We start from the raw sequence: 72,089 nt of genomic DNA on the forward strand, positions 1-72,089 counted from the left end.
ACGAAGATCGTCAAAATTTAATAATCACTAAAGAACACGAAAGAGCACACAGAGGAATATCCGAAGTGGAGGCTCAATTGAAAAGATCATACTTCTTTCCAAAAATGTCCAAGTTGATTAGAAATCATATAAATAATTGTAAAATTTGTAACTGTCACAAGTATGAAAGAAGACCAATAACTGATAAACCCTTTCAAAGAATTCATATGGATATTTTTATAATCGCTAAACACTGTTTCCTGTCATTAGTAGATGCATTTTCAAACCATCTTCAAATGTATTTTATAAAACAAGAAAACTAACAGATGTTCAAAAAGCAATAGGAAAATATATTTCCACATTCGGTGTTCCAAAACAAAAATCATAACTGACCACGAGACGACATTTAGATCTATTCAGTTTAAAAACTATTCAGATACTTTGGGTAATACGTTAGAATATGCTTCATCTTCAGAATCTAACGGACAAGTAGAACGAGTCCATTCGACCATAGCAGAAATTTATAATACAAATAAACACAAATTTAAAGATTGAGGAGTGAAAGCACTTATAAAAATATCAGTAGCTCTATATAACAACTCAATCCATTCCGCTACCAAATTCACCCCAAACGAAATTATATATAATCATAATAACATTGGGAATCCTGAAGAAATTTTAGCCAACGCTCAGAAAAATTTTCTGGAAGCGAAACAAAATATGGTAAAATGCCAAACCAAACTTACAAAATATAACGATAGCAAAGAAGAACCACCAGAAATAAGAGAAGGGCAAGAAGTATATGTCAGACCACAGATCAGGAAGAAAACTGATGTTAGAGCAATCAGTACAAACCAGGCCAGTGACAAGGCCTATACCAACAGCAGCGTTTGACAGTAGGCAGCATGTCCCGGGCTCAAATCATTTATTTTGCTGTGCTGGGCCCGCTGTCACTGTATAACATGTTGCCTACACGGTAACCAGCGTAAACACATTAATGTGTGAAATTTCACACATTTCGTTAAAAAGGGGCCTACTCATAAAATGTGTAAACTACGTTCAGCAGATTTAGCTTATAAGTAGGACTAAGCATGACAGGAACGTTGTCAGTTAGTATTGTGAGTTAGGTGAATTACGTGCGAAGTGCATAATTCTGTGTGAAGGTGAAGAATCAGTGAAAATAAATGTTAGTTAGTTTAATTGTCCTTTTTTAAAAAAGGTTATCACGGCCAGACACTCGTGAATATATATATATATATATATATATATATATATATATATATATATATATATATATATATAAATCACCAAGGAGTATTGAAACGAAACGCTTTAAAATTTGAGTATACGAAGGGAAAGGTAGGATCTGCAATGTTTAAAACTTGGTCTATGTGGTTTATGGAACCAGGTTGAACTGAATGTTGCACCCAGCTTGTAAGTTACTCATAGATTTCATTAGTCACAGCTGCTGTGACTCGATGGAGACGCATTGTGAACTACCTTGCGTCTTCATCGTTTCCATGCACGTGTGGTGCATATATTGCGGAACAATATTTTTTATTTAAAAAAAAATGTATCTCCAAAACTGCTTCTCCGACATCGCTAATTTTTTAATATGTTATGTAAAATTAAATGATCTTTCAATTAAAAATACTAAAATAAGAAGTTGTTGAAGACCCTCGTAGTGAAAATCAAGAAAAAGCATTTGTAACATATTTTTTTTTCCTACAAAATCAAATATCTCTGAGTGTTTCATAATTTTTCTTAAAACTACATTAAAACATCTTTCATTTGAAGGGTCAATCGTAAAAATCGGTCAAGAGGTTCAGAAGTTATACATTTTTGAAAAAAGACATTTTTGAAAAAAAAATGATTTTTTGGACCACCCTAATACGGAAATGGTCATCCTAATGGCGCAATAAAAAAATACGAGTCTAATATTTTTTGATAAGGAAGAACTATACCAATTTTCATGAAATTCTGAGACCCACTATAACTTTTTTCTATGGAATTGCTGTATATATATAAGTTACCAACGGCCCCATCATATCATCCATCACACCAGCCATCATACCAGCCACAGTACATCCAACAATCACACCAGTCAACACACCACTCTGCACGGTCAGCACTTCGGCCAACCACCCGGTCATCGCACCAGCCAGCAGAGTCAACAACAGCGCAGTCAGCATTCCGGCCATTAACCCAGTCGATACCACCCGATCGATATCACACCCGGTCAGCACATTCACCAGGTTAAGCAGCCACGGAACCGAAGTCCACGATAAACCGCCAGCATAAGCAATCTCAGGAATAGGCACACAGCTCCGAGTAAACAGCAACAGGAAATGCAGCATAGGCAGTTTAACAGGTAGAACCATTCTTATTATACCAAAAATTAATAAAACTCACTTGATGTTTAGCGTTAGTTGTGAACAGTTGTTTTTTAAAAACGCGAATCCGAAGCTCCCGGTCGTAATTGGCGCAGTCGGTAGGATAGGGAAAGTAGTTAGTTCGCGAGTGTAAAAAGTGCTAAGGAATCACGACGGTTTATCGCGAAAGACTTGGTGCGTCAAACACATTTGTGAACATCAGCTGCTGAACCATTCGGAGTCAACTAACTAGAGGACACCACGGAAACTCTGAATTCACCCGACGGATAATCGGGACGGAGAGGAATTTTACGAATCTTCAAACTGCGAGAGGACATCGCATCAGTACTGGACCCATCTGACGGATTATCGGAAAGGCCAGGAACAAAACGTAAGTAGTTTTAATTTGTTTAAGTGCAATCAATGAGAAAATTTGTGAATTGATTTTATGAGTATGAAATTACGAAAAGTGAATTAATCTGAAAAATATTGTTCAAGAAATACTAGTGAATTAAGCTGAAAATAATCGATAGTTGAATTATCTATTATAGTGCGTTATACCCGAGCAAAGAAAAATTTGCTCTCTCCCAATAAGTGCGTAATCTAAAACCTTATAGTGCCTAAAGCAAGTGAATTTTCTTTTCAATTAGTCAAATTACAGTGTCTAAAACGAGTGATTTTTTTTTTTCTCGGAGGTGTTAAATTTTAACTAGCCAAGATTAAACGTTTTGTAAATTTCAACAAAAATCGTAACATGGCAGAACATCAATTAGAAGAGTTACAATTGAGGTTCGAGCAACTAGCCCGTCATGTAACGGAAAGGGATGAGCAAATCGCTCAGCTTCAAAGGCAAGCTGCACTAGCTCAGCAAAATGCTCAAGCTGCAGCAGCTCAAATTGCCGCTAACGGGCAACTAAACCCGGCAGCAAATGCACCAGAGGTGAGAACGGAAAAAATTCTAAAATCCCTTCAAACGCCTCAAATTATCAGAGATCTCCCCTGTTTTGATGGGAATCCTGTAAAACTCAATTCTTTCATCAAAAGTATTGACAACATAATTCCATTGCTGAATGAAGCAGAAGGAACCAATGTCTACAATGTGTGGATACAGGCCATCCGTACGAAGGTCATCGGCGATGCCGACAACGTGCTCGAATTGTATGGTACCAACTTGAGTTGGATCGAAATAAAGCAAAATCTTATTACACACTATAATTGTTTATTAATTTATTTGATAAGGCTCAACCGAATTAACTTTACAGAGCCGAGGATTCTTGGTCACTATACAATAGATCTTAAAACTATAGTCAAAAGGTACAACACAATAAACACTTTATCTTCCGCTATCCAAAAAGCCTCCTCCATCAGAACCGCTTCCAGTGGTTTCATTGTATGGCAAATTGTTGTACGCCAACGAGGGTCAGAGCGCGTCCATTGCAGCAATGGACGCAAAACGTGGTCAGCACTCACACACTCATCACGAAACGGTTGCTTTCCAAAATCGACGACGCATCGACCGAAAGAACTGCTGATGAAGAACAATGAGGAGGACCACACAATGGTTGCTGCCGAGAAAACAGACGATCGCGTAGCACACATCGAGAGTGGCCTGCTTTTGCCGACAGCCGAGTGAACACTGCATTACACACTATAGCGATAGACGCGACGAAGTCTCTTTGACTAGAGACTTATTTAAAATGACTCAGACGGGCAGCGTCGAGGAATTTTACAGCAAAATATCGAACATTGTTTCGCTTCTGGTCAACAATCTTAGCATTGCAGAAGAAAATGCTGAGGTACAAAAGGCTAAGAAAGATTTCTACCAGGAAACAGGGCTGAAAGTCTTTTTAGCAGGCCTCAAAGAACCTCTCGGGCCAATAATTAGAGCCCAAAGACCTACAACCATGAAAGATGCTCTAAGGCTCTGCATGGAGGAGCAAAATTATAATTATGTTAAAACATTTAAACCAACATTACCTTCAAAGCCAATCGGTATGCCTTTCAAAAATTCGATTCATAACAACCCACCGAACATAGTTACAAGATACCCACCACCTCCAAGACCTTACTACAATCAATACATGCTTCCTCCAAATCTTCCGCCTAGACCTCCTATGTTCAGAAACAATTTTAACTCATTCAATAAACCAAGTTTCGATAGAAATCAATTTGGACAAAACAATTCACCATCATTTCCAAAACCAGTACCTATGGAAGTAGACCATTCAATAAGAAGTAAAGCCGTGAACTATATGAACAGAAACCCACAAAGTAATCAATTTAAACCAAGGCAAACTTCAAATCCATTTTCACCGAACTACCATTTCGAACAATTCGTACCCAATTACCATTTCGAACAAAATTTCCAACCTTATTATGATTATCATGACTTCCACTACTCTGGAGATGATCATGAACAAGCGTACAATGAACAAAATCCAATTTTGCAAAATGTAGATGAAACACAGGCACAATCTGAATCAAATAATGGAACTGATGATCTAAATTTTCCAACAGCTTCCGACAATCCAAACGAGAAATAACAAATTTTATTCCTTACATAAAGTTAGAAACTGAAATAGGTGTACTTAAACTGTTAATAGATACTGGCGCAAACAAAAATTATATCAATCCCTCAAAAATAAATCATTTGAAAATTTTTAAGACCAACCCTTCACACGTCAAAAATATATAAGTGGCATTCACGAAGTAAGCGAGTATGTTCAATTTTCTCCACTTAATGGAAAACCACCCATAACCTTTTTTTTGTTTGATTTTCATCCATTTTTTGATGGACTTGTGGGGTATGAAACCCTAAATCAACTTGAAGCGGATATTTTGACATCCTCAAATACCCTTAGGTTTCCCGACTACTCAATCCAAATGAAGAGGAAGTACCCGGATTTCTATACGGTAAATATAAATTCACACGAAGAAATATCTCTTGAACTTCCCACTGACCTTGAAAATGGCGATTTTTATATACAGGATTTCTATCCGTTGACTAACGATGTCATTGTACTTCCAGGTCTCTACAGATCTGAGAATAACAAAACATTTGTAATGGTTAATAATATAAGTGAATGTCCTGTAAAGATTAACCAGAATAGACCCATCTTTGCAGAACTAAACAACTTTAATTTGGATACACCTATGAACCAAAGAAAATGTGAAACTTCGAAATTATTAAATCAAATTCGAGTAGATCACTTGAATTCGGAAGAACGGCAAAACCTGTTCAAAGTGATAAAAAAATATGAGAAAATTTTTTATCAGGAAGGACAAAGCTTGACGTTTACCAACGCCATTAAACATTCAATCAATACAAAGGACGAAATACCGGTCCATACAAAATCCTATAGGTACCCTTACTGCCATAAGGCAGAAGTGCAAACACAAATAAGCAAAATGCTCAATCAAGGCATTATCCGGCATTCGAACAGTCCCTGGACTTTCCCAGTGTGGATTGTTCCAAAGAAAACGGATGCTTCCGGAAAGAAAAAATGGCGACTTGTCATTGATTACCGGAAATTAAATGACAAGACCATTGAAGACAGGTACCCGATACCTAACATCAATGAAATCTTGGATAAGTTGGGCAAATGTCTATATTTTTAGACTTAGCTAGCGGATTTCATCAAATAGAAATCCAAGACAAAGATATCCCTAAGACAGCTTTCAGCGTCGACCATGGACATTATGAGTTCCTTAGAATGCCGTTCGGACAATGTCCTTAGAGAATATATTGGTACCATATGCCTTGTGTATATGGATGACATCATTATATTCTCCACAAGCTTACAAGAGCACTTGGAAAACTTGTGTAAAATTTTCGAAAGGTTGAAAAAATTCAACATGAAGTTACAATTGGATAAAAGCGAATTCCTCAAAAAGGAAGTTGCGTTTTTAGGCCATATTGTGACCCCAGAGGGCGTTAAACCTAACCCAAACAAAATTGAAGTAATTCAAAACTGGCCATTGCCCAAAAACGAAAAGGAACTTCGTGGTTTCCTTGGCGTTTTAGGGTATTACAGAAAATTTATAAGGGATTTCGCAAGAATTGCAAAACCTCTTACGAATTGTTTAAGGAAGGGTGAAAACATTAGCCACACTAAAGAATTTATCCAGGCATTCGAAAAATGCAAAAACATATTAACAAGCAGTACAATCCTGCAATACCCAGATTTTAGTAAAAATTTCATTCTTACAACAGACGCATCCAACCATGCGATTGGAGCTGTACTTTCGCAAGGACCAATTGGCCAAGATAAGCCGATTGCGTTTGCCTCGCGAACATTGATAAAATCTGAAGAGAACTTTTCGACAATAGAAAAGGAGTTATTGGCGATCGTATGGGGTTGCAAATATTTTCGCCCCTATCTATTTGGTCGAAAGTTCACACTTTATACAGACCATCAACCTCTGACCTATGGGTTAAATTTAAAACACCCAAATAGTAAACTCATACGATGGAGGCTTGATCTCGAGGAATATGACTATGAGATAAAGTATAGACCAGGGAAGCAAAATGTCGTTGCGGACTCCTTATCACGAATCTCTCATGAAGTCAATATTAATGAAGCAGACGAGGATTCAGAAGAAACCGATGATGCAACCATGCACTCGGCTGACACTGACGACTCGGAATTCATACCGATGACACTTAAACCAATAAATGATTTTACTAATCAAATTATCCTTAAAGTTGGCCCTGCAGAAAGCGAACTAGTTGAAGAAATTTTCCCGCGCGTGTTCAGGAAAACCATAACAAAAATCGTTTTTGGAGTTCCAGCACTCCTAAGAATTCTTCGCAATTATACTAATCCAAAGAAATTAAATTGCATCCATTGCCCAGAAGCAATTATTCCAACACTTCAAATTGTTTATAAGAACTATTTCTCCAGAAACAAATCGTTTAAACTAAGGATTTCTCAAAAATTTTTGGAAGACGTCACTACAGAAGAACGTCAAAATGAAATTATACAAAACCAACATGAGTTTGCCCACAGAGGAATTAAAGAAAACCTAGAACAAATATCCAGGAATTACTATTTTCCTAACATGAAGAGGAAAATTCGGCTTTACGTTAAGCTATGCGAAGAATGCAATAAATCTAAATATGAGAGATTACCATATAAAATAAAACTGGGACAGACACCGATTCCCAAAAGACCACTAGAAATTGTTCATATGGACATTTTCATATCTCAGCCAGATATGTTTCTGTCCGCAGTGGATAAATTCTCTAGATTTGGATTTCTGGTAAGTATAAAATCTCGATCGATTCAAGACGTAAGGAGAGCCCTATTAAAATTTTTTAGTACTCATGGCAAACCCCAACTAATTGTTTGCGATAACGAACCGGCGATAAAATCCGTGGAAATTAGGGGACTCCTTGACGATCTTGGTATTCAAGTATATTTTACACCGGCAAATCACAGCGAAACAAACGGAATAGTAGAGAGATTCCACAGTACATTGGCTGAGATTTATCGATGTAATAAATACAAATATGAAGCATTAACAAATAAGGAATTATACAGAGTCTCATGCACCCTGTATAACGAAACAATACATTCGGTAACTAATTTGAAACCTCGAGAGATCTTTTTGGGAATTAAAGATGGAGATGAAAGACCTTTAGATGCCCAAGAAATGATATCAAAAAGAGATAAATTTTACGATGACGTTCTTCTCGCACTGAACAAAACACAAAAAGGTATGCTTGAACAACGTAATCGCCATCTAGAGGAAGAGCCCAGATTAGAACCGAATCAGACAGTGCTACATAAGGTGCAAGGGATTCGAAATAAGACCAAAAAACGGTACTCAACGGTTCAAGTTGTCGAAAACAGAACAAAAAGCTTTGTCGATGACTCGAACCGTAGGCTGCATAAAAATAATATAAAAAGAATTAACCAAAACTAATGCTACCATTTTTTATTACAGATGGACTTTAAAGTCTTAATACTTCTTTTTCATATTGGACTAACCTACGGACAGACAATTCAAATACAGGACTTATCGACAAACCCAGGACTCTTGACTATACGGACAAAATCTACTCTAATCAAAAAACGAACACTATCATGTTTATCATGAAGTCGATTTAGACCAATACCAACCTCTACTGAACCGATTACAGACTGTAATCACTGGACTAGAATCTTTTTCGAACATTAAAGATATCTCTCAAATGCTGCTCATTAAGTTCAACGGAATCTTGAATCTTTACGAAAGCTTTTTTCCAAAACAAAGAAACAAAAGAGGAGCTTTTAATTTTTTGGGCTCAACTATCAAACTAATAACAGGCAATTTAGACCAGGATGATTTAGATAGAATTAATTCAGAAATTGATTATCTTAAAGCAGGTAACCAGGAACTTATCAAAGAAAACAATTTACAGGCTACAATAAATGAAAAATTACAAAACAGGCTAAACAGGTTATTCCAATCAATAAATGAGCAGCAGAACAAAATAACGAAACAGATAATTTCAGATAGACAAATAATATTAGATTCAAGAAACAATAATCAAAATTTCACAGCATTGACCAAGATATTGAAAATATCGTTTCACTTAGACCAAATTCGTTACCACTATTTTTGAAACAATCCAGTTAGCTAGAGTTAACACAATATCGAGAAATTTCTTGGAACCAGAAGAATTGAAGTTTATTGTCCGTCAGTTAGAAAACCAAAATATCACTCTTCTTAATTCAGAACAGGCGTATGAATTCCTTAGTATTAGGGTACTTTTCAAAAACTCAAAATTATACTTTGTGATCCTAATCCCATTAGTAGAATCGGAACTGTTCAACGAGTTGCTGTTGGAGCCGCTTCCTATCAACAACACATCTTTAAAACTTCAATCCAGGATAGCAATAGTGAGCAGCAGAACCACATATCTTCTCAACGGCCAATGTCAACTTGTAGAGCAGAACAACTTGTGCGATCGGAACGACCTTATCGATGTCTCAAAAGATGGCTGTTACTCCCAAATCCTAAGGGGATTCTCCGGTAAATGTATTTTTACAAATTATTCTGATGATATGGATGTCAAACGCTTAACGGATTATCATATAGTACTCAAAAATGTCAAATCAGTAATCGTACAAACAGATTGCGAACTTTCTGACAGAGTATTAACTGGAACCTACCTCATATATTTCTCGAATTGCTCAGTAACCATTAATGGTACAAGGTACAGCAGTCAAGAGAAATACAACAAACAAACACCACTCATAATACCACTAGATGGTCTAACCATCGAAAATACCTTTTTGGAAACAAACATAACTATGGAAAAACTACTAGAACTTCACCTGCACAACCGTAATCGGATGGAATCTATGGAAAAGTCATCCAAAATCCAAGCGTCAGCAAATCTTGGGCTAATTTTGATCATTATCGTTTCAGCAATAGCCGTAGGACTATCCAGAATCTACAAGCGAGCCGATAACACTTTTCAAGGCAGCTGGCACCCTATTCATCGACCCCGAAAGACAGCATTGCAAGAGAGAATCCTGGAGACACCAACATTCGACAAAATCGAACCGGGACGGTTCGATCTTCAGGGGGGAGCAGTTACCAACGGCCCCATCATATCATCCATCACACCAGCCATCATACCAGCCACAGTACAGCCAACAATCACACCAGTCAACACACCACTCTGCACGGTCAGCACTTCGGCCAACCACCCGGTCATCGCACCAGCCAGCAGAGTCAACAACAGCGCAGTCAGCATTCCGGCCATTAACCCAGTCGATACCACCCGATCGATATCACACCCGGTCAGCACATTCACCAGGTTAAGCAGCCACGGAACCGAAGTCCACGATAAACCGCCAGCATAAGCAATCTCAGGAATAGGCACACAGCTCCGAGTAAACAGCAACAGGAAATACAGCATAGGCAGTTTAACAGGTAGAACCATTCTTATTATACCAAAAATTAATAAAACTCACTTGATGTTTAGCGTTAGTTGTGAACAGTTGTTTTTTAAAAACGCGAATCCGAAGCTCCCGGTCGTAATTTATATACCACTTCGCTTTTTCCAGGAGGCCATTATCTGCTACCGGAAAACATACAATAACAAAACTGTGATGATAATTTAGTGCCTCAAATCACAATAGTGCCCGAGATTAACTCCCTAGAAAACTCGAAGTGGCAGTGAAAGTGCCTGTGGGCGCTGAATCGTATCACCTTAAGAGCCCAGTATGTTCCATTCCCAGGTTGGAAATTTGCTCAACTTCCCTGGGCATAGAGTATCACTGTGCTTGTAATAATACAGATTCATACATTGGTTGGCATAGAAAGCTTTCAATTAATTACTGTGACTGAGTTCTTAAGGCATACTGAGTTCTTAAGGTGGTATGGTTCAGCGTCCACAAATCATAAGCACTTTCACTGCCACTTCGAGTTTTCTACGGAGTTAATCTCGGGCACTATTGTGATTTGAGGCACTAAATTATCATCACAGTTTTGTTATTGTATGTTTTCCGGTAGCAGATAATGGACTACTGGAAAAAGCGAAGTGGAACCAAAGCCCGAGTTTCTGGATCGTATCACTTTAAAACTATTTCTATGTAAAGATCCCTTCAGACCGATCACGTCTGTCATAGTGCTCTTTGCTTTCTTTTTTGTTCATGATTCCGTTATAAAAAATCTGAGTCTTTGAACAGTTATCTGAAGTCTATGACTTGGAAAATTGGTAACTACACTGCAATGCTCATTTCTGTTTGCAAACTTTGTAAACATATCAAACAGAAATGAATAAATAGTGTATTACTGAATTATAAGTGGAGATGGGTGGCATTCACTAGCCCGAGAATACCCTCCACATGCTAGCCTCTTCACCAACCATACATCAGTACACACTTATCGAGTCAGTAATTTTTACCGAGTTTTTGAATTGCGGTAAAATTTAAAAAATCTGTGAAAAATTCAAAGTTGAGAAAATGTGTTACGAAAATTTACAGACTAACTTCTGTTAACCCCGTGTAATGATGAAAAATAAAAAAATTCGATTTTATCCAATCTTTACGAATAACAGTCATTTGAATTTTAACCGAGTCAGTAATCCAAAAATCCAGTAAAAATAATAACTCCTGTAAAAAATCTAAGTGTGTATACAGAAGCAGCGGAGCTCCACACTCCTCCATCAAAACAGCACCGCAGCTGAGCTGCGAGTGCTATGAAATAAAAAGGACATCGACTTATTGATGAATCTACGCGAAACTGCACCAGTGCATGCGACACCTAGGATTGAAATCCTAAACCACAAAAGTCATGATGTACTAAAAAATATTCCATCCGATTTGACAGCTAGCAAAACGTCATTATCATCTTCACATCATTATTTCCATCTGCTGGCCGACCGTAACGTAGATTCATCAATTACCACTTACCTACTTCTCTCCCTTCCGCTCTCAGAATTCGCTGATTCGGTGTCTCTCGTTGTGTTTTCTGCTGAGACTGAGCAATATTCGATACCGCGAAACATCTCCGCAGTTATGTTTTCTTTCGGCGCATTAGATGTGCGGTAATCAAAAGTTAAGAATGTAGCTAAACATCTACAATAACATTCTACCAAATTTTCATGTGCGTTGTCCACTGCAACAGCCGAACGTACGAACAAATAGGGTGACTATAGCGCATTTTATGAAAACGTCACAAGTTTTTATCGCTGTTTTAAATCAATAATTACGAAGAAACCATAAAGCCTACAAGGTTACTACCAAAGACACAAATCTAGGGAACTGCATGGAAAATGTTTTGTAGAACAACTAAATAAACAGAAATGAAAATTTTCAACTCAAAAACACTAAAATGAATGAAATTTTACCAGTTTTTTTGGTACTTTCAACATACATTTCAATTTTAATGTATGATAGTTAACTTTAATCGAGTTCTTTTTCAAAGAGTATTGATAGCTAAGACTTTATTCTTTCATTTGGTATGTTGAAATCAGAAAACCACATTAAGATAAAAAAAATATAGCTAACCAAAGTTGGCAATACAAAAAAACATAAAATGTTGAATAACTCACTTAGCAGTCATTTCCGACCATATGTTTTATGGGGATTTTTTCATAACTTTAGGAGCCCTATCTACCCTGAAAATATGCAAAACCCGGAACCAAACACCCTGTATATATATATATACATACACGCTGAAACTAAATTACCATAATAAAAATACTCAAAAATACCTCGAAAATACTTTGTTCACGAAAAATACGTTTCATAATGAATTTAATACACTTTAATACAAAAAACTCAAAACTTAAAAATATATAAATACGAAAAAAAAAATACAAAAAACACCTTTTCTAGTCGGGTAGATGAATCGAAAATACTCAAGTTGACAGCCCCTCGGGAGTTATAGATGGAAATTCGCCAATAAAAATAATTTTATGAGTGTGCAATATGAGTTTAAGCTAATAAAACTAATAGTGGACGTTTTTCCTCAACAATCTAACGTAATGCTACGTAACGGGTGTTCAATAAAAAATGAGATTTTTTTTCAGTCATATAGATAGAATTTTTTTTTTCAACGAATTCAGTATTTTTTATTAAAAACATAATGTTTATTCTTAAAACAAAAGGTCAATGAATATTGATGAATTTACGCGAAACTGCATCAATGCATGCGACACCTGAAATCCAAAACCACAAAAGCGATGATGTACTAAAAAACAATCCATACGATTTGACAGGTAGCAAAACGTCATTATCATTTCCATCTGCTGGTCGACCGTAACGTAAATTCATCAATTGGAGAAGGGGCCCTGGTCAGCCGTACGACGCAAGTTAGTCGTGATGCTCTCACAAGAGCGCTGGACGGCACTGAAATCATTCTCATTTTTGTTTATTGAACACCCGTTAGTTTGTTGACAACCCCGCAATATTCAAATATAAAAAATCAAATTGATTCACATTCCTGGAGCTTGGCTGCTATTTATTGAAACGCAAATTGCTGTTCTTCTGATCAAAAAGTCTTTTATAAACTAAACAGTCTGAACTAAATACGGCATGGTTGACGTCCAAGTTCATTTTACGTTATTTTTTCATTTTCAAACAATTAATACATTTCAGTACAGTTGACGTACACTCCGACGTTTTGTGTTGTTGACGCACCTAGCACATCTCTCACAATTTGCAATTGTGCTCTTGTGCCCAAATTCTCCACATTTGAAACATCTCAACTTTAGTATATTGTTGTTGTCACGTCTGTCTGTTTTTTTTGTCAAGGTGGAAACTTTCAAAAGGCCATCGTGACACCGCTTGAAGACTGGGCACAGTCGCTGTAGCACGGTGTGTGGGATTCTTACCGAACTAAGACCTCTTTGGACGCCTTGCCCTTTTCCCCCGGAACCACTTGTCGTATCACTTCGGAGGGGGCCTGTGCATTACGCACTTCACTTTACCTCAGCTAATTGGCGCTTCCAGTTCGCTGATCGTCTCTCAAATTTGTGAGCCATTTAGCTCCCAGCGTCGAGTTCTCTCGGCTTCGGCTTTCACTTCGCACTTGTGTGAGCACATTACTACTTTCTAGCCGATACAGGTACTTCCTGAAGCAGTCATGACCAAATAAGAACTGTGTCAAGTGGAAGTTGACTTCTCCATGCTTCCTGTTCACGCAGGTCGAAAGAATCGGTATTAGCCTGTGTGTCCGTTCTACCGTTCTCTGCTGCATCCCACTCCTGCTGCCACTTAGCCATCGACACCGTTCTCACCATTTTTCGTACTCCTCTGGTGTCTCTCGTCATACAGGACTCGTAGTCCTCCACCAAGGTGATGCCGATTGGGATCATACCGGCGATAACGCATACTGCCTCCATCGAAATGGTTCTGTACGCACTCACGACCCGCATGGCCATGAGCCGGAACGTACTACTCAATTTCCTTTGGTTCTGCTTCGTTTTCAGCAAACGCTGGACGCTTCGTCTTCCACTTTCGCTCGCTTACTTTCGTCCTCCGTATTTCCACCGGTGTCCGTTCGCCGATACTGTACCGGATCGTCTGATGGTCACTATGGGTGTACTCTTCGCACACTCTCCAGTTCATATTTGCCACTAGCGACGTACTGTAGAAAGTGACGTCGATAATGGATTCCCTACCATCTTTGCGAAAGGTGCTGATGCCAGACTGACGTTCAACTTTGCCAGAGCTTCCAGCAGGCTATAACATAGAGGTAACTCTTGCGTTGGTAACTGCTCTCCCAGTCCACTGTCCAAGCATTGAAATCTCCTGCGATGACGACTGGTTTCCGTCCAATGAGCTCTCCGGTGAGCCCATCTAACATCTGGTGGAACTGCTCAATTGTTAATCTCGGGGGTGCGTAGCAACTACATACATAGATTCCATTGATTTTGGCGATCACAAAACCTTCGTATGAGCCCGACACCACTTGTTGAATGGGATACCTGCCCATTACTTGTATGGCCGCCATTTCTGCTCTATTCGCCACCCAGTTGCCATTATCGAAAGGGACTCGATATGGCTCTGCAATGATAGCAACGTCGCACTTTGTTTCCGTTGTCGACTGCCACAACAGTTGCTGTGCTGTGTTGCAATGATTGAGATTTATTTGGGTTACCTCCATTAACTCCGTTACCTGGGCACCTGAAACTTACCGTCACATGGCCGTTTCTGTCTGTTTGTCTGTCTGTCTGGTTTTTGGGGCAGGGAAAAGTTCTTATGATGGTTCGAGGCCCCTCCCCTCACTGTAAAGGGGGGCTCCCATACAATTGAAACAGAAATTTCTGCATAACTGAAGAACTAATCAAGCAAATGGAACCAAATTTGGTATGTGGAGGTCATAGGAAATAGCCCCGTAGATAAGAGGGGGGGGGGGCTACGTACAATATAGCATGTTTTTTAATTAGCGCATAAACTCAAGCTAATATTGAATCCCGAGCAAGGCCGGGTACTCTGCTAGTAATCGTATAAAAGTGCGCTTTTACGTTAAATAATTTTTGTGTCTTCATGAAAATAATAAGGAGTTCAGTTTCAAATACAAAATACAATATGTATTTACAATTTTTCGTATTAATATTTTTCTAACGAACAGTCCGTGCCATATTTCACTGTACACTGATACAATTTCAAAGATTGTTTTTATGTGTCCCACACATGAAATTTTTCAATGTGATCAACAAATGATATCTATGTGTCGGACACATACTTAATATGTGTACACATAAAAGCCATCTGTAACCACACATACTATTCATTTTACTCATAAATTTCATGTGTGCTTCTGGGTGGATTTTGTTATATGTATGTGAATTTTACATGAAAATTCGTCAATAAAAATGTGTGGAATTCTATTAGTGTACTGTAACTACTACATGAATTGTGATATTTTAATAATCTGTTTCTAAGTAATCTGTAGATCTTTCCTTTATTTCACATTGAAATCATTATTTTCTTATTACTAAGTTATCAGCAATATCTTTCAAGGCACCGACATTGAAACGCTGCAAGAGAATAAAAAGCTAACAATACTGAATAAAAATGAATTAAGAAAAATAAACTTACCGACGTTAGTTCTGTTACGAAGGCTAAGAGTGACCGTTTGGGAGGTCTGCAGTGCCGTTTGCCAGATTCTTGACAACAGAGGTTAGGAAAACAATCCAAAGTACTGTTACAAGGCTTAGGATGAATGTCAAATATCACAGGTGGAGGAGGAGTACATTGCAAGTATTGTGATACAGCTCCAACTGCTGTAAAAAAGTTGGAATTATTTCGTTTGTTTTGCTTAATATAAAAATAATATTAATCATGGCAGGATTCTCGGACTTCTCAAATATAGGCTGTGATGTTCGGCAATACTTTTTTTCGCCATCGGGACAGCATACACGAGGCCAGCAATCGTTGTCTGTTTGACACGTTTTAATATCCCAAAATGTTTCTGTTAATGGCTGCTCAGGACAGCGTCTTGGTATTCCAAATATAGCTGAAATTAATTAATATTTTTTAGGAACGGTATATGCATTGCAAAAAATCTTAATAAAATAATACGACGGTCTCATCTTCATTCTATTGCCACCTAATCTTATACTTTTCGAAGGTTTTTCAGATAATTGCAAATGCCCTGGCAGATACTGATAAAGTAGAATTCCTTATGGAAAAAGTAAGTGAAACGGAAATTTGTTAATAGTTGGTTTGTCGATGCTGTAGTATCCGTTGTAGATAGTTTTCCATAATGCGCAAATTGTTTTCATTCCACGCACCATTTTTCATGTCGTACAACAACAACAACAACAACAACAACAACAACAACAACAACAACAACAACAACAACAACAACAACAACAACAACAACAACAACAACAACAACAACAACAACAACAACAACAACAACAACAACAACAACAACAACAACAACAACAACAACAACAACAACAACAACAACAACAACAACAACAACAACAACAACAACAACAACAACAACAACAACAACAACAACAACAACAACAACAACAACAACAACAACAACAACAACAACAACAACAACAACAACAACAACAACAACAACAACAACAACAACAACAACAACAACAACAACAACAACAACAACAACAACAACAACAACAACAACAACAACAACAACAACAACAACAACAACAACAACAACAACAACAACAACAACAACAACAACAACAACAACAACAACAACAACAACAACAACAACAACAACAACAACAACAACAACAACAACAACAACAACAACAACAACAACAACAACAACAACAACAACAACAACAACAACAACAACAACAACAACAACAACAACAACAACAACAACAACAACAACAACAACAACAACAACAACAACAACAACAACAACAACAACAACAACAACAACAACAACAACAACAACAACAACAACAACAACAACAACAACAACAACAACAACAACAACAACAACAACAACAACAACAACAACAACAACAACAACAACAACAACAACAACAACAACAACAACAACAACAACAACAACAACAACAACAACAACAACAACAACAACAACAACAACAACAACAACAACAACAACAACAACAACAACAACAACAACAACAACAACAACAACAACAACAACAACAACAACAACAACAACAACAACAACAACAACAACAACAACAACAACAACAACAACAACAACAACAACAACAACAACAACAACAACAACAACAACAACAACAACAACAACAACAACAACAACAACAACAACAACAACAACAACAACAACAACAACAACAACAACAACAACAACAACAACAACAACAACAACAACAACAACAACAACAACAACAACAACAACAACAACAACAACAACAACAACAACAACAACAACAACAACAACAACAACAACAACAACAACAACAACAACAACAACAACAACAACAACAACAACAACAACAACAACAACAACAACAACAACAACAACAACAACAACAACAACAACAACAACAACAACAACAACAACAACAACAAACTCGTTCGCTGTCCCATACAAAAATCCAACATGGCAGAATTAGAACACCTATATGTAGTCACCTTGGGCATGACATTGAAGGAGCGTAAGGTAGGAAACTCTTTTGTTTTTCTTTATTTTACCGTCTCTGGGGTAAACAACGGGTGACCGTTGCTACTTTTTACCTTTTTCCAACGTCCGCCGTGTGTAAGCGCGAGAAAGTGGTAGAGTAGGGTAAGGAATTTGGTGCACTGTCATACCTTCTGTTAACCAGTAAGGATGCAGAAAAACCATTAAAGTCGGATCCTTTCATTGTTGGAAAGTCGGTAGAAGATGCTGCAGGCGGATCAATTGAAGGAGCATCGACAGAAGCTCAAGGAACTCGATACACGCTCAGAGTTAGGAATCAAGTCCAGGTCAATAAGCTGCTAAAGTTGTCCACTTTTTTGGATGGTACTGAGGTCGTCGTTCAGCTGCATCCCAACTTGAATGTGAGCCGTTGCGTTATTTCATGCTTTGAGGCGATCCGCATGGAGGAGAAGGACGTCCTACTTGGTCTCATTAGCCAGGGGGTCATTCGAGTCCAGCGAATCACTCGCAAAGAGCACGGTAAGCCAGTCAACACGTCAGCCCTGATCCTTACGTTTAACAGGAGCAACTTCCCGTCGCATGTAAAAATTGGTGTCCTTCGTGTCGCTACCTATCCGTACTACCCTAATCCTCTCTTGTGCTATGGGTGTGTCCGATACGGTAATCCCCGTGTCCGATGTCCTGGTCCGAAACGCTGCCTTAACTGTTCTGCCGATCATGAACTGGCGGAGGATAAACAGTGTACAGCAGCTGCCCACTGCATCAATTGTGGTGGACCTCATCGTTCGAACAACCGTCAATGCCCGGTTTATAAGAAGGAAGTGGAAGTGATCCGTCTAAAAGTGGATCATAATCTGACGTACCATGAAGAACGCAAGCGAATCGAAACAGGAACAGGAAGTTACGCCGCACCTGCAGCCCAGCAGACTGCCAACCGGAATAAATTGGAGGAACTAGAAAAGAAAATGGAGGAGAAAGACGCCCAAATTGCTCAACTTCTTGAAGTGATGAAAAAGAAGGACGAAAAAATTGACAAATTAATGGGACACATTAAACTGATTCGAACACCGAAAGTTCAACAAACCCCGCTAGCCCAGCCGAGTAAATCGATCCATCCTTCCGAAAGTCAATCGAGCCAAGCAATCGAATCGAACCTGCCTTCTCAACTCATGAGAAAATCCGGAGAATTGCAGATAGCCGCACCGTCGATGCATCTCAGAAGTAGATCGCCAGCGACAACGGAATCTAGACACACCAAGAAGAAGAAAAGGCACGACAGGAGCAACGACACCTCACCCGGCCGACAAAGCCCACCGCTGAAGAAGCCCGTTGAAAAAACACCGACATCCGACCAGGAAACGATAAGCGTCAACGAGGATGAGATCGAAGAGACGCCCTCTAGTCAGCATCTTCGATAAGATTCATTCCTCCAAACGTTTACCGACCAGCAATTCATACCTGACAAGCGAACCGGACAGCAACAACGATCGACTTGAAGGGAGGGAAAGTGTAGTACCCCTTTCACTCTCACTGGAGAGAGCGCAGCAGGCCGGAGGACCCATCCGGGACGTCTTACCCCAACCCGTTGATGGAGAATCCCCCTCTGCGGTCGATTATGAAGCGATAGAACAATATACCACCTACCCTACCATAATACCACCTCGTTTTTTACCCACAACAATCGTAAATTCGCCAGCCAATACAAGCGCTTTTGATAATCCCGTCTCACAACAACGTTTGGATAACAATGATGACCTACACACGAATACTGACAACGAAGGTAATCGGTTTGGAAGTGAGGAAAGGGAAGTACTCCTTCCAACGCAAGTACAGCAGGCTGAAGGAACCATCCGGGACGTCTATCTCCACCCCGTTGATGTTGAATTCACCGCTGTAAACGATGGAAACTACGACACAACCACGACACTGGAAACTTGGGATAGACGGCAGGGTTCATCCCTTCTTTGCCCTGGCCGCCGCCCTACACGAGCAACCAAAATCAACAGCACCCCGTCACTCTCTTCACTCCGAGCTCTTCCATGGATTTCAACGCCTGACACCGTAGCAAGCAACGATACTACACAAAGTCTTTCCCCAGTGTCGGCTGTTGCCGGCAATTTGGGAAGAAATCGTGTAGTAGTTTCGGCAACGGCTGACACTGTGAGCCAAGACGTCCCACAGGTCAGTCCCATCTCGATACAACTGCGAAAAGGTACTGCCGTGCCCAATATCTTTACAGATCATGTTACATCCCCACCAGAGCTATATCCCGGAGAAAGTCCTTCAAGTACTCTCGACGAGCAAATATTACACAAAGTGCTTCCCCAGTGCCGGCTGTTGTCGGTATTGGAAAAACTAGTGTAATGGTTTCAACGGCAGCCGGCACTGTGGGGTCAAGCGTCCCACAGGCAAGTTCTGAATCGATAGAGTTACCAGCACCGATTACTGCGGCACCTTGCACTTTTACAGGCGACCCGCCACCGACACGAAGACCATCACTATCCTCATCGTCATCCATCACACGGTCAGCTAGTATCAGTTACCACGGTGGCTGCTTCGCACTTCAGTGGACTATTCGTGGGCTCAGGGGCAACATCAGCGAACTGAAACTCCTCATAGCCGAGCTCGAACCCTGCATCATCGTACTCCAGGAGACCAAGGTGAATCAGACTGTCGCACCACCAGACTACCCAAGTAACAATTCAAGCTGAACAGTTAGAACAGAAGCTGATTATTCGTTGATTTAAGGTGTACAAAGCTGATTAATAGCAGGCTGAATGTATAGTTGATAAGTAGTGCGTGAAGCTAATTGTATTCCCCTAATTAAACCTCAATAAGTTAGCTAATCTAAAGATTGAAGAAGCCTTATTTAAGCTTAACACTACTCCACAAATCAGCAATGCACTACCAATATTTTGATAGCCTGATTTGTTAAATGTGGTCAGTCAGTCGTTTCATTTTCTGTCATTTTGGTTCTTCTAAATTCACTGCCTACCTTTCTAATCCCAAGCAGCGGCAGCAGTAGAGACAAGTTAGAGGAGCTTTTTAGGAATATCTCCAGGTAGAAGTGGGCTGCAACGACGTCGGAAGCATTGACATTTGTATTTCTGTGTTTTGAATGCTATATTGCACTGAATTTGTAGACAGAACTCCGAAAATATAACTCAATTATGGCACTAAAACAGCTTCCACATGACGATCGAAATAAATCGCGCACTTGTGTCCACATTTTGTTAACTACACTTGAAAATGAGATGAATGTTTTACTGTCACCAGTTGTTGTTTACAATTCTGCATTGCTATATAATACTCTTCCGGTTGCTTTTATTCAACATAAATTTGACGTGTTTCAAGTTAATGATCATACCTTTTGCCACACATATGCTTAAGTGGTCCAGTAGGTATGATTGATGCATGTGAATCTGTGACTACGGGTTCGAACCCCGAATTGCAAAGGTAAGTTTTAGACTTATAATAACAATATAAATATGTAAATCCAATAAGCACCTTGCTGAAGTCCCATGAAAATGTATAAGATATGAAGAGGTCTTCAATTATTTTTTTTTTCTAAATAAAAGTAGAAGGCTGAACAAGGGTTGGAAAATACTGTTATATAATGCCTTAGAAAGCTTATAATTTATATAACTGATAAGCTCTTGGCTGATTAAAATCACCAGATTTAGATGTTTAAAAACTGGACCAAGGTTAACGTGGTCTATGTACAACAATTATTCAAACTACGACTGAATTAAAATCGATTGAACAACACTTGTTAAGCATCAAATTGTTACCTGGGTACATCGGCAAGAACTACACGCTACTGTTGGAATCCAATAACACGCACTACTGGTAACACGGGGTTGGTCTTGGTGTCCGAGAAGGCATACCTTTCGAGCGACTGCAAGTAGACACCTCCTTACACCTCGTCGCTGTGCGCATCCACACACCGATTCAGATAACTGTAGTCTCTATCTACGTCCCGCCGAGCTCAACACAGTGTCAGGATGCGTTGAGTGATGTACTCGACCGAGTGGAAGGTCCTATCATGTTTCTGGGGAATTTCAACGCTCATCATCTAGCATGGGGATCACAAACAGTGAACGCGCTCGGCCGTTTCATCTCCGAAGCTACTTTGGACAAGCGGCTGGTAATTCTGAACAATGGCTCACCCACTGCTCCAAGAGTGTGGCTCGCAGATTCACGTGGCGAACCCTACTGGACACGCACAATAGTGACCATTTCCCGATAACAGTTTCTATTCCTGGGTGGTCATCCTCACGAACGACGCGGCGGAAATGGTTGTACGATCACGCTGATTGGTCGTTATATGAACGTATCACCGCAGAAACCATCCGGCCAGATGTTGAATGGGACGTAGACAGCTTCACGGAGATGATAATTGCAGCAGCAACTCGTGCCATACCGCAAACCAGTGCCTAAAGCGGTATCATGGTGGTGCCCTGAAGCGAAGACGGCGATTCGACATCGACGAAAGTATCTTCGATCTCTGCAGTGCCTGCAGACATCTGATCCTGATCAACCCGCTGCATTGGCGAGGTTTCAGGAAACCAGAGCTGTAGCACGGAAGGCGATAAAGGAAGCAAAAGAACGATCGTGGGAGAACTTCGTGGCCAAAATTGCACCAAGCAGCACGACAACCGAACTGTGGCAAATGATGAGCACGCTACGTGGCAGCCGACAACAACGTACCATCGCACTCAAGCGATCGGATGGCTTCACCGATGACCCCGAAGAAACTGCGGAAGCGCTAGCCAGTTTTTACAGCGATAGATCTGCGACCTCCAGTTACCCTACTTCTTTTCAGAAGACTAAGGCAGCAGCTGAAAGAGAGTCCATGGATGTTTCACCAAACACGGACGACATGTACAACAGCGACATTAACCTAAGCGAACTTCTGTGGGCTCTCGAGAAAGGGCGAGCTGCCTCGACAGGACCCGACATGATAGGGTACCCAATGCTTCGACGTCTACCTTTGTCCGTGAAGATGACACTGCTAGTGCTGCTCAACCGGATCTGGCGTAGTGGAGAGTTTCCCACCAGCTGGCGAAATGCAATCGTGGTGCCCATTCCGAAACCAAACTGCCTCGATACCGAACCCGCTGCGTTTCGTCCAATCTCGCTCACCAGCTGCATGGTGAAGCTGCTTGAACGCATCATAAATCGACGACTGATCACCAAGCTAGAGTCGAGCGGGCGACTCGACAAACGACAGCACGCTTTCCGTGCCGGGCGAGGCACCGACACGTACTTTTCCGAGCTCGAGAGAACGCTTCCAAGCACAGACGAGCACTATCTGATAGCATCCCTGGACCTGTCGAAGGCTTACAACACCACCTGGCGGCGCGGCATAATCCGCACTCTGAGGTCATGGAGAATACGTGGTCGATGCTGAACATGATGAAAAGCTTCCTCTCGGAGTGAACAATCCAGGTATTCGTTGGGGGGCATATGTCTCGCCTTTCGGGCTCGAGGTAGACAACCTAACGTTCCAGTTCGGGATATTTTGGCTTAACGCGATTTGGAGTTTATGAAACTCATATATGTTTACTTTAGGAATATTAACATTAGATTGTAAGTTTGATTAACCTTGTGTTTAGTTTGTATTTTGTACGTGTGGGTTCTTTTTTATGTTTGTTTTCAAGATGAATAGAAATTAGTTCATGTTTTAGGATTAATTAAATATTTGTATCGTAAACCACATCTCAAACCTCCCTCTCCCTTTTCCCATCCAAAAAAATTGTAAATCTCCACTAACCTCGAGACAACCGCGAGTATCCGGTCCAGCTCCTTTAACTTTAAAAATAAGACATCAATAATGTATAACGAAAATGATAACTCGGCTCTGTAAAGTTTATTCGATTGAGCCTGTACAAATAAAGTAATTATTAAAAAAAAAAAAAAAATGTCTCGCCAGTATTCGTTGGAAAATGGAGCTCCTCAGGGCTCTGTCCTGTCAGTGACGCTGTTCCTCATCACGATGCGCCCATCTTCCGAGTAGTGCCCAACGGAGTCTTCATTCTTTTGTACGCGGACGATATCCTCTTAGCAGTGCGAGGTGCTAAAACTGAAGGCTTGCACCGAAAACTACAGGCCGCCGTAAAAGCCATCAACAAATGTACGAAAAGCGTTGGTTTCACTGTGTCGGCAACAAAGTCACATGTCTTCTACTGCAGTCCGAACGCAAGACGGGATCCCGTGCGGGATATCTCTATCGAGGGAACTCCCGTGCCGAACACCAACCGGCTGAGAATTTTAGGTGTAACCATGGACCGAACTTTAACCTTCAAACCTCACTGCAATATGGTTAAGAAAGCATGCGAATCTCGGTTACGGATTTTACAGATGATCGGCGCAAAACTTCCTCGTGGTAATCGGACTTATCTGCTGCAAGTTTGGTCAGCCATAGTTACTGCGAAGCTGCTCTATGGGATTGGACTTGTTAGTCGAGGAGGGCCAGCAACCTTGCAGACTCTCGCTCCTGCCTACAACAAAATGGTTCGCTTTGCTTCCATAGCATTCGTGACGAGCCCGATTAACTCGGTGATGGCCGAATCTGGGACTCTACCCTTCGAACTGCTAGCAGCACAGACCACAGTACGCATTGCCATCCGAATGCTCGCAAAGAATCCAAACAGCAGCACCCTACTTCTGATTACACACGCTTCAAATCGCCTCCAAGAATTAACCGGTTCTAGTCCTCCTCCAGTCACTCGTGAGGCAGAGCAATCGCTTGTGGCACGCACGAAAACCGACGATAGAGTAGGATATGAAAAGAAGCATACGCGCTGGAGACCCACCGGAGAAAGTTCGTCCAGTTGTTCGACAATTACTGGAGACCTGCTTCCTTAGTTCAACCATCGTCTACACGGACGGCTCCAAGTGTGAAGACACGGTAGGAGCTGCATTCTTCAACGAAGGGCTATCTAGGACCTACAGTCTTCCGAAGGAATGTAGTGTTTTCTCTGCGGAGGCATACGCTATTAAAATGGCCGCCACCATCCCTAATGTTCAAAATGAGTTGGTTATTCTCACGGACTCCGCAAGCTGCCTACTGGCTTTGGAGGCTAGAACTTCCCGGCACCATCCCGGCAGAGAATCGTGCAAAGCAAAATCATTCGTTTCTGCTGGATCCCTGGACACGCCGGCATCAGGGGAAACTATAAAGCTGACCGACTAGCCAATGAGGCTAGAAGACAACCAGCCATCGACGTACCGATTCTAAGCGAGGATGTGATAAAAGCGGTGAAACATGCGATACGTGGTCAGTGGAATAGGCAGTGGTTTAGCACAACAGAATCGAAGCTGAGGGAGGTGAAATTCGACACGCACAGATGGACAGAACGAGGAAGTTCAGCCGACCAGCGTATGCTTACACATCTGAGAATCGGCCATACGCGACTAACCCACACGTTTCTTCCGAAGAAGGAAGCCCCACCGGTGTGTGAATGTTGTGGCACGGTGTTGGATGTAAAGAACATCATTCTTGAGTGCAGGAAATACGACGAAGAGAGAAGGAAAAATGACATCAGCACCAGTCTACGTGAAGCTCTGGACAACACGGAAGAAAGAACAACACGAATGCTTAATTTCCTACATGAAACGGATTTGTACAAAAAGCTCTAGAATAACAAATTACAAGAACTTTAGAATAACAAATTGCACAGGTGAAAGAAAGATTAAGCAACACGAAGTAGAAGACTAGAATAACAAATTAAAATAACTGTAGAATAACAAATTACACAGGTAAAGATGGTAGAAAGATGAAGCAATTCGTGAAGAAAAGCGAAGTAGGAGAGTAGTATGAAGTTAAGCGAAGGAGAAAAGTAATTGTTTGGAAGCAAGGAAGAAAAGAAGAGGCAACTGAATTGTAGCACTTACACTAACAAAAACACTTGCACACCATACACAATACACCAAACAACAAATCGAACGGACATGAATGCATCGCGGAGATGTAAAATGTCCTTAAAAACAAAACAACAACAACAACATTGCTTTTTTACGCATACAAATATTATTTTGGTGTAAAGTGGCCTGGTGCTCCAGATAATCCGGTTTTATCATATAAGTGGAAACTTCATAAAAAATGAACGTTGTGATATTTCCAATGTGTTCTGAACCGCTGCTTTCCACATTCTGCTTTCCCTATTTGCTACTATTCCTATTTTGCTGCTTTCCCTATTTTACCGGGAACTTGGCTTCATCTCTATATCTCTCAGCTCCGGGTTAATTTTATCCCCTACAGAAGTAAGGTTTACAGTGACTAACGAAAAATAAAGATTTACTTACGGTCATGTACTGGTTCTTGAATGGGCATCAGTACGCCTGGTACACATCGTTTACTCCCGAATAAGTTACAGCATCTCGAATTATTGCCAGTCTTTTTACAATCTCGGGTTCGCCTACACAGTGTTGGTATTAGTTGAAATGGAACCTGTTTCTCTTGTGGGCAGATTAGGAGTGTTTTTCCTTTTTTAATCGTACGGATTTTCTTTGATTTTACCTCGTCTATATCAATTTGAGCCACACTTTTCATTACAGATAGGGTATTATTATTTGCATCGGTAAGGTTATACACATCTGTGAAATAATAGTGAAACGAATTTGAAAAGAATTAAATTATTGCTCTAGAATTCATTATTTTAATTTTGTTTGATATCACTTTTTCAATCGTAACTTATGATCGTGTTCAGTGAGAGTATATTCAACTAAAATTGAAAAACCATAAAGTTTAAAATTAACTCTGCTATCTTAGCCTAGCAACCTTTAACTTTTCGTTGGCACTCGACCCTCACCATTTGTACATTTCAGGGATCATGGCTGAATGCACTTTTAGTTGGCACATCAAAGGCTGCCCAGAATTCTTAAATGTAAGTATAACTCCAAGTTAACATCTCTGATCCCGCAAATGAAGTCAACAGGCTTATCGTATCAATCATTGTTATCGAATGCTTGGCTATCGAAGAATTCAACGTGGAGAGACTATTGCTTTGGTAAAGTGAACAATCAGGGACTTATAATGGACTTTACCCTGATATGGACTGATCATATCAACAAAGTCACCAAAAGGGCCTATAATTCCCTTTATATGTTCCGGCGCTTCCATGGAATGCTCTCTATACAAACCCGTTAGAAGATTGTCCAAGCTGTGATGATTCCGTTCTTCTCCTACAGTAACGTTGTGTTTAACCTAGTACTTTCAGCCGTACTTAAATTGTCGATGATGTTCGTGTACGAACCGGAGCAGTGCGACGTTCTATATTTGGATGCGATCTTCATGAAAACTACAACCGCCATATCTATCAGGTAGCACACAGCAAGGGTTGAATTTACACAAAAAATACCGAAAAACTAAGCAAAAAAATGCAAACAAATAAATTACTGAAAAAGTCAGCAATTATTTTACTGAGTTAAACGGTAATTTGTGACAGTTCAGAGATTCTGCAATTTACGGAGTTTTCAGTAAAAGTAAAAACTACTGGATTGATTACTGAAAACTCAGCTGTTTAAAAACCCAGTAAAATTTTACCGACTTTGGTAATCTGAACTCTGTGTGAAGGTAAGTAAGTATGCTGCAGTTCGAGCTGCAGTTGCTAAATATAATCAATTTTTCTGTCTTCTTCCTTGATTTTTTTCCGTCGATCTTGTTTTCCGTACTGAAAACCAATGCTCCCGACGCCAGGAAGGCAGCTCCCACACCTGGACCCTACATATCGACCCATCAACTTATGAACCGGGGACCAACGGTTTTACTTTCCTTCCGAAGGAAGGCGTGATCAGTGAAAAAGAAAACAAAACATAAAAAAAATTGGCCATATTATTTTTGAATCAATAAACATATTTTTATTTCTACTGCGTGAATTGTCAGACTTCATAAAATAAATTTGATTGAATTAACAAGAAATCTCTTTTAAAAACAAACACATTTTTGTTGTTGACCCAGCTGCCAAGTTTTTTTTTTGATTTAAGAATCCATGGGTTTTGAGGAACAAAAATACTGGATTGTTGAAACAGTAATGATTTCTTTTTGCAGCCAAAACAAAATGAAATTCTTATTGATTTTACGTCAAATATTATTACGTTTAAAATATTTTTTCTGTGTGCAGCTGAGCCAAAAAGTTGAGCACGTTTCTTCGGGACCTTCTCGTCTTATACCTTGAACATACATGCAAAGTTCACTGTTGTACCAACAATCAATACGAAACTAACGATTTTAAATTGGCTCACTTCTTGACTAGCCTATTGGTCCCAAGCAAATCGATTTACGTATCCCATTCTAGTCAAAATTCTAGTACTACACAATGTTTGTTTTGATTCGCTATGAAAGTTTGACAAATGAAATGAGGGGTTAGTGGATTTTCCTATGTTTCGAGGGGTGACTCGATTAGCTTGGGACCGAAGATAGTACCAGAGCTGAGCCAAAAAGTTGAGCACGTTTCACCATCAAGAAAGCGCTATAACGTGTATAAAAATGGTTCATGCGTGCCTTATACCCCGTTCACATTACAGCGTATATCACGTGATACACGCTGTCTTGCTATGAGCACTCGTACATCTAGTTTTCACTGGAAATCCTATGTATTAGTGCTCATTGCAAGACAGTCTATATTATACCTTGTACAGACATACAAAGTACACTGTTGTACCATAGAGGTAACTCTAAGACCAGAAGGTCCCGCAGAAACGAGCTCAACTTTTTGGCTCAGCTCTGGTACTATCTTCGGTTCCAAGCTAATCGATTCACCCCTTGAAACATAGGAAAATCCACTAACCCCTCATTTTATCTGTCAAACTTTCATAGCGAATCAAAACAAACATAGTGTAGTTGGAATTTATACTAGAATGGGATACGTTAATCGTTTGCTTGGGACCAATAGGCTAGTCAAGTAGTGAGCCAATTTAAAATCGTTAGTTTCGTATTGATTGTTGATTGTACCAACAATCAATACGAAACTAACGATTTTAAATTGGCTCACTACTTGACTAGCCTATTGGTCCCAAGCAAACGATTAACGTATCCCATCGATTAACGTATCCCATTCTAATCGAAATTCTACTACTACGCAATGTTTGTTTTGATTCGCTATGAAAGTTTGACAGATAAAATGAGGGGTTATTGGTTTTTCTTATGTTTCGAGGGGTGAATCGATTAGCTTGGGACCGAAGAGAGTACCAGAGCTGAGCCAAAAAGTTGAGCACGTTTCTTCGGGACCTAGAGCTGAGCCAAAAAGTTGAGCACGTTTCTTCGGGACCTACTTGCCTTAGAGTTACCTCTATGGTTGTACTTCTTTAAGCTAGTACCTCAAATTGTACCTTTTAAGGTACTCGATTAAAGGAGTGCAACGGTACTGCTTTGTATGTCTGTCAATGGTATTATATGATCATGATATAGGCTGTAATGTGAATGGGGTATTAGTATAAACATGTATATATGCAGTTTGTTCAGGGCAGTGCGTTTTTTCTCTTTAGACGAAATTAAATTATTGATAGCATTAACAATGTCTGAGAGTTACATAATTACCAAATCAACGGATGCAGCCAGCCACAAGCACACTCACCGCATTGCAGGGACTCCACGAGCGATTTAAACGGTTGTGTACTACTGTGGTAACTACGGTTGTGGTAGTGCACCGGTTCACACGGGCTCCCGGAATTCTACCACTACTATGCGGGCAGTCTGATGGTCATCGGTAGGAGAGTGTAGAAAACTGGGAGAATAGTCAGTAGAAATAGATCCGTCGTCGCGATCAGTGACAAGGGGCAAACCCTTGTTATAGTTTTTTTTTATTGTTTACTGTTAGCCTTAAGAATAAATGTACGAGTGAATAAATAATGTAGTGTCGTTTGTTAAGCTTAAATAAATTCGTGTATTGTGTGAAGAGTGTGTTTGATTGCTGCATGTGAAGAAGGATCTGCCGATGACAAGGATACAGGAAGGATAAGGACAGGAAGGATAAGGATCAAGGAAGCAAAGGACGATTCGTTCAAGAAGGAGGTACGACCAGAGGTCGACCACCAAATCGGTCGGACAGGTTTCCGACATAAGCTGGTCCTTCGAACCGGATCTCCACTACCTGCGGACTGAATCTCGACGATCTCGGCGCCAATAAACGTCCATCAAAAGGCCAACCTGGGACAAAGCATTCGCGCCATTCCATAGTGCCCTGAATGGAACAGTCGCCATCTCATCGGTGCATGAATAGATCCTGTGGCCATTCCGATTGCATGAAAAGGAGTCAGCAGCCATCGTCTTGCTCATCAATAGTCCTTTTGAATCGCGCCCAATCTATCCACCATCGTCCTCTTCTGTGAAGACATCAGCTACATCAACCTTCATCAGCGAGTGGGAAAACGGACTTCGAAGGCTACATCGGTTATTCATCAGGATTGTAGAATAACCAGAGCGTTTTCTACTACCATTCCAGGTATGTTAGAACTTGTATATGTCTAGCCGAAGTTCTGGCCTATTCCCCACTAACGCCAACCCTACGATTTGTGCATATTGTTGTTTAATTTCTATGAGGACCTACTATCGACGGACACTACATTGGCATTGGTGAATCAGTTTGCGAAGAATCGATTCACAACGCTTCCTTCGATCGGTGCATGGTGCATGCAATCCAATGCGATTCGGTTGGACCTGCAACGACGACACAACTACGATTTATTTGCGACGACGGAGGACACCACGATTGCTTCGAGCTCGGGCATTGCAGCGGCCATTTGCGGTCAGGTAAATAGAATAATTACTCTTATAAGTATATGCCCAGCCGAAGCTGGATTTGGATACCACACCAATAAATTATTACCCTTTCGATGCACATTGGACTGTTTCGAGTCAACTCATTTATGGACGCAATCCCTGAGGTTTCACTGTGGTTTTCGGACTGAAGCTAATTCGTCAGCACCATCTTTAGTGCTCTAGGTGAGGCAAAGTATATGTCCTACCGGGGCAGGCTTATTTGTGAAACTACATTGGTCATTTTTTCTCCGCTGTACTGGATTTGAACTTTCGAGACGATTTCGTACTGTACTACTCGCTGCATACAAACATAAGAGACGATTTTGATGCCTTTTGAGCTCGGCTGCTGCTACATGCTACTGTTTCATAGGTGAGCTGAGCAGTATATGTCTAGCCGAAGTTTCAATTTTGTATACTACATTCGCTTCTTCACCCCCTCGCATTTCACTGGTTTGAATCTGAATCTGAGGTTACTGATCGAACGTTGGAGGTGTGTCGATTTGGATTTGCTGTTTGGCTTCGGAGGTGCCACTGTTTCTTCACACAGGTGAGGTGAACGGTATATGCCCAGCCGAAGTAGACAAATTTGGATACTACATCTACGTTTTCTCTCGCCTTTCTGAACTGCCAGTGGAGTAACCTGTTCATCAACTGACATTCGGTCGAGTTCCTGTACTGTGACGACAGCAATTATGGCAACAAAACCCGTAACCAGGAATGCCGAATCCCTGAAGGTTTTAACATCCAAACTCAAGGGGCTCAAATTATCATTAAGCAATATTTGTCAGTATGTTAAGAACTTCAAAGAGGGAACCTCTGCCAATCAAATTAATGTTCGTATTGAGCGGTTAGATATACTGTGGGTACAAATTAGCGAAACAATCTGGGACATCCAAGCGCATGAGGAATATGCAGAGCAAGATGGTAGTCAAAGGGAGCAGTTGGAGATTGAAAATCGTTACTACGATGCGAAATCGTTTCTGGTTGAAAAGGTTGACGGATTGCAGGAAGGGTCTTCGTCAAACCAAACAGTGCGGACTGCAGATGCCACTCTACATGGCGTAATGGATCATGTTCGTCTACCTCAAATCCAGTTGCAATCCTTTGATGGTAGTATCGACGATTGGTTAAGTTTTAGAGACCTCTACACATCTCTGATTCACGAAAAACCCGATCTACCTGATGTAGAGAAACTTCATTACCTCAAAGGGTGCTTAGCAGGCGAGGCTAAGGCACTGATTGATCCGCTAAGGATCACGAAAGACAATTATCAAGTTGCTTGGGACACGTTGCTAAAACGTTACAACAACAACAAACTTTTGAAGAAGAAGCAAGTTCAAGCGCTCATCAAGCTGCCTTCGCTTAGCAAGGAATCTATCACGGATCTCCATAAATTGGTGGATGGTTTCGACCGTGTGATTCGGACGTTAGACCAAATCATCGAACCAGCCGATTATAAAGATTTGTTGCTGGTAGAGCTGCTGAGCACTCGTCTCGATCCTGCCACACGACGAGGGTGGGAAGAACATTCGTCTACGAAGCAGCAAGACACCCTAAAGGATCTACAGGAGTTTCTTCAACGCAGAATGCAGATTCTTGAAGCCTTACCTGCGAAGGTGGAAGCGAAGGTGGAACAGTTCCAACAACTAAAAAGAAAGCCGTTCTCTACAAGGGTCAGCAATAATGCCGTACAAGGAAACAACGCTAAGTGTCCTTCTTGCGCGGAGATTCATGGACTGCATACTTGTCCAGCCTTCTTGAAGATGTCACTGACCAGTAAGGAATCCCTCATACGTACGCAATCGCTCTGCCGTAATTGCCTCAAACGTGGTCATCTTGCTCGAGAGTGTTCATCAAAGTTTTCCTGTCGGCATTGTAAGGGTCGGCACCATTCGTTGCTATGCTACAAGGGAGAAGTAAGTTCCAGCAACCCAGGATCATCCGGAAGAACGAAACCGGGTGAAGGCGCTAAGCAGGACGACAGTGTTGCAAACTCCAAGGCAGCGAATGCCTCAGCGGTTGAATCTACTTCTTCAAACGCGGCACAGTGTCTCTTATCGCAGGTTCTTCTGGCTACAGCTGTCGTTGCGATCGAGGACGATCAAGGTTCTCGCTATCTAGCACGTGCACTGTTGGACTCAGGGTCCGAGTGTAACTTCATCTCTGAAAAACTGTGCCATTTGATGAATGTCTCCAGTCAGAAGGCCAACATATCGATTCTTGGTATCGGACAGTCGAACACGAAGGCAACTCGAAAAGTCAAGGCTGTCGTCACATCTCGGATTTCATCGTACTCTCGATCGATGGAATTTGTCGTCCTACCGAAGGTTACAGCTTGTCTGCCAACATCTACAGTTCAGGCAAATGGATGGAACATACCGGTAGAGATCGAACTGGCGGATCCGGAGTTCTTCCGGTCAAGGAAGATTGACTTGGTTCTGGGCATCCAAGCCTTCTTCAGCTACTTCCCGTCTGGAAGGGAGATACAGTTAGGCAAGGACCTACCATTACTAACGGAATCGGTTTTTGGGTGGATAGTGTCAGGCGAAGTCACTTCATCCAGCCAAGGTACTAAGTACGTCTGTAACATGGCAGTATCGGATAATCTCGAGGAGATAATGGCACGGTTTTGGTCCTGCGAGGAAGTAGGAGCCGTCAACAAATACACTCCTGAAGAAGCTCACTGTGAGGAGCAGTTCCAGCGTACAGTTAGGCGGGAATCCGACGGGCGATACACAGTAGCCCTCCCCAAGAACAACGAAGTTTTGGTGGAACTGGGTGAATCCCGAGACATCGCATTAAGACGGTTGCGAGCTGTGGAGCGAAGATTGGCAAGGGATCCAAGTCTACAGAAGCAGTATTGTGATTTCATGGCCGAATACCTCGAGCTCGGTCACATGCGAAGATTGGACGACAGCGAAGAGCATACAGTTAAACGGTGTTTTCTGCCACATCACCCCGTTATCAAAGAGTCTAGTACCACGACCAAGGTGAGGGTGGTATTCGACGCATCTTGCAAAACATCTTCAGGAATATCCCTAAACGATGCGCTGTATGCTGGACCAATAGTTCAACAAGACTTAAGGTCAATCGTTCTGCGTAGTCGAGTTCGTCAGGTGATGGTCGTAGCAGACGTCGAAAAGATGTATCGACAGTTCTGGACGAGTCTGGATGACACACCGCTTCAATGCATACTCTGGACAGCACCTGATGAAAAGGTAGTGGCGTACGAGTTACTAACGGTGACATATGGTACGAAGTCCGCGCCGTATCTGGCCACTCGTGCGTTGCAACAACTAGCGAACGACGAACGAAAGCAGTTTCCATTAGCGGCACTTACGGTCGAAGAAGACGTTTACATGGACGATGTTATATCTGGAGCAGACAACGTTGAAGCGGCGATCGAATTGAGGAGACAATTAGACGCAATGATGATCAGAGGAGGATTAAAACTACGTAAGTGGGCATCGAACTGCCCAGACGTACTCAAGGGCATTCCAACTAAGAATCTAGCACTTCCAGATTCAAATGGAATCGATTGGGACCAAGATGCTGAAGTAAAAACATTAGGTTTAACTTGGCTTCCTAACGTAGACTGCTTCCGGTTCAAATTTACCATTCCGCCACTCACGCCATTCCAAATCCTCACGAAGCGACAAGTGTTGGCTTTCATCGCAAGACTTTTCGACCCGCTGGGCCTGCTTGGTGCAACGATCACAGCGGCAAAGATCTTCATGCAGCGGCTCTGGTGCTTAAAGAACGAACAAGGCCACAATCTACAATGGGATGACCCACTGCCCGAGACGGTGGGTAAGGAATGGCGAACATTCCACGAGCAAATCCCTTCGCTCAACGATGTGCGGATTCCAAGGTGTGTGGTTGCTCCAGGTTCGGTATCCGTAGAATTCCACTGCTTTTCGGATGCCTCTATTGTCGCTTATGGTGTGACAATCTATGTTCGGAGTCAAGAACAAAATGGTACGGTTTCGGTGCACCTTTTGACTTCGAAATCAAAGGTAGCACCGCTCAAGGTTCAATCTCTACCACGGTTGGAGCTGTGTGGCGCACTCCTGGCAGCCCAACTCTGGGAAAAGGTAGCAGAATCGCTGAAGGTAGAAGGTAGCGCTCATTTCTGGACAGATTCAACTTGCGTACTCCACTGGATCAGGTCACCAGCAGGAACATGGACAACTTTCGTTGCCAATAGAGTTGCGAAAATTCAAGGACTGACTGAACGGAGACAATGGAGGCATGTTCCGGGAACTACGAACCCTGCTGATCTAATATCCCGTGGAATTTTGCCCAACAACATTCTAGAAAACGATCTGTGGTGGCATGGGCCTACCTGGTTGAAGGATTCGCCGGAAGAATGGCCGAAGGCGGCAGAAAACCCAACTGAGAAGGATTTGGAGAGACGACGCAATGCGATGGTTTGTGTTTCGTCGAAGAAATCTGGGTTCATTTCGGATTATTTATCAAAATTTTCCACATTTACGAAATTGATTCGGATGACCGCATACTGGTTGCGCTTCCTGAACAACTTGCGGTGCCCTGAAACAGAAAAACTATCAGGATGTCTAACAACAAACGAATTGCATCACGCGGAACGGTCGATCATTCTGTCAGTTCAAGCGGAATCGTTCTCGGACGAGATCCGAAAGCTGTCGTCTGGTGTATCAGTGGGTCGTAATTCTCCGTTGCGGTGGTTCAAGTGTCGTTTGTTAAGCTGAACTACCGGGGCAGGCAGCTTATGTCGGAAACCTGTCCGACCGATTTGGTTTCGACCTCCACACGACCTTCACCAGAAAACGTACCTCCTTCTTGAACGAATCGTCCTTTGCTTCCTTGATCCTTATCCTTCCTGTCCTTATCCTTCCTGTATCCTTGTCATCGGCAGATCCTTCTTCACATGCAGCAATCAAACACACTCTTCACACAATACACGAATTTATTTAAGCTTAACAAACGACACTACATTATTTATTCACTCGTACATTTATTCTTAAGGCTAACAGTAAACAATAAAAAAAAACTATAACAAGGGTTTGCCCCTTGTCACTGATCGCGACGACGGATCTATTTCTACTGACTATTCTCCCAGTTTTCTACACTCTCCTACCGATGACCATCAGACTGCCCGCATAGTAGTGGTAGAATTTCGGGAGCCCGTGTGAACCGGTGCACTACCACAACCGTAGTTACCACAGTAGTACACAACCGTTTAAATCGCTCGTGGAGTCCCTGCAATGCGGTGAGTGTGCTTGTGGCTGGCTGCATCCGTTGATTTGGTAATTATGTAACTCTCAGACATCCTTACCCACCCTGAAGTGTCCGGGAGACTTCTGAAAATAAAGAAAAAAACAACCTCTCTCGATGCACTGGATGGAATCTATCGAATTTGTCCCTATTCTTCCTCGTCTCTCATTGGTAATAAACATAACTTTGCTACTGGTCGCTTCAATGAACCGGTTGACGTTCGCACTGTAACGACTCTAGTGACTCCATCCACACCTGGGTGCAGCTCCTGGATACGGCCCATCTTCCATTGTATAGGTGGTTGATTAGGATCCACGATGACAACAAGTTTGCCGATCTTAATTTCTACTGCTGGCTTCCAATGTTTTGATCGAGCTTGAAGTTGTGCGAGGTATTCATGACGCCATCGTTTCCAAAAATCCTGGAGTTGTCGCTGCACAAGCTGGAATTGAGTTAGTCTATTCAACTTGATGTTACCGAGATCTGGTTCTGGTAGGGCTTGAAGTGGTCCACCAACTATGAAGTGTGCTGGCGTTAGTGGCTCTACATCCATAGGATCATCGGAGAGAGCCATCAATGGCCTCGAATTGAGGCATCCTTCCACCTGAGTCAACAAAGTGATGAAGTCTTCGTGTACCACTGGATTACCACCGAGAACTCTTAATAGGTGAAACTTTGCTGACCGCACCGCTGCCTCCCACAGCCCGCCGAAGTGTGGTGCACTTGGAGGGTTGAAATGCCAATATATTCCATCATTAGCGCATTCCTTGGAAACCGTCTCACGGTGTGTTTTATTTTTCAGCAACGTAAACAACTCCTGAATCTGGTTTCGCGCTCCTATGAAATTGGTACCGTTGTCCGAATAAACGTCTGTGCAACGCCCTCGACGCGCAAAGAATCTTCGTAAGGCTTGCATGAACCGTTCCGTCGACATATCCGACACCAGCTCCATATGGACGGCTTTCGTGGCCATACACACGAAAAGTGCAACGTATGCCTTGGTTGGTTTTCGTCCTCGACCGGCTCGCAGGTATATAGGGCCGAAATAATCGACGCCGGTCTTCGAAAACGGCCTCGAAACGTTGACTCGAGCAGCTGGTAGCTCCCCCATTTGCTGCTGAATGATCGAAGGTTTTGCCCGAAAGCACCGCTGGCATTGATGGACGATCTTCCTCGCTAGATTTCTGCCTCCAAGTGGCCAGTATCGTTGTCGAACGGTACCTAAGAGTAATTGCACCCCAGCGTGAAGGTATTGCTGATGATAGTGGCAAATTACCAGCTCCGTGAACTTGTGCCTAGCTGGAAGAACAATCGGGTGCTTTGTTTGCTGCGATTCCTCGGAGTGAGCCAGTCTTCCACCGACCCGTAGGATGCCGTTTTCATCAATTTGTGGGTTGAACCACCGCAACGGAGAATTACGACCCACTGATACACCAGACGACAGCTTTCGGATCTCGTCCGAGAACGATTCCGCTTGAACTGACAGAATGATCGACCGTTCCGCGTGATGCAATTCGTTTGTTGTTAGACATCCTGATAGTTTTTCTGTTTCAGGGCACCGCAAGTCATGACTACATGGTTAGATTAAAAATATAACCACTCATCATTAATCTAACTAACATGGGAATGTAAATATGCACGATTGGCTTCGTTCACAAATTGGAATGTCACGCAGGACAAGTAGCTCCTGATGCATCCTACACGCAAACCAAAAATTTATTACAATGAATGTTAGTACCATTTCCTATCATCCTCTGCTCATGAACATCACAGCGAATGTTAGAAGTTGATCTTGCAGGCGATGTAATGGTTTTTTGTCTTTTTTTTATTTCATGTTGTATCTAGCTTTTGACTATACCAGTAAGCTTTTTATTCGTAACATTGTAGAACGACGCACACACTTGCCTCGAATCTCTCCAGTAGAAAAAACGAAGTCGAGTATGAGAGGAAATGAGCGCTTTGTCCTTGCCTTTAGCAAAGACATCATATCAAGAAGACTGGCAACTTTGCCAGAATCCAAGCGACAGATACAATAGCGCTGTGCTTGAGTGAAGATGGAAGCAACGCATAGAAAAATGAGCAAATACACAAACCTTTCTTCTGAGGATGTAATCTTTGCTATCAAATTCGTTCGAAGCATTTACCTTTGAGCGGCAGATGACGCGATTATACCTGTCTCATAGCGTTCATATGAGAAAATGGAAGAGTTGCCAGTCTTCTTGATTTGTTGTCTTCGCTTTTAGGCTATCCAGATTCAGAAGCATGGAAAGAGCAGTGGAGAAAGCACAGGTCTGATAATCGCATAATTATTACAATATAATTAATTTCACTCACTAATACCATAGTACACTCCACATTTTTTGGTCTCCAATTTTCTTGCATTGGACCGCATCTAGGTATATCGCATCCTTGGTTTATGCGGCCTCCACTAACATCCTCTGATGATGAATCACACATAATTGTAAGCGAATCATACATCCCCCAGTTGGGTGTAGTCTTCAAAGCTCTCCCCAATTTTTGACTTTAAACACGTGTTGAAGCTTCTGTTCTCCAAGTTACTGTTGCTGTTAACTCTCGTGAACCAGGTTTACGGTTTCTATGATTGAAATACCACGCTGCACCGGCTGCCCTTCGAAGCCGAGTCGAAGAGTTAGACGTGGCTGTGTAGCTTTAGTTCGATCGTGCAACTAGCTCAGAAGTAGTAAAATACACCGGGTCTGATACCAGTTCTGGTTTTGGTTCTGAGCGAGGGGCTGTCAACTTGAGTATTTTCGATTCAACTACCTGAATTGAAAAGGTGCATTTAGCATTTTTCCGTATATGTGTATTTATAAGTTAAAGTTTATTAAATTCATTATGAAATGTATTTTTCGTGTACAAAGTATTTTCGAGGTATTTTTGTGTATTTTATTTAAGGCATTTTAGATTTAACGTGTACACATTAGCGTATTTTTGGTGTATTTTTTGAAGTGTGTATTTACAATTCAGCTGATTTATGAAGTTGATCGTGAACCAGGTTTACGGTTTCTATGATTGAAATACCACGCTGCACCGGCTGCCCTTCGAAGCCGAGTCGAAGAGTTAGACGTGGCTGTGTAGCTTTAGTTCGATCGTGCAACTAGCTCAGAAGTAGTAAAATACACCGGGTCTGATACCAGTTCTGGTTTTGGTTCTGAGCGAGGGGCTGTCAACTTGAGTATTTTCGATTCAACTACCTGAATTGAAAAGGTGCATTTAGCATTTTTCCGTATATGTGTATTTATAAGTTAAAGTTTATTAAATTCATTATGAAATGTATTTTTCGTGTACAAAGTATTTTCGAGGTATTTTTGTGTATTTTATTTAAGGCATTTTAGATTTAACGTGTACACATTAGCGTATTTTTGGTGTATTTTTTTAAGTGTGTATTTACAATTCAGCTGATTTATGAAGTTGATCGCCCTTCGGTTCTGAGGATCCCGTTTATTCTTACATGGACACACGCGATGGAATCTCCTCCATGGCCAACAGCAATGTTCGGCTTGTTCTGTAAAAGAATAAATTGATTTGAATAATAATAATGTTGTAATCATGCATGAAGAGCATCCTTACTGCGTGCCGATTAGACATCAATGATTGTTCGGCCTTTGTTTAAGCTGTGATCTATGCTGCACAATATATATATATATATATATATATATATATATATATATATATATATATAAATAAAAATATATATATATATATATATATAGATATAAATATATCTATGAATGTTTGCACCCATTATTCTCAAAAACAAAAGAGGAGGTCTGACCGAATCAATTTTTATCCTTATCAGATAGGCCGAAGTGAATTTAATTGCGTTTCAATGGCGTTTCAATGCGGTAGGCCTACACACTAAGATTTTTTTGCCGAGATGGGCACCACCGAGCAGCTCGGCATTTTATTTTGCTGGAAATTCAGCAAAAAATATGTTTGTTAGCTGAGATCTCAGCAAAATTCCCGTTTGTTAGCTAAATCTCGGCAAATTTTTCACTGAGATCCAGCAAAATAAAATGCCGAACTGCTCGGTGGTGCCCATCTCGGCAAAAAAATCTAAGTGTGTAGTTTACACACTTAGATTTTTTTGCCGAGATGGGCACCACCGAGCAGCTCGGCGATCTATTTTGCTGGATCTCAGTGAAAAATATGCTGAGATTCAGTTAACAAATGGGAATTTTGCCGAGATCTAGGCTAACAAACATAAATTTTGCTGAGATCTCAGCAAAAATAAATTCCGAGCCTGCTCGGTGGTGCCAATCTCGGCGAAAAAATCTAAGTTTGTACAATCCGTAGGCCGAGTTTGGAGTCAAAAGCAGTGTTAGTTTTTTTTTTAATAATATCTCAACAATGTGTTACTCTTAACCAAATCTTACGATACGCAGGTGAAAAAAAAAATCCGTTTGAAAAATAGAGGCAAAGGGCAGGTTGTGCTTAGTAGGCCCAAAATTTGATCTAAGCCCTACTGCAAACATAAAAAATCAAAGGTACAGACTGAAATTTAGTATCAAATTCCTTCATCGAGCTCCATCGGATGGATTCCAACAGATTACTATCAGGTCCTTAAATGGCTTGAACCAGCACTTTAAAGAATTTGAATTGATGAAAGAAAGGTATAAATATCAATCAAAGCCCATGTGTTCTGCACCACACGGGTGCTACACATCTGAAATTGGTGATACTATTTATCCTATTAACACACGTTGATTGCACCTAGCAAATTTCAAACTTGAAAATTCGCAGATATCGTGACTAATTATTTAACTTAACCACTTGTGGTTCTACTAGCACGAGAACCAGAATGAAGTTGCCTACGCTTGGCTCAATAGCGTGTCACAATTAACAGAAAGCGTAGTGCTGAGTGCACTAAACGTTATCTAATCCACTTACTGATGGTTTTCTCGACAATCCTTGCGCTAGATTTTCTTGCTCTTAGTCTGCCTGTATTGCGTCGTTTCTCACTTTTACTTTCAATCAAGTCGTTATTACGGCACTGCGCATGATGCACTATTGACAACACAAGAATCACTATCACAATATTATTAACGCGTACCAATCTCATTGTTCAGGGCTTCGTCGCATGTACTGCCGCTGTAATGTATCGGTTATCTTTAAAATACTTATCCGTGTAGATGACTTGTTTTTAGTTGTTCACTCACGCGAATTAAGTTTGCCCACAACTAACTTGGTAACTGTAGTACAAAATCCTTGATCTGTTTTTATTGTGGAGTTGTTAGCACTGAACCGCAGTCATCATTTATTTCAATTTTAATACGATTCCTCTCTCTTTTGTCGCTGAGATCACGGTAGAGGACGAAGGAAAATATTGCTTCGAGAATTTAACTTTCAATATCACTACTACGATCGCAGAAACACAAATGCACACTCATCTACGCTCTCAAGCAGGTATTCCATCTAACTCCGAGATTTGTTTCTATATTTATTTAGGTATCTACACGATCAGTAATGGGAACTAGACTTAGACTATGTGTTTGAACTGTCCTAGAAGCCGGTTACTAAAAAGCTTTCGCGAAACTTTTTCGCTTTTAGTGTCTTACCGCGGCAAGAGTTGAAGCTAGATTGAAATGCTAATTCTTTTGCATTACGCTATTAAGCCTGGGTATGTGGTTTCGGTTCGGTTGCGGTCGTGGTTGATACCTACCTACATGCATGGTGGAGATCCACGTGCATCGTCGATGGAAAGAGTTTGAAATTTGTACTACGGTCTTTCGATTCCGCTGTTTGGCCTTCAGCAGCGAGGATTAATTATCTTTTTTTTTTCGCGCCACTAATCGACTGATCATCTAGAGGTAACGTCATTGAACCATTTTAGTGAGGGAATCTTAAGAAATTCATGTCGAAACACTGTTTGGATTTGTCACATTTTTGAGTCAAGGCAAAACAAGGACGTTGATTCTTGCGTATATAAAAATTATTTAAATGTCATAAGTTTTGCATTTAACACCAAATGATTGTGAATAAAAATTCGTTTTCTTTCAGAACTATCTGTACGTACTACCTCGTACTACTATAGGTATATGCTCAAAATAAGCTATTAGAGAAACAAATTCATTACAGCTAGCGCATGTACGTTGAGTAGGAAAATGCCAATATAAAAGCTACGTGGATTTTGCAGCTCTATTATTGCACTCTAACGAGGTATGAAACTAAGCATTACCTGTACTTATTCGCATGCTCATGGTAATAATAGTTAGATATATTGAAGGTCAATTTCTATGTAGCGTTCTTTTATATCATCGCATTGGAAAGTAGTCGGTTCGCTGTTCAACCATATATGATTGTACATTAATATATATAACGGAAAAATAAGTAAATCTTTGTTCTGGAAACATCACCACCCGCAATTTATGGTTATGCTAATCTGTAATCAGTGATTCAGCTTACTGAACCTTGATTTAAAATTAAGAAGGTACTAAGTCAACTAAAGATAATTATTTCGAGGCTCGAGGGTTCATGCATTTACGAGCACTGTTAAGCAGTGTCCTATATATATATAGAGGTAACTCTAAGACTAGTAGGTCCCGAAGAAACGTGCTCAACTTTTTGGCTCAGCTCTGGTACTCTCTTCGGTCCCAAGCGAATCGATTCACCCCTCGAAACATAGGAAAATCCACTAACCTCTCATTTTATCTGTCAAATTTTCATAGCGAATCAAAACAAACATTGTGTAGTACTAGAATTTCGACTTGAATGGGGTACGTTAATCGATTTACTGGGGACCAATAGGCTAGTCAAGTAGTGAGCCAATTTAAAATCGTTAGTTTCGTATTGATCGTTGGTAATACCATAGAGGTAACTCTAAGACTAGAAGGTCCCGAAATAACATGCTCAACTTTTTGGCTCAGCTCTGGTTCTCTCTTCGGTCCCAAGCTAATCGATTCACCCCTCGAAACATAGGAAAAACCAATAACCCCTCATTTTATCTGTCAAACTTTCATAGCGAATCAAAACAAACATTGCGTAGTACTAGAATTTCGACTAGAATAGGGTACGGTAATCGTTTGCTTGGGACCAATAGGCTACTAAAGTGGTGAGCCAATTTAAAATCGTTAGTTTCGTATTGATTGTTGGTAATACTGTCTCTTGAGAGTGTAAAGGTTAATTCAGTTAAGACATGACAGATACCCGGACATGTAACAGTTGGTTTACCACCGACAAACCGACAAGTATGACCAGAGCAAAAACAATAAAATTTCTGACCAAAGCACACTACTGACATCTGGCTCAGTGTTCGCGGGGAATATTTAGCAAATCCATGAACCCACATGCATAAGTCATGAATTGGTTTGTGTCTGATCTATTCTGGACAAATTATTTTATTTATTTATTTTGTCGTCAATCAGATGTAGACCATTTTGTACAAGTTACAAGTCATGTGTTAAAATTACGAATAGAATTAAAGTACTACTTTAATCTGGTTTTTGTCATTATAAAACCAATAGCTTTACTATGTTTATTGTAAGCAGTCATAATTTGATTTAGTGGACCAAAGTTGGCATAATTTGTGCGATAGTGATTTGTAGTAAATATATTTCGGCAGTTGCCGAGAAGGTATTTAAAAATTAAGCTTTGATAACAGTTCTACTGAGTCAATTCGATGCGATACTATATCGTTCACAAACGAAACCATTGCAAATTCACGACGCGCTTTCAATGTTTGAATGTTGATGAGCATGCAGCGTGCTTCAAATCTTGTCCAACCTAATTTAAGAAGAGCAAATAGTAAGAATTGCTTTTGCACTGATTCTAACCGTTCCTCATGCGTGAATGAAAAAGGTGACCAAATTATGCTGCAATATTCAAGTATTGATCTTACATATGAAATGTACAGTGATTTTATTGTATACGGGTCATGAAAATTGTAACTGAATCGTTTGATAAAGCCAAGCATATTATTTGCTTTGTTGATAATTGTATTATAATGATCAGTGAATGCTAGTTTTGAATCAATTATAACTCCTAAATCCCTAACTCGTTCACGCTTTTCTACTGCCTGATTTCCTAATACAATTGTATTTTCTGGTTTGTTTATTTTTCTACTAATAGCTATTGATTTACATTTTTGAACGTTTAGTTGTAGGAGGCTTTTGTTACTCCAAACATAGAATAAGTTTATTTCAATCTGGTATGTCTGTATATGTTCTTTATTTCTTATTTCTAGAAAAAGCTTCATGTCATCCGCATAGATTAAAACTTTTATGTTTTTAAGAATAGAGGAGATGTCGTTTACAAATAAAATAAACAAAAGAGGGCCTAGATGCGAGCCTTGGGGGACTCCAGAAGTAACAGTAATAGGGTTTGATTTTTCACCTTAGAATCTAACTATTTTTTGGCGATTAGTTAAATATGACTCAAGCCATTTGAGAAGTCCAGGTTCAATTCCTATTTTTTGTAATTTGAAAAGAAGCATGGGTATATCAATACGATCAAATGCTTTGCTAAAATCGGTATATAGTGCTTCTACATGGCCATTGATTACAACCAAAGAATAGTTGACGAATTCAAGTAAATTTGTATTAGTTGATCGTCCTTTGAAGAAACCATGTTGCATGTTAGTGATTCTGTTTTTGATCTGATTGAATAGTTTTTAATTGACGATCGCTTCGAAAAGCTTTGCGATACAGGAAATAATTGCTCGGTAATTTTGTATGTCAGTTTTTTCCACTTTTGAAAATAGGCACTAGAAAAGAGCTTTTCCATGTTTTTGGGAAGATTCTAGAATCTAGTGACATATCGAAAAGCCAGAATAATGGAGCTGTAAGTACCAGTGCCAGGCTCTTCATAAATACTGGTGGAATTCCGTCTGGTCCAATTGTTCAAAGTTGCCATAATATCCTGCACATTAACTTGATTAACATGTATATCACTAATACATTCTGGGATGAATTCATAATAATCACGATCACGATCATCTTCTGAAAAAGAGGTGTAAATTTCTTGGAAGGAAGTAGCAAATAGATTGCAGATATCGGCTGCGTTTTTTTTTTTTTCTTTGATTTGTTTTCCGTCGATCTTGTTTTCCGTGCTGAGCACCAATGCTACCGACGCCAGGGAGGCAGCTCCCACACCTGGACCCTACCTATCGACCCATCAACTCATGAACCGGGGACCAACGGCTTTACTTCCCTTCCGAAGGAAGGCGTGATCAGAGATGTTATGCCTCAGAACATCCCGGCGGCGCCGACTGGGATTGAACCCAGGCCAGCTGGGGTGAGAGGTAATCACGCTTACCACTACACCACCGGCACCGCTATATCGGCTGCGTTGTCACCAACCGTTTCATTAAAATGCATTTTTGATGGAAAATTGTCTGATTTTATTTTAGTTTTAACGTAATTGAAGAATTTTTTTGGACTAGATTTTATTTCGAATTTGGTTCTTGAATTGTACTCCTCAAATGCAATATCAATTGTCATATTTAATTCATCGCAAATACGCAAATAGTTTGCCAAATTTTCATTGGTGCCTTGCTTTTTATAAGCCTTATGTGCCTTTTGCTTTCGATTTTTTAAGTTTATAATTTGACTGTTATATCAAACAGGATGTTTTGAGTTACTTTGACGTTTTCTTATTTTTAATGGAACTTCTTCAAATATTATTTCAAATATTATTTTGTAGAAGACGTCAACAGCAGTTTCAACATTTTCTTCATTCCTAAAAATCGTTTGCCAATTTATGTTACTTAATCTAAATTTAATATTTTCGTAATTTGCAGATTGATAATTAAAAACCTCTTCATACTCACAATCGTATGGTCTTTTATATTCATGCACAAATAAAGAAAATTCGATTGCTGTGTGAAACGCTTCGTTTTTCCATAATGGATGAAGTGAATCGGTTACACAGAAATCTTCCTGAATATTCGTCAGTAACAGATCTAAATGGCAATTTTGCTGATTTTTTATATGATTTATCTGGTTAAGACCTAAACAAGCAGTTTTGTCAAAAATAAACTGAAGTGTTTCATTTTCCCCAACGATTGGAAGTAAAATAGTATCCTTTTCAGAGTCTGGAATGAAGTCAATTGGTTGAAGTCTCCATAAATATGAATTTTTACTTCAGGCCGAAGACTAGCTGTAATTTCTTCAGCAATATTAAAAAACTTTTCATATGTTTCTTTACGGGCATTGTTGGGGGGGGGGGGATAAATACACCGAGCCAAATATGTGTGTTTCACCAGCCATATGCACTTTCACCCATACATGTTCAAATTCTCTAAACTTTGTAGCTGCGATGATTTCAGCATTAAATTTTGTAGAAATAGCTATAAGAACTCCACCTCCTGACTTCTTTTCCAACGAATGCAAATCACAATCCCTGAAAACATTGTAATTGTTTCCGAATGCTTCCTCACTTCTAACACATTCGTCCCAACTAGTTTCAGTACCCAAAATTATTGCAAAGGAGCAACCTACATTTTTTTATGGATTTCGTTCATTTTCAATGCACTTCTCATGCGATTGAAGTTTTGGCAATATACTATAATTTCACTTGACTCTAGTTGAGAGGAGGCTGTAAGAACTGCCTCAGTTGTAAAATTTGGTTGGCTTTGAACTAACGTATCGTTATAGATATTAGTTTAAAAACTATTTACCATTCCTTCAAGCTGTCCGGAATTCGTCAAATTGGATAAAATGTATTGTTCCTCGGGTTCGGCAGCATGTAAGACATGACATCAACCTGGCGTTTTTCATTCCACCGCAGCGATCCTCGTAGAACATGTACTCCCACGCAGGCAGCATGAAATTTTCTTGAACATCCAGCACAAGCCCACATTACCGAATCGGTGGCAGAATCTGATTGGAAAATTTCACAATTGGTATTCATTTTAACAGCACGGTACAACACGAAATAACGAAAACGAGACGTAAGCAAAAATAGTAAAAACAAAAAAGCACGTGGCCAGCAGCGACTAAAAAACGCGTCCGAACTAATTGACGATCGATTGACTATATCTATGAGATATCTAAATCAAAAAATCCTATGGTTTTGACAGTTCGGATCACTCCACATTTAAATCGACCATTTACAATTTTCGGACATAAGTCAAAATTAATTGTCATGTCGGTTTGTCGGTAGTTTTACCGCCAAGTTTTTTTTTTTACAGTTGTCGGTAAATATTTTACTGACTTTCAAACAGCTGAACATTCGGTAATCAGTTCGGTAAAAGTTTGGTTTACTGAACGATCGGTAAACTTGCAACACTCAACTGTCAAAAAATACCGACTAGCTGGTCACACAATATCCAAGTTCGGTAATTTCGTTGAGGCTTATTTCGTTGAACAATTAGCTTTTTGGTTTGAATGCATAACTTCAAGAACTAGTCTCAGCAAAGGTACCCAACAAACAATTGAGAGCTCTTATAAAACACCTGAGTTGATCAAACGTTGAATAATAGCTTCTAGAGTTGAACAAGAATGTAGTTGTATTGCCTTTTTGGTTAGAAGCTTCAAAAGCTGCTTGGAGCACTCTTAAATGATTGTTTACGTTCGGTTTAACTATATGCTTTATAAGACCTACGATAACTTTTATAGCACCTTAGTTAAACTGATTGACAAGAGCTATATAGAACGTGAAATAAACGCATCAAAACAAACAATTGGGAGCTCTTATACAACACCTGAGTTGATCAAACGTTGAATAATAGCTTCCAGAGTTGTACAAGAATGTAGTTGTATTACCATTTGGTTAAAAGCTTCAAAAACTGCTTGGAGCACTCTTAAATGATTGTTTACGTTCGGTTAAACTGTTTGACAGGAGCCATATAGGATGTGGAATAAACGCATCAAAACAAACAATTGGGAGCTCTTATACAACACCTGAGTTCATCAAACGTTGAATAATAGCTTCCAGAGTTGTACAAGAATGTAGTTGTATTGCCTTTTTGGTTAAACGCTTCAAAAGCTGCTTGGAGCACTCTTAAATGATTGTTTACGTTTGGTTAAACTGTTTGACAGGAGCCATATAGGATGTGGAATAAACGCATCAAAACAAACCATTGGGAGCTCTTATACAACACCTGAGTTGATCAAACGTTGAATAATAGCTTCCAGAGTTGTACAAGAATGTAGTTGTATTACCATTTGGTTAAAAGCTTCAAAAACTGCTTGGAGCACTCTTAAATGATTGTTTACGTTCGGTTAAACTGTTTGACAGGAGCCATATAGGATGTGGAATAAACGCATCAAAACAAACAATTGGGAGCTCTTATAAAACACCTGAGTTGATCAAACGTTGAATAATAGCTTCCAGAGTTGTACAAGAATGTAGTTGTATTGCCTTTTTGGTTAAACGCTTCAAAAGCTGCTTGGAGCACTCTTAAATGATTGTTTACGTTCGGTTTAACTATATGCTTTATAAGACCTACGATAACTTTTATAGCACTTTAGTTAAACTGATTGACAAGAGCTATATAGAACGTGAAATAAACGCATCAAAACAAACAATTGGGAGCTCTTATACAACACCTGAGTTGATCAAACGTTGAATAATAGCTTCCAGAGTTGTACAAGAATGTAGTTGTATTACCATTTGGTTAAAAGCTTCAAAAACTGCTTGGAGCACTCTTAAATGATTGTTTACGTTCGGTTAAACTGTTTGACAGGAGCCATATAGGATGTGGAATAAACGCATCAAAACAAACAATTGGGAGCTCTTATAAAACACCTGAGTTCATCAAACGTTGAATAATAGCTTCCAGAGTTGTACAAGAATGTAGTTGTATTGCCTTTTTGGTTAAACGCTTCAAAAGCTGCTTGGAGCACTCTTGAATGATTGTTTACGTTCGGTTTAACTATATGCTTTATAAGACCTACGATAACTTTTATAGCACTTTAGTTAAACTGATTGACAAGAGCTATATAGAACGTGAAATAAACGCATCAAAACAAACAATTGGGAGCTCTTATAAAACACCTGAGTTGATCAAACGTTGAATAATAGCTTCCAGAGTTGTACAAGAATGTAGTTGTATTGCCATTTGGTTAAAAGCTTCAAAAACTGCTTGGAGCACTCTTAAATGATTGTTTACGTTCGACCAACCACAATTTTGTTGCTAAAAATAGCACAAGTGATAGGCATGTTTATATAATCATAAGGCAATGATTATTCGACTGCAAGAGAAGTTACTCAAGATGAGCTTGATATACTTCTCTCATATGATCAAAATATGTATTCAAGAATAGAGCAGATGGAAACAGAAGCGGCTGGCAATCCGGGATCATGAGTTCGAATCTTGCTTCGAGAAACCTTTGGTGGAGTAGAGGTAAATTTATATATAGGTGTTATTAATAAATGCAAACATTAATTTAGGACATATCAAGAGCCACATGTGAAAAGGGCATACAAGCTTTTTGTAAACAAACCTGTGTAGGCCCTTTTCTCGCCTACCAAGGGTCGCCCACGCAAACCAACAACATCACCGGGAAGGAGACAGTTTCCCCTACCGAGTGATGTTGATGGTTTTGGTGAGTGTCATGTGGGTAGCAAGAAAAGAGCATAAAAAGGTTTGTTTACAAAAAGCTTGTATGCCCTTTTTACATGTTGTTCTGGATATATCATATAATCAACGATAACATTTCTAGATAAATTCTCTCAATTAATGATTAGAGAGATTAATTGAAAGAATATCAATCAAAGATTAAACAGATGCTTGTTACTACTTCCTCCATGATCACAGAATGTGAATTATGGCATAATTACATATTTTTTCAATGTGCACAAATAAATTAAATTAATAAAAACTGTACAAGCAATTATTTTGGCGTACCACGACAATTGTTAAACTAATTTTAATCTGTGAATATTGTGAGTACTTACACAACGGTTATTAAGGAGTCATTAAAAAGTGCTATAAACGCTTTTCACCGCTTGCTGTTCAATTAATATTTAGGAGTCATAAAAGAGTCTCAGGTTTCCTCTCTACTAAATTTCAAAGCAGCTGTCAGGAAGTGTCTACAAACGTTGTATAAGAGCTTTCACCAAAACAATAAAGCTTGACTTTAAATATGTATCTATAAACGTTGTATAAAAGTTGCTTCTATCCGGTTGTTAAGGAGTCATTGAAAAGTGCTATAAACGCTTTTCACCGCTTGCTGTACAATGATTATTTAGGAGTCATAAAAGAGTGCAACAAACGCCTCTCAGGTTTACTCTCTACTAAATTTCAAAGCAGCTGTCAAGAAGTGTCTACAAACGTTGTATAAGAGCTTTCACCAAAATAATAAAGCTTGAGTTTAATATGTATCTATAACCGTTGTATAAAAGTTGCTTCTACTCCTATACCGCGTATACATATAATGCTGTAGTTGAACAGGTTCTCCAAACCAGTGTAAACAAGAGTTTTACAGAAGTTGTAATAAACAAATTGTACAGTTATTATTCAGCATGCAGTTGAATAAAATCACAATGGAAGCGTTTCTTCAACAAGAAATTGATTTTGTATAAACGTTTTACTGAATACGTTAGACAACACCTTTGTGTTGCAGTTGTATAGGTTCTCCAAACCAGTGTAAACAAGGGTTTTATAAAAGTTGTGGTTAACACATTGTGCAATTATTATTCAACATGCAGCTGAACAAAATCAAAACGAAAGCGTTTCTTCAACTGGAAATTGTTACTTGGGTAGTATTAGATTTTTCCCGTCGTGGCAAACATTAAATTTTGCAATGTGTTTACAGGTAATTCTGTGGTTTACTCCCGAATGAACGAGTTTTTTAAACAATTCCGACAACTTGCATACGACCTAAAGATAGGAGAAAAGGGCAGTTGGAAACCATGCCAAGCGGCTATTATCTTATGCACTGATGATATTTATTTATTATTATTATAGTCCATCTGACTTGATAGTCTCAATGAAACACTTAAATCTAAATGTAGTCACTCATTAAAAATTAAAAATTGGCCAACAGCAAACGATGACGAAACATCGAGGCATTAATGTCAAAGTCAAATAGGTCAGAGGCTTCGTTGAATTGATGAATCATGGCGACAAAGGAACTGTTTGCAGCATAGTTGGTTGCATGTACTACTTCATGTAGCAAGGTTCTCGGACGGAGTTTTCGGGCAGGAGCATACAGATTAATTTTGGCCAGTAACTCAGGAACATACTGGTCGTCTTCGTTGCAAAAGTTTTACTCGCAGAATATGATCATATTCTGCGAGTAAAACTTTTGCAACGAAGACGACCTGCGATATGTTTCGTCGCTTAGCAAGAGTATCCAAACCCAGTAAACGACAGCGGTCAGCATACGGTGGTAAATTCAGCGGGTCACTCCATGGAAGATAGCGCAGTGCGTATCTGACGAATTTGCGTTGAACAGCTTCGAATCGTCCACTCCATACAGCTTGGTAGGGATTCCAGACAACACACGCGAATTCCAGTAGTGAGCGTACCAATGAACAGTAAAGGGCTTTAAAACACAGAGGATCACGAAATTCCTTAGATATCTTGAACATGAATCCAAGCTGTCGATTAGCTTTGTCGATCGTGGTTGAGAAGTGGCGAGTGTATGTGAGCTTTTCATCCAACATGACACCGAGGTCTTTAACGTGATCGACACGTTGAACTGCAGTTCCAGCAACGTTATAATCAAACAAAATGGCAGTCCTAGTTCGACGGAAACTAATTACGCAGCACTTTGAGACGCACAGGACCATAAAATTACGTTCACACCAATCATTAAAGATTTCAAGCAGGTTTTGTAGTTCTAAACAGTGAGACTACAAGGGGTATTATTGAATGAATTGAACTATTCTTTCCTGTTAACTAGTAGATTTACTCAAGATTGTCTAGAAAACGTTTTTGCGCAAGTTAGAATTAGGTTCAAGAGACCAACTGCTTTACAATTTAAGGACGCTCCTCGGACGCTCCTAAAATGGTAGCGATAGCTCAATACATGAACGTAGTAGAATGCGATTGGCTAGTTGATTTTGGTGATAAACTGCAGCGCGTGGATAAATCCAATTTATTTGAAAATGCAATATAATGACGATGATTTCGAAATCGTGGAATAAAATCAATTATGTATTAGCAACACAGAGCACAACGCGCTGTATTACGTAGCTGGAATTGTTTTGAATTCTCTGCAGAAAAGTGCTGCCGTTTGTGTTTTAACCAGTGGTTCCAAATTATTACTTGTAGGCTCCTCCACAAACTTATTACCGTATAAAACGAATACGCCCTTCTGATTAAACTAGCACATTTACTGAATGATTGGTAACAGTGGCACTCACTTGTTGGCTTGCGAGTGTGTGAAGGCCGGCGCACAATAGATACGTTTTCGGGTTTTTTGACAGATAATACATGGACTAACTGTCAAAAAACCTGAAAACGTATCTATTGTGCGCCGGCCTTGAGCCTGTTCCACTTCCACGAGTACCGATTCGAGTGCGAACATTTGAGCATTTTTAAACTACAGGATAATGCTACGACATTTAGGGAATTTTTCCGAACTCAAGAAAAGTCCGCTTAACTTCAGGGAAGTCTTCTGAACATAACGTAGTTCTGCATGTCATGTCATGTCATGCCACCATAGGAAAATGTCGGAGCCTTATCGTTTTCTTGTTTTCGTGATTAGTTTAAGGTTAAATATACTTTGATGCAGGGTTTTTTTTTTTTCTTTGGTTTGTTTTCCGTCGATCTTGTTTTCCGTGCTGAGCACCAATGCTACCGACGCCAGGAAGGCAGCTCCCACACCTGAACCCTACCTATCGACCCATCAACTCATGAACCGGGGACCAACGGCTTTACTTCCCTTCCGAAGGAAGGCGTGATCAGAGATGTTTTGCCTCAGAACATCCCGGCGACGCCGACTGGGATTGAACCCAGACCTGCTGGGGTGAGAGGTAATCACGCTTACCACTACACCACCGGTGCCGCTTGATGCAGGGTTCCTTCCATTCATTTTGGCTAAAAAATGTTTTATTAAATTATGGAATAGTAAGATATTATGATAATAATTGGTTTGCGTAAGCAACAAGACAAGATTGTAAAGTTTGTGTTTGACACATAAAACTTGCATATTTAGCTTTGACAGAGTCACAATGAGTGGTTTTCTGATCGCCTTTTCGCGAAGAGTGAAGAGCGAAGAATGGGTGAGATAAATGACAAAATCACTTATTGCGACTCTCATGTAGCAAAATTGGCAGGTATTATGTGTCAAACACAAACTTTACAATATTTTCTTGATGCTTACGCAAACAAAATATTATCATAATATCTTATTATTCCATAATTTAATAAAACTTTTTTTTTTGCCGAAATGAATGGAAGGAACCCTGCTTTGATGCATTTTATAAAAATTCAAAATCAGTTTTTTTTTACTCATCATATCAGATTGCAAAAAACTTGCGTCATTTTAGGTAAACTAGTAAAAGAAATAGAATGACGCAAGCATTTTGCAACCCAAAAACGGTAAAAGGTGAAATTTTCACCAGAATTCATCAGATACCATGTGTACTGTCTAATTCGACATTGGCCACATGGTGGTCTAGGAACAGATTCCGGAGGCACTGTAGATGTACACCCGACTCTCTTTTTGCGACATTTTCACTTTTTTGATTTATCGCTTTTGTAGGAAAGGTACCGGATGTTTGATATCATCTGATATTTCTTTGATTTTTTTGAGATTATTTGAAACCATTGCATTAAATTTGGTTGAACACAGAGATCACAGATCTACAATAGAGCCGAAAAAAATCTCGTAAAGAGACAGTCGGGTGAAGTTCAACAAATTTTCACAAAACCAAGTCATGCTGCGTCTGAGCCTGTTCCAACACCACAGGATTTCCAATACAGCGCTAGACCTCTGATGAAATCTCGAAAATCAGCTCCCCAAAAATTATTATATAAATTTCATTTTGTTCACTGAACTTGTATGGAGGTTTATAAATTTTTATTGCTACACATAAGTTTTACAATAATGTAAAACTTGTACTGAGTATGCAAAATTTAAAACGCAAATAAGGATATATATTTTTTATGCTCTCCACAGGTACAACAACTTCCTCAACTCCATTTGCCGAAGTACCTAGTACTCGTAGTACTAGTGGATCTACTACACCAAGGCCGATCGGAAGAGACTCGTCAAAAAATACCGTTAAATCCAATGCTATTGAGATCAGACGTGCTGAGGCCTTGGAACGGATTGCAGCAGCCTCAGAAAAGAAAAGTAATCTGTTCGAGAAGTACACTGCTGTTATTAAACAACAAAATAGAATAAAAGTGGCAACCGCTCGTTTAGATGGATTGGATGAATATTCAGCGAGAATACTACTTCTCGAGAAAAAAAAAAAATGCTGGAGGAATTGACGTGCAGCACCGACAATACTGAAATGACCTCGGAATATGAAGAATTGGACCAAACGGAAGGATCAGACCTTATCGAAGAATCGAACCAAATCGAAGAATCGCTAAAAATAATATGTGCAGAATATTTGAATCAGGAGAATTCAGAAGACGATATTGAGCTATGAAACGCTTGTTCTCAAAAATTTTAAACAGATGTGTCAATCTTAAAAAATTAAAATTTGTTGTTTCTTGCGATAAAAAACATAAAATTATAAAAAAAAAACATATCCATAATTTTCGAGGGCCCAAATCTAGGAGACTATTGCAATTTCAGGCAAGAAATTTGTATCACTTTATTTGCTGCATCACAAAAAACAATGTAATACAAATTTCTTGCGTAAATTTGCAATAGTCTCCAAGATTTGGGCCTTCTAAAATTGTAAGTGGCAGTGGAAATCAGCCATGCTGGAAACACCGGATCGTATGTACTTAAGACAGTTTAAGTGAACCATATGGGGCTTCAAATAGCCTAGTCGGTATAGGCACAGTATTATCAAGTCGGAGGTAGTAGGTTTGATTCCCGATCCTATCCTGGACATAACAGTTGTCGGCTGATGAGAACAACTCAGAGACTGAAGGAAAAGTACTCAGAAAATTTTCTCCTCATAGGAAAATTCACTCAGATTCGAAAAAAATCAGTTTCTGATTGCTGAGTCGCTATAGCTTTTTCAAATCTGAGTTAATTTTCTTTTCTTTAAAATTCTCTGAGTACGTTTCATTCAGTCTCTTAGTTGTTCTCAAAGGCCCTGTATCATCGTACCTGTCAGACGATATACAAATTCATGGCAAAGGCATGGGCAGCTCTCAATTAATAACTGTGGAAGTGTATCTAGAACACTTAGTTAGGAGCACGCAAGAAGAAGAAGTGGACCGTTCAGTTTGCAATGATTTATTTTTATTGGGTATGATTCAATACCTACATCTTAAATTACCACTACCCCACCCCCTGACATAAACATAAAATTGCAACCACCCATGCACCATTACTTCATTCCTAACTATTGATTTCCGTGATGCACCCATACATGGTCAATTAGAGCACTGCGCAAAGCAAAGTGATCATCCGAGTGTTTAATTTTTGCTCTCTTTGCAGAAAAATTTTCAAATGATTCATTAATGTCTTCGTTTTGTTCAATGTTAGCAATCGCTTCAGCTTCATTGAATGGACCTGCTGCAGTACGATATTCGATACGTATATTGTGCAAAATAATACACGCTTGCATCACATCATTTAGGACATTAAGATCCCACAAACGGGTTGGGTGGCTAAAATACGGCAGCATTTTCGAAGTATCCCGAAAGCACGTTCTACGTCTTTTCTTAGCGATTCCTGGAGCTTTGCGAAAAGTTTCTCGTTGGCATTTTTGGGATTTGCAATGGTTTTTACGAAAATCTGGATAGATGCCATCTGCTAGTAGGTATCCTTGATGTCGTACTTCTCCATTCAGTTCGTACCTCGCTGCCAATATCTGATTCTGAAAAAATAAATTCAAAACGGGAATAGATAATAGAGGTAGCTTCTAATAAGTATGCTGTTATTGCTTCTACAGTCTTCCTACGCATATAAGACCCCCCTGCATCCACTTATAAGATTTTTCTGGTCTTATATGTGGATCCTGTTGGGGGTCTTATATGTGGATCCAGAAAATCTGCATTGAGCTACATAGGACCGATTTCACTTAAAGACCTGGGTCTAGTTGGTGGATGGAAAAATGATTGGATTCATTTATAAGACCCCTGGTCTTATTGGCGTAGGAAGACTGTAGGCTTATCATCTCATTGCAATGGTTTGATTGGATTATGATTTAATGTTGTAATATTATCAAAGAATATTTTTAATTTCATTCAAGGTTTGTAGTTAATTAGCGTTGTAAATACTTACATTCATAATGTCATGCAGCAATGGTGATCGGTCAAGAACGTTGATATCATTCAGGCTGCCGAGCGATCCAAAAAAAACAATGCCAAATGTGTGTATCATATGATGCTACTGCTTCCAAGATTATAGTTGGCTTGCCTTCTTTACCTTGGAATTGACCTACAATAAGATTTTTTTTCCTTAGTATAGATATATTGCATTTGGTTGAATTGATATTGCCGCTAGACTTGGAAACCGAAATGACCAACTCGCGACAATCGATTTTACCCTACGGCAAACATAACGTCGCATCTAGTGCCGGTTCTAGCGCATCATTCAACGAATACAGCGCACTAGATGCGACGTAAATGTTTGCCGTAGGGTAAAATCGAATGTCGCGAGTCGGTCATTTCGGTTTCCAAGTCTAGCGACAATAGTAATTTTGACTGTTATGTCCGCGACAGGGTATCCGGGTACCCAGCTCAATCCTAGATTTACATTACCCTTGTAAGCTGTAGGACAACTTTCCCAGATCCAGTGCCAGCAATCAATGCTTCCGACCATGCCTGGAAACCCCCTTTCCGCATTTGCCTGCATTAGCCTCGACAAATCATTTTGATTTGGATAGCGCAGAAAATGCTGTCCGAAACATTGTTTCAATGTCGTACAAAATTCTTTCAAGCAGACCATGGCTGTTGAGTCCCCCATTTGGACGTATTCGTCTACTGCATCAGATGCAGTTCCATAGGCCAGCAGCTTGATCGCCGCACAACATTTTTATAGAGGCGTCAAACCAGGCCTCCCTACCCCGTCGACTTTTTGTTTAAAAAAATCATTCGCTGCTTCGAGGGCCTGAACAATGTTTAAAAACATGTCTTTGGTCATGCGGAATCTTCTAAGAAACATTTTTTCGGTAAACCGAGGCTGTTCTCCAAAATAGTCAGCAATCAACTTTTGATGTGCTTCTTGAAAATTACGGCGGATGTAGGCTCTGCTTCGCCGATGATGATGTGGCCGGTAGTCTTCTGCAAAATAATTGATCATCGAAGCATAATTTTATATGTTGCATATTAAGATAAAACATACCTTCAAGCTCCAGCAACAAAACATCTAGTTCAGAGTCATCCAACAACTCATCAACAATCAAAAACTGGTGATCCGACTCCATATTTGTTGCTTTCAAATTCAATTTTTTCACTTGAATGAGAACGTTGCCTCGGGCTCGGTAACCGGGCAAACAGGCGCAAATTGAAAAACCTCACCAATACAAGCATATAAAAACACCTTTTGAAACTGTGCGTTGCGCTGATTGCGTTGCAGTTTCATTTTTGACAGTTTCAAATTTTAAAACTGTCGAGGAGTTTGAAACAATTATGAAACACAGCATTGCGAACAGCCTAACAGTTTGAGCGGGCAAAACATATCCCAGCCCTATTAGTACCTGAGCTCATCCACAGATGGCGCCTAAGGTTTTGAGAGCAAGGTGTTTCACAACCCACAACATAAATGTCATGTGGAATGTTCTAGATTAAGGACATTATTTTAAAATATATATATATATATATATATATATATATATATATATATATATATATATATATATATATATAGCTCAGCTTCTACCCGGAAAAGATCCTTTTCCAACTTATCCTAGCACGGAGTAGAAGCAACAATCAATACGAAACTAACGATTTTAAATTGGCTCACCACTTTAGCCTATTGGTCCCAAGCAAACGATTAACGTACCCTATTCTAGTTGAAATTCTATTACTACACTATGTTTGTTTTGATTCGCTATGAAAGTTTGACACAAAATCAACTATGTTGAAATCAAAACAAAAATACTAGCCCATCTGGTGCCTGATGGCACAAGCTTCTAAGAAAATTCTATTACAGTGAACCACATTATTTTAATTGATTTCTTCGCCACTTAGTCGTCTGTCACTTCGTTTGTGTTACAAAGTTCGGCCAGATCACGCTGACAGGCCTTCTGTGGGTGATTGACCGTTAGAGAGCCAGTTCCGTTCGACGGCCCGGAGGATAGGACCACCTCGGACCGTTCTACACGGACAGAAAATTGTTTGCATTGAACCAAAAAAAAACTTTATTTGTATTTAAACAAACAATTCCGGTTGAAATTATATTGCGTTTTATTATTTCGATAATACTTATTCAAATAAATTCAAAATAAGATTCTTTTTATTTTAATAAGCCTTTCTTCAACTGCAACTATTGTTAAAATAACAATATTCTTTTATTAAGCCAACAATAGTTCATTTTAATTTAGCATTTATTTTTTGGGTCCGTTCCCCGGGCCATGATTGCAAAAATAACTACCAACCATTCCCTCGTTCCCAGACAAAAATGTAAACAATAACACAAAACTGTTCTCGTTTAATTCAGTTTTTTTCGCGTTCGACGTAAATATTGTTTTTAACAGTGAATTTCGAGAAATTAGTGCAACATTTCCGAAAATCTTGAGACTTGAGGTAAGTAAGTATGCTGCAGTTGCGAAATATAAACAGTTTTTCTTTATTTTTTCCTTGAATTATTTTGATCGATCTTGTTTTCCGTACTGAGCACCAATGCTCCCGACTCCAGGAAGGCAGCTCCCACACCTGGACCCTACCTATTGACCCATCAACTCATGAACCGGAGTGATTTTATGCCTCAGAAAGTTTTTTTAATTCAATTGTAATTTTGATTGATACTAAAAGAAAACAAAAAATTGAATCAATAAACATATTTTTATTTCTACTGCGTATATTTTCAGGCTTAATGAAATAAATATGATTGAATTAACAAGACATCTCTTTTAAAAACAAACATATTTTTTTTGAACTAGCTGCCAAATTTGACAACTCACGTCAAAACCACGAAAGCTCTTGTAAATTCGAAAAGATTTTCTTTTTGATTTAACAATCCATGGGTTTTTAGAAACAAAGATACTCGATTGTTGAAATAATAATGATTTCTTTTTGCAGCAATAATTTCATTTCAAAAGTAGAAACTTTTAATTTGACATTTCCAAAATTTAATCATAAAAGTTGTGGCTTTTAAAATCAAAGTATTCAGCATTTTTATTTTAACTGTTCATGTCTTTTGCAATTGAAAGTTTCTGACTTTCTACCAAAAAGAACCAATGCAAACTTTTAATTCTACCAAAGGATTTTTAAATAATTTTATTAACGTTTATTTTTTGTGCACTACTATTGAACCATATCGCAGGGGCACTTCCTTTGCCAAATGGAATATTTTTTTTAAGCTAACAGTATTGCCGTAAATTTGAAAAAGCCGCACTTTATCACGCTTGGTGGACCCGTAGTGTATAAAGAAATTAAATTACTTTACCATAGCACAAATTTAAGGGAAGTACAATATGCGGACTTAATTGCCAAACTCAAAACACGATTAGATAAAACGGAATCTGATTTAATTCGACGGTTTAAGTTCAACAATCGAGTACAGCAACTAGACGAGTCTATAGAGAATTTTGTTTTATCGGTAAAGCTGCAAGCAGAATTTTGCTCGTTTGTTACTTTCAAGGACCTGGCAATTAGAGACCGCATAGTGGCGGGGGTTAGGGAGGCTGCATTACAGCAAAGATTGCTTAATGAAGAAAACCAAACCTTACAGATCGCTGAAAAAAATTATAACCCTTGGGAAATAGCTGGGACGAATGCCAGAACTTTGGGTGTTCCTAATAATGGTGGAAAAGCCATAAACAAATTGCTTAACAAAGGAAATCATGGAAATTTCTCTTCGTTTCTTAAGTGTTTCAATGTTTATCAACATGCAACGGGACTCATAAGAAGGAAGGGGAAAAGAGGTCCAGCCTAGTTTCCTAAGAGCAAATAACAAAAACTGTTTTTGAACTGATACTATACGATTTATATAAGTTTCATGATATGGAGCCCAAACCACACTGCAATATTCGAGAATTGATCTCACGTAAGCTATATAAAGTGTTTTGATGGTATATGGGTCTTTAAAATGATAACTAAATCTTTTTATGAATCCCAACATATGATTTGCTTTGTGAATTGTGGTATTCACATGATCTACAAATGTTAACTTCGAGTCAAGAATTACTCCTAAGTCCCTAATTTGATCGCACCTTACAACCAGCTGGTTTCCTAGAGTACATGTAAAATCTAGAGTAGTGTGTTTTCTTAAATAAGATATAATATTGCATTTTTTAACATTAATGTCCAGCAGACTTTTAACGCACCAATTGTAGAAAACATCAATTTCATTTTGAAAATGAAGCAAATCAGAATTGTTTAAGATTTCCATGTACAGTTTCATATCGTCAGCATATATGAGCACATTTAAACGATTTAACACAAACTTCACGTCATCCAAAACTAAAATAAATAATAAAGGACCTAAATGAGAACCCTGTGGAACTCCCGAGGTAACATTAACTGGCGAAGATAGTTTTCCTTTAAAGCGGACCATCTCTGTTCTTTCTGTCAAGTATGATCCAATCCATTTTAAAAGTGTACTTGTCATACCTAAACGTTTTAATTTAAAAAGAAGTAAGGGAATGTCTACTCTGTCAAACGCCTTATTAAAATCAGTGTATAAGGTTTCAACCGTATTACCTCTATCCATTGCTTCAATAGAAAAGTTTACAAATTCCAAAAGATTAGTAGACGTTGACCGACCTTTAAAAAAACCATGTTGATTGTTTGAAATGCGATGCTTAACCTGGTTAAATATTTTTTGGTTAACAATTGCTTCAAACATTTTAGGAATGCATGACATAATTGCAATACGTCTATAGTTTTTAATGTCAGACCGTTTGCCAGATTTAAATATTGGGACTAAAAATGATTCCTTCCAATTTTTTGGAAAATCACCTGTTTTGGGAGATAAATTGTAAAGCCAAAACAATGGTTTAACAAAACTAGTTGCTAATTTTTTCAATAAAAATGGAGGTATTTCATCAGGACCAGGTCCTTTGCCGGCATCGAGACTTTCAAGAGTCATAAAAATTTCTTGAACAGTGATATTATTAACTGATACGCCATTTTCCCCTTCATGTAGGGAAGAAAAATAGTTCAAATCGAGAGCATTACTGGATTTCTTATATATGTTTTGGAAAAAGCGACCAAATTGGTTACAAATATCCTCACTATCAGTGCTATCAAACTCTTCAAACTGCATGCGTGATGGGAATGTACATGACTTAATTTTTTCGTTCGCGAAGTTGAAGAACGTTTTGGGATCAGATTTTATATTGTTCTCTACTTTTGAATTGTAATTCTCATAAGCTGACGATATTTCTGCCTCAAGTTCTCTGCAAATAACAACATATTTTTCTAAATTTTATGACGTTTTAAATTTTTTATACGACTTGTGTGCTTGTTGCTTCCTGTTTTTAATATTTCTGATTTCTTGTGTATAGCACACAGGATATTTGGTGCTGTTCATTATTCTCTTTAGTCTTTTAGGAACGAATACTTCAATGATATTGAATAAGGTAGTATAAAATATGTCAACAGCCTTGTCCATGTCGTTTTCATCTTTTAAAATGTTTTGCCAATTTATGTTATTCAGTCTGCTGTGAAATTCAGGAACATTTGCATTTTTAAAATCATAAACGAATTCAAAATCAACAACGCTTGGGCGTGACCGATGCGAGTCTGTGAACACTGAGTATTCAATAGCCATATGAAATTTTTCATTCTTCCATAATGGAACTGCTGCTTCTACAATACAAAAATCTTCTGTACAATTATTAAACATAAAATCCAAATAGGAATTGAGCTGGTTACGAACATGGTTAATTTGATGAAGTCCTAAGTGGCTGCTTTTATCAAATATGAATTGCAAAGTATCGTTTTCACCTACAATTGGTAACAGCAGAGAATCATTATCACTATCCTGAATAAAATTAACAGTATTCTGGTTAAAATCTCCATATATATGAATTTTGGTTCTTGGATCTTCTCTTTGAATTTTCAGTTCAGCAATAGTGAAAAACTTTTCGTAAGCTGGTTTTTTGGAAAAGTGTGGAGGAAAGTAGACAGAAGCGAAAAGATGTTCTTCACCATTTATTAAAATTTTAACCCATACATCTTCAAATTCTTTATGTTTTTCACTAGCAATTTGTTCAGCTTGAAATGTAGCATTCACAGCAATAAGTACAGAAGATTGCTGGTAAAGACCAAAGGGAGTGCCAAAGAATACTATTTTTGAGGTAAATATTAAGGTTAACTGGGGAAAAGTGTAAATTTTTTGTGAAGGAAAATACAAACCATTACATGTTTTCTGTAATATATAAGTCTTGAAGTAGCTTTTTATTTAGGAATAATGCATTAAACAATAGTTTTTTTTTAAATTAAGCAATTTTGCAAACAAACAATGCAAGAGCTGTCACAGAATTATCACCGCCGGTTAGTGCTTATTCCTGCCACCAGGCAAGCAGGAGTTTAAGTTGGATTTCTCAATATATTAACATCAGATGACGCATCAACATGCTGCCACCTATTGTTAATTGCCAATTCACTTTGCACGGCAATCAAGAATGGCTTGTTCATCTCATTCCAAATTTGCAGGGTTCATGGAATCTTGAACTATGGCTACTCAAAAGTGAGGCGCACTTACTCACTTTTGAGTAAGCGACGTTCTCGTGCAGAGTAAGTCAGCCGGGACATTTGTTTTTTTTTTAATTTTTTTTCGATAATTTAACTTTAGCTGTTTGTTTGTTTAGACGACTGAAAACTGTCTCCGCCTGTTAAACGCTGGTTAAACGCGTTTTTTTCATACGTCCTGGATTTGGCTGACTGAGTGGCTTTTACTCAGTTTGACATTTCTCGTTTACTCATATTTTGACTTCCACATATTTTTAATAAGATCGATTCACCTGGTAAGCTGGTAAGCGTGGTCTCTGGGCCAACAAGCAGCTTGCTGGTGTTAGAAGTAAAAATGTTGTTTCGTGTAAAAAGCACATACGCACACGTCACTAACACCAACAAGCCCTTTGGCGCAACGATGTCCGTGCAACTTTTAAAATTATTTTTTTAAATAATCATCAAAGATGGCGCTAAACGGTTAAAACTTGAGATACTTATCCGTACTGTGTACTCAACAGATAGCGGTAATGTTGTCGGCATAGTCGTGTGCCGAAAAAAATCTGCTCCGTGTACAGAATTGCGAATTAGCATGTTGATGCGTCATCTGATGTAAAAATATTGACCAAACATATCCAAAACTGGCTGCACGATCAATATTTAAAAAGTTTGTAAAAGTTTAAAAAGTAAATATGTTTGAAAAGTCCCAGTCGGCGCCGCCGGGATGTTGACACGATTTATGATTACGATTTAAATTAATTAGGCGAAGAAAATAAATAAAAAAAGGGTTGAGGCTGGGATTGAACTCGCATTTTCTACTTGGAAAGTAATGGAGCTAGAAAACAATTATTAGACGTAAAAAGCATGTTATTAAATCAATTGAAACAGTCGGATTGAAGAGTTGTGCAAATTACAACTTATTCAGTATGTTGTTAGATCAAACTTCTGGTGTTGAATCATGAAGACAGTCATCGTTTGTATAGATTTTAATAAGTATATTAATCAAATCAGAGCAATGAGCGGAATAAAGGCGCATCATCGACTCAATGAGGTTTTCTGAGCACATAATTTGACAACCTGTTTTATTCAGCATTGTACACATTTATTCAATCACGCCAATCACTCCTTCGGATGGGAAGTAAAGCCGTTGGTCCCCGGTTCATGAGTTGATGGGTAGGGTAGGGTCCAGGTGTGGGAGCTGCCTTCTTGGCACGTCGGTAGCATTGGTGCTCAGCACGGAAAACAAGATCGACGGGAAAAACCAAAGGACAATATGTTTGAAAATCCACTCTCAATCAAGTTGTAGAATTTTACTTAGTTGGGATGCATGAAAAAATTCTCTATATAAGAAAGTGACATTTACTGATATTTGAGTAAAAAAATTCGTGTAAATGAATCAGTAAAATTTTCGATGATTTTCTTTTTTCTTAAGAAGAATGGATCATGGATTTTGGTACGTAGATTTTTACAGGTAGAACTAACAGAGTTGTTTAGGATTTTTTTTTTTTTTCGTGTTTATGACTAGTTGGTTCGTGGACGCCGTGGCGCCCGTTGTAGCTTGTTGTTAGCATTTGAGATTTTTTTTTAAATTTTCGATTCCTATATGGAAACACAATCTGCGTAACACTAAGATTTTTTGTCCTACCTATTTTTTATGAGGTAGAATAGCGTAGCAATGGGCGCGCATTTTTTAAGCGTCCTTAAGATGATACTGCTTATTGATGATGATGATGAAGCTTATTTGAGAAGCTTCTAAAAAACGCTCATCTAACTAAAAAACTGGACTTAGAATCTCAGAAACTGATCGTTGTTGCAGTTTTTCATGTATAGAGCATTTTATCGATTAATATCAAATTCTGATACACACACATAAACATTTCACTAAATAATCGTTCCATAAACTTGCTGAAATGCCCCATAAACTACCCAACAAACAATTGCCTATTGAAGAAACGACTTATTGACGATTTTGATTTATGGGACTCGATGTCGATGCAGTATTATCTAATCCTTTGCTGCTCACGGTTCTATACTATTTCCTGGAAATCATTACACGGATACCCCGCTTCCCTGGTAGTTAATTCGGAAAATAACCCTGTTGTAGGATTATCATATCGCGTATCGATCATTTAGTTATCAGCATTATTCTGACATTAGTTCTTAATTAAACGTTGACTGACGTTGGTTCTTAATTAAAATTTGTTGTTAAAATAATGCCAGCTCAACGTTTAAATGGGATACTGTAAGCAGTTTTTTTTTTTCAACTCAGCATTAGCCCACCTTCAACTTGACATAATCTGATATCAGCCCTAACTGAATCCAATATAGACCTGACAATAGCATAAGCAGTGCTGAGATTTGTGATTGTCATTGACAGACTTTTGCGCGATATTGACAAAATTGTTTTTCAAATAGTCAATGATAGACTTGATCCTCAAAAAAATCTTTGTCAAAATCTCATTCATTTTTTGTCCATGACAAAGATTCACCTGGTAACAGAAAGTGTAATTTCTTGCATTCTGAGTCACATTATTGTTAGTCAAGCTGTTCAGGACGTAGATGCATGATCCCTTTAATGGCTCCATGTAATTGTTTTCCTCAAGCCATTTAATTTCATTTTAAAGTTAGCTAATAAACAAATCAGCACATGTTCGTCACTGACAAAAATGCCACTGACAATTGACATGGTTTGCCTTGACGATGACTGTTAGCTCAAATGAGTGTCCAAAGCAGAATTTTGAGTATCACCGTGTATTGTCGAAATTTTGCAGCATTGAGCATAAGCATAACATTTATCCAACATTGTTTTTGAATGATAGATCTTTCAAAACGGCCCTTTTCAGGGCCACCACAATTTTCAAAGAATATTTTCTAAAACAAGAATAATTACACATGAACTGAAAAAGAATAGTATTAAACGGAAAATGGACACTGACCAATTATTACACTTCGGAGGAAATTCACGGATGTCATAATAATATTGGGTTAAAAATCCCAACGTAACGTTCGTTCAAAATAGCTAACATATGTGAGCGTAGTCCTACGTCAACTGTTCGTACAACCCCATTGGGCTGTCCCTTGTAGTTTTTTTTTTAATTTTTTTTTCGATAATAAATGGAAATTACCTGCTTGAGATTCATTTAATTTTAGCTGAAGACGACTGAAAACCGTCTCCACCTACATACATTTCAGGCGGTTAAACAATAATATCGCCGTTTCTTAAAGCGTTTTTTTCCTATGTCCTGGATTTGGCTGACTGAGTGGCCTCAGTTTGACATTTCTCGTTTACTCACAACCACATATTTTGAGTACGATCGACTCATCTGGTAAGCTGGTAAGCGTGGTGTAGCGTGTCCGTGTTTGCACTGAAAGTTGGTAAAACTATTTTTAAAATAATCATCAAACATCAAGCTAAACGATTAAAACTTGAGATACAGATCCGATCCGTTCAGTGTACTCAACAGATGGCGGTAATGTTTTCGCGAGGTTGTAATCTTTTCTATCCAACTCGTTCGAAGCATTTTTATTTTCGCGGCATATGACGCGATTGTGCCTGTCTCATACATATCTGTATCAATGATAGTATCGAGTGTTGAAAATACCTGACTGTGGGAGAGAGTCGACGAAGAGAATCTGTCAGCTTGATTTACGATCTATTTCTTAGGTCCAGATCGTTCTCAAATATGAATCAGTTTTTAGAAACATCAAGCCGATGGGTACAAAATCTTTTCTTGTCGTGTTTGTCTCATTAATTTCTAGATAATTTTATCATCGAACTGATTTTCTCCCTTTTCATCGAACTGTGTGTTGAAATTGGAAGATTAGCTCCATTGTTCGGCTTGATCTCCGATGATGGGATCCAACCTCACTTTTCCGAAAAAAAACTGCTTTGCGTGAATACACGGAGATGAAAAACTACCCAAAATTAAGTACTTTTTTTAAGTATTCCTGTGTTCAGCCCAATATGCGCAAATGAACATCTTCATACCGTTAACTCAAATTCGCAAAAATGCACTGAACTGAAAACAAATTATACTCAGAGGGCAAGAATTTTCATATCATAAAATGAATATGATCAATATTTAAAAAAGTCTGAGTTAGGAAAATCCTGTTAGTTGGATTAGCCAATAGCAGCAGTTGGCGCGCAATCCAGGTGCATCACGCCATGGATTGCGCCAATAGGAAGCCGGTAGGGTAGAACAGCCTAGTAAGCACTTTAAGTGCATAAATAGGTAGTGAGCAGGTGGTTCGCTCTCTTTCATCATCGAATAGTTAGTGTACTCGGTTTAGTTTCTAAGTGAATAAAGTGTGTTAAGTGAAGTTTTAGCTTTTTAAAAACCTAAAACGTAACGAACGATCCTTAACTGGTGTCAGAAGTGGGATCCGCGAGTGTGGTGTTTTCAAAAGTGATAGTAAAGCTGCTCCCGTATCAACGAACCGCAGCAGCAGCAGCAGCAGCAGCAGCAGCAGCAGCAGCAGCAGCAGCAGCAGCAGCAGCAGCAGCAGCAGCAGCAGTAAAAGCAACAGCAGCAGCAGCAGCCTAGCGAGACCAGTTGAACACCGGACGACCGATTGCTATCCGCCACAAGCGCACCTTCTATGTTCTTCCTGTAAGTAACATTTCTTTTATCATACGCTTTATTCCAACAAGAAAATGCCAGAGACACGGCAAAATGAGATTGAGCAGCTCAAAGCCATGGTGCTAGAGCTTAAAAAACAACTCACTGCACGTAACGATGATCAAAATGACTACGACATCGATGAAATTCGCGCGAAGTTAGATGAGCTACGCTCGCAAATTAAAAAACCACAGGTTGGTGACGCATTTAAGCTTCCCGACCCTTTCAAATATTTGTCCGAATTTTCGGGCAATAAGAAAGAACTTTCAGCATGGCTGGAAGAGGTCGAAGACCTGTACAATGACTTTAAAGTCAAAACCGAAAACGGGGGGTTCTCCCTCAGCAGCCTCTATATAAGGGCTATCAAAAATAAGGTGAAAGGGGAAGCTCGGACGTTACTTTGTGCTAATGGCAACCCGAACACTATAGACGGTATCAAAATGATTCTCGTCGAACACTATGGTGACGAAAAAGACTTCACCACGAATTTATCAACCCTATTCCGCACGCGGAAAGGTGATAAAACCCATCTTCGTTTTTACAATGAAATGAAAGAAACCAACACCAAACTGAAGGCCAATCTTCAGTCGAGACCCTTAACGGGCCATGAGATAATTGAAATTATCACCGTGACCAAATACTTAGATAATATTCAGGAGCCTTTAAGCTCGCCTTTAAGTTCCATCATCCGGAATTCAAAACCTAAAAACCTAGAAGAAGCATACCAAGCTGTGTTGCTTAATCAAAACGCAGAAATGCGGATCAAACCACAACCTTACTCGAACCAAAACCATTCAAATAAATTTAAATCATTCAAACCGCAAAATGCACAGGCGGGCAGTTCGCAACAATTGCAACCCAACACCCCGCAACCTAACACGGCGCACAAATATGCTCCATTTAAAAAACAGCAATTCTTACCGAGGCAGCGAGCTGAGGCTAACAATAATGAGTTGGAGGAAGTGGATGAACCCGATACTCCTGTTGAAGTGAACGATGACCTAGAATACTCAGACGAGGAACTAAATGTTCAGACTGCCAGAGGTGCGAAGAACCAAACATGAATTTCATTCCATATGTTCGCTTTCCGACGTCCAAAGGAATTTTAAACTTCCTTGTAGATACTGGAGCGAACAAATCCTACATAAACCCCGAACATGTCAAAAAATTTAAAACAGTTGATAACCCATCCGCAGTAACGAATAAAAACGGAAAATTCTTTATTGATAAGGTAATTCACGCAAACCTTTTTTCAGAAGCCTTCCAGCAAAAATTACCGTACTACGTTTTCAAATTTCACAAATTTTTCGACGGCTTAATTGGATACGAAAATCTCGCCAAAATGAACGCATTGGTTGATACCAAGCGTCATCATATGCGGATCGGCAACAAAACCTTTGAATTCTCGAAGTATCACCAACCGGTGAACACTCGTGTTTATTTCAGTTACCATGGAGACGTAATTTGTGATTAGCCCCGGTCCCTTTCAAATTGTATCATTATTTATGAATGGCCTTATATTTGAAATGACGTTTCACATTCATCTAGTGATGTCCGATTTTCATTCGAATAATCGTTTAATCGATTAACGAACCGAAAAGTAAACTATTTGTAATCGGTTAGATCATGCCGATATAAGCATTAACATCTCCACAGGATAATCACTGATCGTTTCAAACATGTGCTGCACTCTCATTCGTGGAAAAATGGCAGCACAGCGAACAAAAAATAATCGATTAGTTGTTAATCGAGTAATTAAAAAATGGGACATCTCTGATTTTGGTGTGATTGTTTTGATAAAAATGAGCGCAAAATTTCATCTATTCCGAGGGGGCAGCAAAACCACAATATTACCTTGAATACGAGGGGTTCTCATTGGATGAAAGGGACCGTGAAAGAAGACACTAAAATAGAAAGTTTTTCTTCCGACAGTTTCATCTTAGTATTCATCTTTGGTATCACCCTTCTTCAATAAACTTCCAAGAGCACCGAAGTAATATTGTGCCCATTTGCACGACGGAAAATGGGACATTTTTAATAGAAGAGGAGGTAAATCTTACTCCTCAAGTAGTTTTGCAGCCGGGGTTATATTCTGCAAAGGATAATGAAGCCCTTGTGCACATTACGAAGGGATCAGAAGCTGTCTCCCACAAACTGGACCCCTTTCGTAACGATAATTTTATTTTGAAAGATCAAACGCCAGCGCGGCTCGATCTTCCGCTCGATCAATTAAATAAAGAGGAAAAGTCACGATTGATTCGTACTATCCAACCATTTAGAGACGTTTTCTTTCGAGAGGGACAAAATCTTACCTTCACTCAAAAGATAAAACACCAGATCAACACCTCTGATGAATCTCCTATCCATCAGAGAACTTACAAGTATCCATACCATTTGAGAAGTGTAGTGTCGGATCAAATACAGAAACTTTTGGAAACGGGAATAGTAAGAGAATCTTCTTCCCCGTGGACATCACCCATATGGGTGGTTCCGAAGAAAATGGACAATTCTGGAAAACAAAAGTACAGAATTGTCATCGACCGAGGCAAACAAAACGTTGTGGCCGACGGACTCTCAAGAATCCCTCGAGCCGAATTGAATAATCAACTAGTCCTTGAAAACGAATACTATGAGAATCACCCAGCATATGACCCCGAAATTATTAACCAATTTAAATTGCAACTGATCCTTAGAGTTACTGATGACAAATCCAAATGCCCCCATATTAATGTTTCTATTTTTCCAGGTTACACGCGTCATGTATTCCATCAAACCGAATATACCCAGAAGGATCTTCTAAAAATCCTAAGAGAATGCCTTGTTCCGGGCAGAAGTAATGGAATATTTGCCCCTGTCCAAATTATCCTATCCTGCAAGAAACTTCTTAAGGATCATTTCCTTTCTGGCATGAAAGTCCACTTTTGTAACTTAAAGCTCCCCGATATCATCTCTGAGCAAGAACAAATTGATTTTATTAAGAAAAGTCACAACTTCAATCACAGAGGTTGGAGACTCACATATGAAGAGGTACGGAAGTCAGTGTTCTTTCTCGGAATGATATCTAAAATAAAAAGCTTTGTGAAATCCTGTGAAGACTGCAGATTTTCAAAGTATGAACGTAAACCTTTCAAAATCGAGATGACTCGACGACTATATGAGAGACCATTAGAAAACATCTTTATAGATGTATATGTTAAAGAAAAGGAAAAGTTTCTCACACTCGTCGACTCATTTTCCAAATTCGCTCAAATTTACAAAATCTGCAACGAAACCTCAGATGAATTGATTGAAACATTGATCAAATACTTCAAAACTTTCGGTTTACCAAAATTGATCAATTGCGATCAAGCAACTTCATTTCGAAGCCAAAATTTCAAAACATTCTTAGAAACGTAGGGTGTTGCCGTTCACTATGCTAGTAGTAGCAACAGTAATGGCATCATCGAAAGGTTTCATAACACCTTGCTGGAGATGTATATGGCATATGGAAACAAAATTGACGAATTGACACTCTACCAGGGTCTTTCTCTGGTGACCGCTCTTTATAACGACACAAAACATTCGACTACGGGCCTTACCCCAAGACAAATTATATTTGACACCTCTACGTCATTGGACATAAATGACATTAACATGACGAAACAACAAGTAATTATGACGGCCAAAGACAACATTTCTTACGAGGCCAATAGACACAACGCTAAATTGAAATTAGGTAATAAGAGCTACGAAAACATTAGATGTAAGGAAATATTAGTCAAAACAAAGGCGAAACCATCGCCTTACCACGACCGCTACAGAATGATTGAAATCCGGGCACAAGACAGAAAAACCGTTACAGACCCATCTAATATAAAAATACACAAGAAAAACATAAAAAGACCGACAGAATAACAAGACTCCCTCACTCAACTTTCCTTCCAGACTATGCTTACTTATAACAGGAGGAATGACAGACGTACACATACACGAACTAAACCACAACCCAGTAGCAGTAATACCGTTAGGACAAGCTAGGATTAGTAGTAGTTACGTCAGAATTTTACATAAAGTTGATATGCAAGTTATAGACTATATAGGCATAGCAGTCACAGAAAAAGTAACCGATAACAAAATACTTGGACCCTTAATTAAAGCAAAACAAGAAAAATTGGGTAATACTTACAAGAAACTTAAACACTTGGACGTTAAAAGACAAAAAAGATGGAACAGCTTAGGAACAGCGTGGAAATACATTTCTGGAAGCCCAGATGCAGACGATTTAAAAATTATAAATACCACTACTAATCTGTTAATTGATCAAAATGATAAACAAATCCAAATAAACCAGGAATTCGAAGATAGGATAGCAAACTTAACAAAAAGCATATCAATATTAGTATCTGATCAAAATTTAATAGCAAAGGAAATAATTCGAAATGGATTCGATTCAGTAAACTTGTTATTCAACATAGACGAATTGATTAATCAGTTAGAAATTATTGAAGAAGCAATCACCTTAGCTAGATTCAGCATCCCAAACAGCCGACTCATAACCAACGAAGAACTTCAAGCAGCACAACAATTCATAACCGACAATGGCCTCCAGATGGACCCTCTCGACAACGTTTTGGATATAGCCAGCGCATACGTCATGCACAACAGAAATTCCATAGTTTACGCCTTGAAAATTCCGCGAATTAAAGATGTTA

At 39.3% G+C, this 72,089-nt stretch overlaps 1 protein-coding gene across 1 annotated transcript; it reads right to left on the reverse strand.

The window, feature by feature from the left end:
* Positions 1 to 15,757: 15,757 nt before the first annotated feature.
* On the reverse strand, positions 15,758 to 41,533 carry LOC135715235 (uncharacterized). Its single transcript, XM_065238582.1, has 6 exons — positions 40,861 to 41,533; positions 39,422 to 39,475; positions 26,241 to 26,531; positions 16,147 to 16,319; positions 15,902 to 16,114; positions 15,758 to 15,840 (listed from the first exon to the last, which is right to left on the reverse strand). The coding sequence occupies exons 1-6, from the start codon at positions 41,030 to 41,032 to the stop codon at positions 15,784 to 15,786; spliced, it is 960 nt and encodes a 319-aa protein (XP_065094654.1). The 5' UTR covers positions 41,033 to 41,533; the 3' UTR covers positions 15,758 to 15,783.
* Between the last annotated feature and the right edge of the window lie 30,556 nt (positions 41,534 to 72,089).

The sequence above is a fragment of the Ochlerotatus camptorhynchus genome, unplaced genomic scaffold (genome assembly GCF_037179485.1).
Source record: "Ochlerotatus camptorhynchus isolate MF236.1 unplaced genomic scaffold, CSIRO-AGI_Acam_v1.1 ptg000835l, whole genome shotgun sequence".
In the NCBI taxonomy this organism is placed as follows: Eukaryota; Metazoa; Arthropoda; class Insecta; order Diptera; family Culicidae; genus Ochlerotatus; species Ochlerotatus camptorhynchus.

What these genes read in the sequence shown, in the direction of transcription:
- LOC135715235 (XM_065238582.1), bottom strand. Translation starts at nt 41,032, where the DNA reads ATGAGATTGGTACGCGTTAATAATATTGTGATAGTGATTCTTGTGTTG. An exon ending in GATTGTCGAGAAAACCATCA is followed by an intron (nt 39,476 to 40,860) that starts GTAAGTGGATTA and finishes ATTCTTTTACAG; the next exon opens with AACAAGCCGAACATTGCTGT. An exon ending in AGAAGTCCGAGAATCCTGCC is followed by an intron (nt 16,115 to 16,146) that starts ATGATTAATATT and finishes ATTAAGCAAAAC; the next exon opens with AAACGAAATAATTCCAACTT.